This window comes from Mercenaria mercenaria, chromosome 19, assembly GCF_021730395.1.
Source record: "Mercenaria mercenaria strain notata chromosome 19, MADL_Memer_1, whole genome shotgun sequence".
Taxonomy (NCBI): Eukaryota; Metazoa; Mollusca; class Bivalvia; order Venerida; family Veneridae; genus Mercenaria; species Mercenaria mercenaria.
In genome coordinates this window covers 17,739,590-17,795,530 of record NC_069379.1, presented here as the reverse complement: position 1 = coordinate 17,795,530, position 55,941 = coordinate 17,739,590, and the positions used below count along the sequence as shown (strand labels likewise).

At 34.5% G+C, this 55,941-nt stretch overlaps 3 protein-coding genes across 5 annotated transcripts; all 3 read left to right on the top strand.

Moving 5' to 3' along the window:
• The first annotated feature begins 4,437 nt into the window (after nt 1-4,437).
• LOC123543113 (ras-related protein ORAB-1-like) lies at nt 4,438-35,343 on the top strand. 3 transcript variants are annotated; one of them, XM_053531994.1, is made up of 8 exons: nt 4,438-4,670; nt 8,864-8,975; nt 9,442-9,525; nt 14,502-14,595; nt 15,051-15,150; nt 16,187-16,267; nt 33,395-33,432; nt 33,657-35,343. In XM_053531994.1, exons 1-8 carry the CDS (start codon nt 4,643-4,645, stop codon nt 33,924-33,926), a joined length of 807 nt encoding a protein of 268 aa, XP_053387969.1. In that variant the 5' UTR covers nt 4,438-4,642; the 3' UTR covers nt 33,927-35,343. The 3 variants fall into 3 exon arrangements, with proteins under 3 accessions (XP_053387969.1, XP_045185114.2, XP_045185113.2); XM_045329178.2 differs by lacking the exons at nt 33,395-33,432; nt 33,657-35,343 and adding exons at nt 16,708-16,745; nt 16,970-18,165 and having other exon boundaries at nt 4,637-4,670; XM_045329179.2 differs by lacking the exons at nt 9,442-9,525; nt 33,395-33,432; nt 33,657-35,343 and adding exons at nt 16,708-16,745; nt 16,970-18,168 and having other exon boundaries at nt 4,454-4,670.
• LOC128551245 (uncharacterized) lies at nt 22,509-28,904 on the top strand. Its single transcript, XM_053531995.1, has 4 exons — nt 22,509-22,677; nt 23,583-23,694; nt 24,438-24,521; nt 27,148-28,904. The coding sequence occupies exons 1-4, from the start codon at nt 22,641-22,643 to the stop codon at nt 27,347-27,349; spliced, it is 435 nt and encodes a 144-aa protein (XP_053387970.1). The 5' UTR covers nt 22,509-22,640; the 3' UTR covers nt 27,350-28,904.
• Nucleotides 35,344-38,171: 2,828 nt separating the features above from the next.
• LOC123543116 (uncharacterized) lies at nt 38,172-44,648 on the top strand. The gene is made up of 8 exons (XM_045329181.2): nt 38,172-38,403; nt 39,139-39,250; nt 39,851-39,934; nt 40,840-40,933; nt 41,435-41,534; nt 42,419-42,499; nt 43,250-43,287; nt 44,306-44,648. Exons 1-8 carry the CDS (start codon nt 38,367-38,369, stop codon nt 44,594-44,596), a joined length of 837 nt encoding a protein of 278 aa, XP_045185116.2. The 5' UTR covers nt 38,172-38,366; the 3' UTR covers nt 44,597-44,648.
• Nucleotides 44,649-55,941: the final 11,293 nt, after the last annotated feature.

Below are 55,941 nucleotides of genomic sequence, written 5' to 3'. Positions count from 1 at the left end.
ACAAACCTAACATTCATAAAGGGGGAGTGGATGGGGGTCCCAGTTAGGTGTCTGCGCAAAATGTTTTTTGATTTTATTTATACTTTGTGATAATATACCTACATGTATTAAGTTTCATTAACAAGTGTTACTGTTACCAGTTTTGACTTACTTTTATAGATATTCACATTTAAAGTGGGTGGGGTAATCTGACATGTGACCAGCCAGGAACACAATTTCTGTTATTTTTTTTTAAAATAGTTCTAACTTTTTACCTGAAACTTTCATGATAAAATAACTAAGCAATGGACATTCACACAACATGTTGCATTTTAAATTGTACTGAATACTTTTTTCATCACAGAGCCACAAAGTGGTCTAATCAAATTTACTGATTTTCAATGGAAGAACTTTACCAAAAAGCTAAAACATTTGTTATTAGTTGAGATATTAAGGTGTTATTTTCAGCAGATATTGTAAACTAAATAAACAATAAAATGACAGTATATCAGTACACTCTAATTAATATTGGAAGAGTGGTACACTCTCAAACTGGGAAAAAGTGGGTGGGGTAAATAAATATTGGAAGCAACACTAGAAATATGGTGCAGTTGTTAAGCAATGGCCTCAGATTGTCTATTACTATCTTAATTTTATTAAATACCAGATTGATTAATAAATTTTAACAAAACATTTCCCACTTTATACATGTGTGTCATGGAAAAAGCATGGACCTTGAACGTGACATGTAGACAAACCAAAACCCTGAAAGCTCAAAGTATTAAACAAAAGGTTTTGCCTGAGGCAGTATATTTTGAGGAAAGCTATTGTTCAAATTAACATTAAATTTTTTGCATTGATTTTTCCATAGCACACATGTATAAAGTCTTATTAAAGATATTTTTTTTTGTTAAAATTTATCAACCAAGTCTGTATTTAATAAAACTAGAATGTGTCTGTAGGACACAGGGTGTGCATTTTTTTACTATTTCAGGGGCCATAACTCTGGAAATAGGGGGCAGACCCAGATAAAAAATAGTAGATGCGCAAGTTCATATCATGATAAACACTCATCAACTTATATCAAATATTTTTGAGCTAGGCGTGTCACAAGGTGAAAATGTGCAATTTTTACTATTTCAGGGGCCATAACTCTAGAAATAGGGCGTGGACCCAGATTAAAAATAGGAGATGCGCAAATTCATATCATGATTAAGACTAAGGTAAGGTTTCACGAATCTATATCAAGTACTTTTTGAGCTAGGCGTGTCACAAGGTGAAAATGTGCATTTTTTACTATTTCAGGGGCCATAACTCTAGAAATAGGGCCGGAGCCAGACGAAAAATAAGAGGTGTGCAAGTTCATATTATTATAAAGACTCGTGCAAGATTTCATCAATTTATATCAAATACTTTTTGAGCTAGACGTGTCTCAAGGTGAAAATGTCCATGTTTTACTATTTCAGGGGCAGTAACTCTAAAATTAGGGGGCGGAGCCAGACGAAAAATGGAAGGTGCGCAAGTTCATATCATGATAAAGACTCTTGCAAGGTTTCATCAATTTATATCAAATACTTTTTGAGCTTGGCGCGTCACGAACTTCGGACGGACGCACGGACGGATAGACGGACGGACGCACAAACAAGAGCAAATCTATATGCCCCCACCACTCATGGGGGCACAAATAAGATAGTAATAGACAATCTGAGGCCATTTCGTAACAACTGCACATTTTTTGTAGTGTTGCTTCGAATATTTATTTACCCCACCCACTTTTACCCAGTTTGAGAGTGTACCACTCTTCCAATATTAATCACAGTATACTGATATACTGTCATTTTTATGTTTATTTAGTTTACAATATCTGCTGAAAATAATACTTTAATATCTCAACTAATAACAAATGTTTTAGCTTTTGGGTGAAGTTCGTCCATTGGAAATCAGTAAATTTGATTAGACCACTTTGTGGCTCTGTGATGAAAAAAGTATTCAGTACAATTCAAAATGCAACAGGTTGTGTGAATGTCCATTGCATAGTTATTTTATCATGAAAGTTTCAGGTAAAAAGTTAGAACTATTTAAAAAAAAAAATAACAGAAATTGTGTTCCTGGCTGGTCACATGTCAGATTACCCCACCCACTTTAAATGTGAATATCTATATAGTAAGTCAAAACTGGAAACAGTAACACTTGTTAATGAAACTTAATACATGTAGGTATATTACCACAAAGTATAAATAAAATCAAAAAAACATTTTGCGCAGACACCTAACTGGGACCCCCCCCCCCCCCCTTTAATATTTTAATGAGCTCTAACTCGGAAATGGTTTTTCAAAATTTAGCAACGTATGCTTTTTATGGATTTATGATACTAGTTCTATGTGATATTGATATCATCATCAGTCCAGTAGATATAGAAAATAACAAACTAGCATTTATCAAATAAAATGTGAACTCTTATACAAGTATATATCGTGACTACAGAGTGAATAATACAAATTTATGTTAATATTCTTCATAGTATAAATATTCTTCATACTATAATAAAGTACATGCATTTGTATGAATATTTATATGTAAGTACCATATTTACATGTTACAAGATTTGTAATATTGCTTCTATGTTTAATAACTGAATCGAAATATAGCAAGAGATTACATACATACATGTATAGGTTCTGCATAGTTATACTCCTATAACATGTCATTGTATTTAAGGTACCAAAGAAGCTTTAGTGACATTATACTATTGTATATATGTATTGTATATTTATGTTAATATTCTTCATAGAATATATGTTGTACACAATAAGTTCTTTGATTTATTTCATTTTGGTTTCAAGTCATTGTCATTGTGATGTATCATGTGCAAATAACTGTTGATATGGGCTGGTGGCCAACATCAATAAAATCATTGTCATTGTCAGTTTGGTTGCGTTCTAGTCTTCCAAAATTCTTCAATTTTTTATTCGGCGTATGAAATTTTTTGAACAAAAAATGTAGATGATTTCATTTCTACTCTAAACATTACACAAAACTATTTGCAACGACTACATTCTGAATAATAGTTGAAGCGTACTTTTACGCAAAATATACATATAAATCCTCCCAACTAGTCTTAAAATTACCAAGTAATGCTTTTGATGAAATATGCAGGTCCTGAAATAGATTGAGTACGTGTGACAAAACTCCTCATGCAACCTGCTTATTATGTGAAACTGTATTTTCTCAACTCGCCTTATTACATTTATGGCCTAGAACCAGAATAATTTTGAAAGAGTTATCTAATGAGTATTGAAGTTCTAAGACTTATAGTGACGGGACAAAGCACTAAACTGAATACATATAAAGCAGTACAGTTTGATATAGAGTAAAAGAAAACAAATCTTATTGAGTTGTTTCAATATTTCTCTTGGCACATGATTTCCATTTATAAAGTTGGCGTCTCACTAATATATCCTCTGCTCATACAGAGAATGCACCGTCTTGGGCAGAAGAAATGATGGAAGCACTACAAAAGTTGAATATTCAATTCGAATCAAGGGACAAACCTAAAAATACCATTGCCTCAAAGTCATATCGACGTGATTAATTAGATATTGAAATGCCCAAATTTAATTTAAAAAAAAAAGGTTGACTTCAAATCTGCTGAAGCGAAAAGTAAGAAAAAATCACACTTATGTCTTAAATTGTTCATTTGTTGAAACAAATGTAGTCGCAATAGGTACCCGATAGCAGTATTCAAATGAAATGAAGGTTGTTCTTTTCTTATTGCTTTTATTATCAACTTTTCATTAAGAGACCACCTCGGAAGCCTTGTGATAGAGTGCCCACTTCGAAGGCGTCAAGGCGTGGATTCGTTCACGGACCGGATCATACAAAAACAAAAAGAACAAATATAGTGATCATTTCAGTTGAACAGAAATACCGGGATTTAGATATTGCTAAAGACGATCTTCCAGCACCTGTGATTGTCGAGCTTAACTCGAATTCCAATACATCATCTGACTCGGAGACTAACACAGATGAAGGGTCGTCAACATACACAGCAAGTGAAGTTGAAATTATGTGACATGGATTAAATTGAAATAAAACTAGCAACAAATATTAAAAAATAGAAGAATGAAAAAAAGTCAAACATTATTATTAAAATACATACATAAATAAATTGTTTATTTTTTTCTAAAAGAGTCTTCAAAAATCCTTTACTTAAATAAAATAAAAATAATGTATACGATAATAAATATGGCCTTAATCTGGGCTTGAACTCACACCCCGGGATTTGCAATTCTAACGGTCTACCAATTGCGCCAGCGATATAATCAAATTCATTGTAAACAAAACATACATATCAACTTACTCTATAGAGTTTTCAGTCAGGTATTGACCGAATACAGATACAATTCAATTGAAAAAGTGTATCATTCAGTCACGGCTCAAAACACGCAGTCGAACTATACTTATATATAGGTTATTATAAACAGTGTATTGATTATTGGTCAATATTTTGCGAAAAAAAAAAAACATTACAAAGTTTCAGTGGGTGTTTATCTGTCATGGTTATCAGGCGTGTCAAGGTTTAAAACGGGTATCGAGATATGATATAAAGGAGTTATTTTAAACAAATTGTTTAGAAGTAGGAAAAAGAATTATATGCACAGTCATGGCGGATACCGATTACATGTTTAAAGGTACTGTTTTACACTTTAACTCTTTATAAAGAGATAAATATTCATGTGTTTTTGAATATCATTGTGTACAGTCGGCGAACGATAATAAAAATGGCAAGAAAATGTCAAGCGAGTCTAAGATAGATAATTTAGGTTGGTCAGTTATCAAGGTAAATAAGATAGGCATTTTTACGATACTTGTCAAATAAAAATCAGCTTTTATTTGAACGGCGTAATAGCTCTGGTGGCTATTAAACTGTCGGTTTTCAAATGCAGTGCGAAAAATAGCGCGAGTTCGAACGTCGAAACATATTTATTTTCTAAGGAAATGTTTTATGTAGCCCTGCTTCACTTTTGTTTTATTTCAGTCTGATTCTCAGTTTGTCTTCTCTTTTTTTTATTTTTTTTTTTTTTTTACTTATTAGATCTACGTGTTTTACTTTTTTTCTATTTCATTCTTTTGTTATATGAAATTGTAATCAATACAATTTACAATTCATTTTATTTCCGGCTCGTCCGCTGTATCTGTTGCAACATCTGTGTCCGTTACAGAATTTTCACCGTCAGAAGCTTATTTCGAGCTATGGAATGGTATGTTAGTGTATAATGTGGGGATGCTGTACTTACATTCCATCGGTATATATGAATAATCACGAAAAACCCGTGTATGCTGTATGACCGTATTATTTTCAAAGCCAGTGGAAAAAAACCGGTATTGTTTCTCTGCTGAAAAAAAAAGTATAAAAAAGGTTTACTTCATCTCAGTATCGAACTCCAGACCTCGGGTGTGATACCTAGCGGCCTAACACATTGCGCTATTACAGTACTTCTTTCATCGAGTCTCAGTTTGAGATACTAATCCATATCGCCTATGCGTGATTTACCTAAACTGGTAAATAATACAGTCGACTGCATTTGTTTACAAATATCAAATTATCGTTCGATTATTATATTGTCCGTAAGCATTGACCTGGCACTCATGAATATTCCGTATAGTTCCGTAAATTAATTTTCGGTGACCGAACATAAATAGCGATATAACTAAATATTACATAATTATATAATTCCTAACTGATATATTATCACATGTGCAGGTAGCTGTGCGGACAAAGCGTTTACCTGTCAATATCAGGATTGTGGGTTCGAGTCCTACGTTTTACCATATCTTTTTTCCCCAAATTTTATATGCAGACTTATTACTCATTTGATCAAACGTTTCGTGATATTTATGGTTCATTTGTTAAGAGAAATCATATTTACCCGTTGTAAAAAGTGGAATAAAATTGTTTTAAAAGTATGTTAGATAAAAAGACAAACTATCTGTCTCCAGCGTTCCAGAAAAAAATACAACAAGAGAAAAGAATTAAAATTCATAAAATATGATACATAAAATAATATAAACGATAACAATACAATACATTAAATTGAAGAAAAAAGCTCAATTCAGTAAGTGATTTCGAACCCGTGGTAACGTGCGTAGAAGTCAGACAACTTACCTCTACACCACCGTGTCATCGGTTAACTTTACATGTTACTTTAGTAATGTAGATACTTTCATGATACTTATATTGCGTAAATTAACGAAAACGCCCGAAAATATTGGCGAAAATTAATGAGTGCCAGGTAAATACTTACGGACACTACTGTATGTCTTATGCATATAGACTAAATATCTAAGATGTGTATATATAAATTCGTTTAGAAGGAATTGCCATAATTCTGTGATTATATTTACTTATAATGATATTAAAAATTTTCTGCAGATATGTTGGTAAAATAAGTTTGAAGTTTATGCAGTATAACACTGGGTAATTTCGCTGGGACTACTGCGTTACCTTTGGTAAATAAAATTCAAATTAACGCTCTAATAGAGCGCATAAATAGAATGACAGTAATAAACGGAAGTGCATTTACTATAGTAATTGAACAACTAGCTTTTATGCTCTGCTTTTTGGAAAGGCTTTGGATATAACCGTATAAGGCTCTTTAGGTATTCAAACAGACTCGCACTTTTACATGAGCATTTGTGTGTTTTACTTAAAATGCATTGTGCATTTTTCTACCGAATTTATACATGTAAGGGATTCATCTGATGGTGATAGCTTTTATTAATACTGTCCTGAGACTGTGGAACATATTTGGGATATAGAGTGAGGGTAAGAGCGCAGTAAAACAAGTTTACGCTCCCTGTTGTAGTTGTGTTTTGCCAATGACCGTCCCAAGGCGATGCCGCAAACTGTTCCTCACTCAGTGTATCTATTTTGTCATTCTTCACAAAGAGTCTCCCCGTGTGTGGAATCGGTGTCGTTATATTTTCTGGTCCTTTGGGTTCATAGAGATTTTTATTATCATATAAGCCGCACCATGAGAAAACAAACATACTGGGTTTGCGACCAGCATGGATCCAGACCAGTCTCCACATCCGCGCAGTCTGGTCAGGATCCATGGTGTTCGCTAACAGTTTCTCTAACTACTATAGGCTTTAAAAGCGAACAGCATGGATTCTGACCAGACTTCGCGGATGCGCAGGCTGGTCTTGATCCATGCTGGTCGGAAAGCCACTTTGTTGGTTTTCTCATGGCGCTGCTCAGTTATAATAACAGAATCCTTCTTAAACCCTTTCCAGAATCGTGAAGGGTGTTGCACATTCCATAACCTTTCATGCACAGTCTCAATAAAACCGACTCTGCTATTATGTTGCTTGTTTCCATAGGATGTTTTCAAAGGAACTCTTCACAAATTTTATTTACTAAACCTATGTTTTATGTGTTCGTGTATGTATCTGGCGTTTGTACATGCCTGTGCATGCATACATACATGTGGTATCATGTGTCGGGAATTAGTTCTGCGGACGTGACTATTCACTTATAATATATGTCACTTGTTTTTGTTATCTTAATAATCATGTTTCCTTTTCAGACTACACTCACTGGCACCAGATCAGAAAATAAATGCCTCCGTACGTGTTATACCCTACCGCTAGGTATTTTGTAAGAACCATGGTCATGAACGGGAAAATATACTAACCCGTTTCAATCGCGCATTTCATACCTAAAACACGCAGTGCGGTAAATGTGTACTATGGATATCAAACAAGTGGTAATTTATCTTCCATTGTGTACCGGTCACATTTTCTCAGTACATTTTATCTTAGAGGAACAACACGTAGTTTATAGTAATTTCAACGTTACACAAAAAGCTTGAACTTCCCTGGTGGAGTTCCGTTCTAGATAACAAAACCATTCTGATTGGCTGTTGTGAAAAATGTATGTCAGTCGTCATTTTACTACACGTGTTCGCAAAATGTGAAAATGCAGCATAAATGTGCAAAATGAATAATTAAACCGAACAGATGCAGACCAATGTACGATTTTAAGTTAAAGATCATATACAAGATGAATTTCATTCATCATTTCGAGTTTTAGCGTAAAATTGTGATTTCCTAAAATTCTGTTTTTGTTTGTTTACGTTCCGCCAAACATGTGCACTCTGTCGTGACCTCTATACCGGATGTTCATTAGAGAAGGTCAAGCAAGTTTTTTCTGTAACGTTGAGGAAAGCATAAAATATGTTGATAATCTCAGCAATATGGAATATTGAGACAATGTGACTGGTGCACGATGGAAGATAAATTATCACTTGTTCAATATACTAGGTACGCATTCACCGAACTGCGCGTTTAAGTTGAGAAATGTACGATTGAAACGGGTTAGTGCACTTTCCCGTTCATGACCATGGTTCTTATAGAATACCTAGGGGTAGGGTATAACACGTACGGAGGCATTTTCTTTCTGATCTGGTGCCAGTGACCACACTATAGTGCATTTATACTGTGTAAACGTGTCTTATACTGCAGACAGGATGATATTCGCAATGATTTTATTTTCACTAATATTTGCGAATACAATGTTATTAATACCACTCGCAAATTCCAAAGATTTTTTAACATTGATCTACATTTCCATACAAACACTCGCGTTTATATTAACCGACACAGCGAAAACAGTTGTTAAACATGAAATCGTTCAAACAGTTCTCTGTCTTAACAGACCCTTTTTTTAACTTACAACTGAATTAGGCTATCTGCATATAGACTACATGTTAGTCTTAAAAAATATTCTATTTTGTATATGTAACCAGAACTTACATCACTTCTGTGCTTCTAATAACATCAAAATATCATATTACATAATTTTGTTTCTTTATGTTAACAGTTTTGGTCATTGGTGACGAAGGCACAGGGAAGACAGCGCTGTTAAATAGATACGCTGTAAACACCTTTACCGAGGCATATATCTCTACAGTAGGAGTTGATTTTCGAATTAAGTAAGGAATGTTTTGTTTTTCTAGTCTTACCGGAAAGTCTTGAAATGTTAATAAATTTCACCGGGTTGATTTAATAGTTGGTAGATCTTTCCTTTTATGTGTCTGCCGTAAATGTTCGTTATTAGTCGCACTAGCTTATAAGACACCCCCCTCCCCCCCCCCCACCCCCACCCACCCCGCTACACACACACATTTTCTTTTTCTTTTAATTTCCTTGTAGTTCACGCTTATGAACTGGAAATTTATAATGCGTCGTATAAGCGGAAATATAAGGTTAGGTGTTACGCGAACATCATGTTAAACAGATATAGCATAAATACCGGTATTTGGCTATTCTTAAAATCGGAGCGAAATAAAAATAAGATGGATCTGTCCTATAATGAATTAAAGACATTTAAAAAAATGGATACGGTTATGTCAAATGAAATGAATGTGTTTGATGTTAGTATATTTCATTCTATTTTAGGAGTGCCAAATGTAACGGAAAGACTATTAAAGCCCAGATATGGGACACGGCCGGCCAAGAGAAGTTTAGAACTTTTACTCTAAGGTAGTCACTTTCATTTTGACACAAAATATACGTATGCCTGTATCAATAATGGACTTCAGCTAGCAAGAACTACTGCTTACCTTAAAAACATAATGAGCCGTGACATGAGAAAACCAACATAATACATGTATTATGGCTCATGGCGCTGCTCATATATTACATATTTACCGAGTTTCATAGCTGCTCTGCTCCGGTATAGATATCTATTTGATGTGTTAAATCCGGCTTTTAAACACTTGAATAGTCTCAAAAGAACGTGAATAACTAAGTCTAAGTGTTGTTTTGTGTGTGATAAGACGTACAGTTGTTTGCTCTGGCAAATATATAATATTTTGTTGGATATATATGGTAGAATTTCACAAACTTTATATGGATATGAAGATAAGTGAATAATCTTTCATTTGCTGACAGTTAAAGTTTGAAATAAATATTAATTAAGACAATATATGATAAAATATACATTTTTCTTTGTTCTCAACAAAGAACGCTCACCAAATTAACACATTAACGCTTATATTATATTGTTATAAAATACAATAATCACTGAGGGGAAATGGCGACTAGTAACTTCATAACGGAATTAGAGCCTGTATTGTTGGGTGACAATACCGAGGTTAAAGTACCTGTGATGGTCGATTGCAACGGGCCGGAACATTACACGGAGAACTCCAGTATACCAGTGTCAATACAAAATAACCAAATATTGCAAACAAACTCCCAAAACGTTGAAATTAATGAATCGACTTTCGACTTAACTCAACAAGAAGCAACTGTCAATGCTGACCTAGTCGAGTTACAGCGACTGAAAGCATGGGTTCGTGGTCTACCATCAAACATGTTTGTCAATCAACTTCTTCTAGAATATCACAACTCGGAGCCAAACCTAGAAAGAAGCAGACATATGCTATTTAATATCCTCCGCGAGTCTGAGGATTTTCCCTTTGACTTAAATAGTGAACTCAAAAGACGAGTAAAAACTCATCTAGGGGAGGCAACTTCTGTCAAACTTGCATATGATATCCACGCACTCATTTCAGTTCTTGAAGGTGAAAACTTCTCGTCAATAAAGGACCTTATAAGTGCCGGGAAGAAAACCAGCAGGAAATTATCCGTGTCAGGGACGCAAAATGCAGCTACATCGCATAACATCTGTCAATGCAAGGCAGAGATAATTCAGATAAAGGTAACGATCTCATCAATGCAAGCAGATGTTTTACTAATCAAGCAAAGACATGCATCAACGCAAAACATGAATAATGAAGATTTAAAATCTGTAACAAACACTATGGCAGAACTCAAATCAGAAGTATCCGGGAGTCTTCATAATATGAAAACGAACATGGATGAACTAACAGCGTGCTTCACATCTTGCCGGACAAGTATATTGGTTAGTGTAAACTCATGCAAGACGAATATACTTCTAAACGCATGTAATTTCAAACAAATGCAAGGCAATATTCTAAATGTATCTTTTGCCTTGGTACACTTAAAGGCGTGTGTTGAGGAAATGTATACTAACAGAAGGTTTCACCCGCCAGGTGCAGAATCTTATACCCCCCAACCCAATCCATACCTAACAGTAACTGTACCCAACCAGAACCTGATATCCCAGACTCAAATCACGCATCCCACGAAAATAACTATGCCGAACAAAATTCCAATAACCAAAGCCCAAATCAGACCTCTCCTGCTCAACGCAATGACTTGACATCTGCACCTTAGGATGACACCTTTACTGAAGTACAAGATTCCACAGGAGATGTCCCAAATAGCTGTGAATATATAGCTTACCCAGTCACTCAAACAGTCACCGATACAGAGGCTATGGAAACAGATTCATCTTTTGGGGGTCTTCCTATCCCACCCATTATAACCAGTCGAAAGGCAGTTATGTCTGACCACCGTAATAGAAAACCGGTTTCATTTGGTGATACAATCCATGGTTTAAACCCACATGAATCTCGGGCTTCAAACTCAAGACAACCAAACCCAAATAACTTCGCAAACTTGCCAATACATCAAGAACCCACCGGTGGTACTGATAGGCGCCGTGAAACACAGCATACAGGTAGTAGTGATGACTTCTCACAGTATGTTCGTCGGCGAACGAAACGCTCCTACGTTGGCGGTTTCCGACATACGATTACAGAAGCAAAATTGGCAAAGCATGTAGGAGATAGGGGTCCTAATGTCGCAAAAGTCTCAATCTTCCGAAATAAGAAATCTAGAACAACTGTTGTCCGAATCAATGTAGAAGACAACGATATGGCCAATTTACATGTTAATGACCCATACTTTTGGCCCCAAGGTATTCAGTGTAGACCTTGGTTTTCATAAAACAGTTATAAAAAACGTAATAATGATGTACCTCTTGACTAGAGAGAACGAAAGGCCAATAATGAAAGGTCCCGTTACCCCGTCTGATGCGTGGCATTATAACCGTTATTGAGGTGATCGGCATAATCCGGCTGATTACAACCCCTATAGCAATCCTGATGATGACGTGGAATAGAATCTTAGCTTTAACCAATGAATATTTATCAAAATAAATGTAATCTAAAAATAGCAACATGGAACGCAACTGGCATTATATCAAGTGCAAGCTATTTAGCTTTAACTATACATGTCTATGAGAAGTTCTGTTCTTTATAGACCAATGTCCGTTGAAGATTATTGTATAGCTGTTCACACCGCAATCTGACTTTTACTCAAATTATATTACATGTTTGCTATTTGATTGTGTTGATGGTTATTTTTATAATTTAATATGTCACTAATATAAACCATTTTCCTTTATCTTACTTCTTGCATTAAGCATGAGACATTAGCGATCTTACATTTTCGTATCATACGTAAGACTGCGATGTTATCATCAACTACTTTGGAATTAGATTTCGTTGCACATCCTAGTCGTCTTAATGTTTCGTTTCGATTAAGGCTATCTTATTCTGTGTGCTACTTTGATTTTGGAAAAATCAGCACAAATGCCTTTTTGTACCCCCCGACAACAAAGTTGTAAGGGGGGGGGGGGGGCGTATACTGGTTTCAGGTTGTCTGTCTGTCTGTCCGTCTGGCCGTCTGGCCGTCTGTCCGTAGACACAATATTGTGCGCACCATCTCTCCTTATCCCCTTGACACAATTTAATGAAACTTCACACAAGTGATCAGTACCAACAGTAGTTGTGCATGGGGCATGTTAGGTTCTTTTAGAAAAAAAAATTTGCAGAGTTATGGGACTTTGTTTTTATGTTACTATACTATATACATAGACACAATCTTGTGCGCACCATCTCTCTTCATCCCCTTGACACAATTTAATGAAACTTCACACAAGTGATCAGTACCAACAGTAGTTGTGCATGGGACACGTTAGGTTCTTTTAGAAAAAAAAATTGCAGAGTTATGGGACTTTGTTTTTTTGTTACTATACTTTATACTTAAACACAATCTTGTGCGCACCATCTCTCCTCATCCCCTTGACACAATTTAATGAAACTTCACACAAGTGATCAGTAACAACAGTAGCTGTGCATGGGGCATGTTAGGTTCTTTCAGAAAAAAAATTTGCAGAGTTATGGGACTTTGTTTTTTTTTGTAACTATACTATATACATAGACACAATCTTGTGCGCACCATCTCTCCTCATCCTCTAGACACAATTTAATGAAACTTCACACAAGTGATCAGTAACAACAGTAGTTGTGCATGGGGCATGTTAGGTTCTTTCAGCAACAAAAATTGCAGAGTTATGGGACTTTGTTTCTTGTTAACATACTATGTACATACAGTCTGCGCGTGCCTAATCTGCCAAACCCTTGCACACAATTTAATGAAACTTCACACAAGTGATCAGTACCAACCCTAGTTGTGCATGGTCATGTTACATTCTTTTAGATAAATATTCTGTATAGTTATGGGACTTTGTTTTTTGTTACTATACTGTATACATACAGTCTATATACATACAGTCCACATAATTATGCAATATTGTGTGCGTCAAATTGCAATGTACTGTGTCAGTGCATGCGGGGGTGGGGGGGGGGGGGTACATTAATCACCTTTATTGATAGCTCTAGTTTCATCTGTTTGGTTTTAATCGGTTATATACATACATTATATTGATATCCATATTGTTGTTCTTCATGACAAAAGTACTTGTATATATATTGTAACTATAATACTACGTTACTAATAATAATAATAATAATAATAACCCTTGTTTTCCGTTAGCAGGTTGCGTTTTACTAAATTAAATTCTGTTCATTCTTTATTATTTCATATATCACACGTTTGACGTCGCGGGAGTGAAATAAAGCCATTACATAAATGTGATGTAATAAAGCTTTGACGTCGACGTCGTTTAAAGTATCGGTGACGCTGGTCAAATTAACTTGTTTATAATAGTTAAAGAAAGTAGACTTGTGTTTGTTTCGGCTTGAAAAGCTTAATATATGTGATTAAACATATTAAATTTGTGACTTTCCACATTGAATTTATTAAACTCGTTGAATGAAATTGATAAAATGTTCGGAAAAGCCTCGCATTTCATTATTTTATTCAATTCGTTTAATAAATTCAATATGAAATGACACTCAGGTAACATCATGCATTTAAATAATGAAACAAACATATTCCCGTACTTACTTTAGAGCATTTGATACGAAATATATTATTGCCGGTTAGCATATATATGAGAAATATAATCTGATCTGCAAAACAACATCCCTTAAATAAGTATGCGTATATAGACATTTTCTCATTGAATAAAACTAAGAACTGAAATTTACAATGAAAAATTATCTCGGTATTTCCTCAATAGAATTAGCAATAAAACTATCATGGCCACATCCTTGTATACATGAGTCAGTCAGAGAGTCACAGAACAACATATAAAACTTAATTTTGGTCTACTGCATACTATTCCAGTTTAGTTAAAGCGGTCCATAGGATAGTTTCAATTAGAACTTTTTTTTCAGCTATTACCGAGGTTGTCATGGTGCCATAATTGTCTTTGATGTTACATACAGGCCATCATTTAAACAAGTAGAAAACTGGATCACTGAATTAAAGGTACTTAATGTATGAAGTTGAGTGGACGATTTTTTAATTTATAATTCAAATATTGAAAAATCATTATCCGTCGAATTGCAGAAGGTATTGATGGAAAGACTTGAGGTTGAAGCTCTGATACATTCATACTTCATTGCTTACATTCATACTAGAATGCTCCAAATAGTAAAATAAAAGTGCTTGCAAAATTAATAAAGGACAGTTATATCATTAGGTCTATTTACTATATTCATTCTTTGGTACTTTTGTTTGCCAAAAATATATTAAAATTGTTAAAAATGTTTGCAATAAATTTATGCTCGTTACATTTTTGCAATAACAAAACGTATTCTTTGCATTAATCTAATATATGTGTTAAATAAAAGATAATGTATACAAAAGTATGAAAATGATATTGATGTGACGTATTTAATATATGTGTGACTGATATATATCTATGCGGCTCTATTATACAGACGTACGGTCCTGAATCCGTTCCAAAACTACTTGTTGGAAACAAATGTGATCTTACAAATGAAAGATGTGTGACAACTGAGGAAGCAAAATCAATGGCAGGTAAGGCAAAACTAATTCAGGAAATCATTCGCATGATTATATCTACGCACTGATTGAAATATAAACAAAATGTCTTAATTTCTCTGATATATTAAACAAGCACGAAAATCAATCAAATATCATCTCAATATCATGCATTAATTTGATTGGAAAAATGGACAATAACCACACTGTATCTATACGAAAACGAAATGATCATGTAGGTGTATACTCATAAATAGTTTTGGGTGCAATATTAAAAAGTCTATTTTTGTACACTCAGTCAGAGCTGTTATATTTTGTTCTAAGTAGATCGTTCAGCACGCACATGTATTCTGTGGTAGTAGTACTATTTAGTTTTCCATTTAGAACATTTCGGTCTTTATGGCTCTCCTACTCCCACCGTCATTACTTTTGGGTATCGTTTAATTGCTCTTAGGCTTTTTGGTGTTGTGTCTTCTTTTTAATTTTGCCTTTTGGTAGTTTATGCGAATTGCAGGCTCAAAAACACCAGATCACACTCTTTAAATTCTAGTTTATTTAGTCCGACACATTGTTTTCTCGCCAATGGTTAGCCAATTTTTTTTTTAGGTAAGGACCTTATCCCGCATGTCACTGCGCTCTGGTGTATCACTTAGAGTTATTAGTTCGTCACTGCATGAACACACCTGCAGATGCCTCAGATTATTTGCTTAGTTCTTGTACCATATGCAGATGTTAAAATCTTCTTAACCCGGGGTGAGACAGAGTGAGCTGAACCATGTTTTCAAAAACTGGCCATGATGAACAGGCTCATCAAAGTGAGACTGCATCATTGTCATTTTCGTCCTGTCAGGTGACATGTGAGTCTTCAACGCTGAATGCTTAAAATGATAAAAAATATAATGACTTAGTCTAAAAAAACTATGGCATACTATGACATATTTCTTAAGCAGAGAAATTAACTGCAAGATACTTGTGAATACAGCTATTCATGTACTGTTTGGTTTTTATATTAGGTCAGGTGAAGATTTTCTACATTTAATGATATTATAAGATTTTTGGTTCTATATTTCAGTGATAAAAAACATGTCTTATATAGAAACCTCGGCAAAAACAAACACTAATGTGGAAGATACATTTGAAACACTTTATAATGGTAAGTCTTGAATTAAAACAACAGGACTTATTTTGTAGTTTTACATTAAATTCTGCAATTCATTTAGTCTTATTAAAGGACGCGTGCTAAGTTCACCTAATTAGAAATTTATACATGCATCTCAAACACATATTTGTTTACCTGTTTTAAATGAGAGTGAATGCATTTCAGTGTGATATCGTAATGGGTATGGCTCACGGGACGCAAGTGGTCTTTCCGTCAGTGAAACGGTTTTTGTTATTGAACGGGTTAGTGAGATGCCGACAAATTAAAAAAAATGGTTTCCGATTGTGTACTATTTTCTTGTCTGTCATTTACAAAAGTTTCTCCTAAGTTAAACCTGACCAGACATTTCAGAATGGGTGACTCTTATAAATTACGAATGTTTTTATATGCTTTCATCTAAAACTTACCCTGACCTGGTTTAGTTTGATTTTCAGATATGCTCCAGAATGTATCTAATCAGGTAGTGCCACCGGTAAGTTGTTTCAACATTTATTCGAGGGTCGAGGTTTGAAACATTTTCTGAAACTCTACAATTTATCTTTATGCTGCACAGCACATATCCTGTTTAAGCTTGTAATATGAGGATCACAATTTACAATTTCTTATTTCGTATACTGATCAGTTCCTCTATGTGCTGCCATACACTTAGTATTCAACTGAAGATACATTTATTTGTTTCTAAATACCTTTTGACAGGAAAATATATCCAGACTGGACGAAGAAGGCGTGCCTGGCGAGACAGAGGTTATGTCCAGTGAGAAAGGGGGCGTGGCTGTCGAGGCAGAATCTGTTGCTTCTGTGAATTCAGAGAATACCCCGCCATGGGTAAATGAAATACTCGAAGGGCTAAATAAGTTCGGTACTCGACTCGAAGTAGTAGACAAACTCGAAAGTACTGTCGCAACAATGTCAAAGCGACTCAATGAATTAGAAATAAAAGTTCAAAATATGACTGAAAAAAAGTGACTTCAAATTTGCACAAGCAAAGACTACAAAACCACATTAATGGTTTCATTAACGTATATGTGTGTAGAACATCGTTCGAAACAATACAGTTCTGTTTTTTTAATTTGAATACTTGTATTACAGATTATAAAAGACTATGTTTTTAAATTTGATCAGAGGCAGTAATGATTACAGTGAAAACATCTATCTAAATTTATCTAGTACAAAGATTTCGAAGGTTTCAATGAATGCATCAAGGTAGACTGGATTAGGTACAGTGATGGTTTTAATGAAAGCATAAACCTAGATTGGATCAGATACTGTAGTGATGGTTTCAATTAAAGCATCGACCTTGAATTGGTCAGTTACAGTGCTGATTTTAATGAAAGCATCTACATGAATTTGATCAGGTACAGTGACCGTTTCAATGAAAGCATCAATTTAGATTAGATGAGGTGCAGTGATGGTTCCAATGAAAGGATGCCTCTATATAGAGCAGTTGAAGGGACAGTTGCAATGAAAGTATCAATTTACTTTGATAATATGCACTTATGATTTTAATTAAAGCAGTAACGTTATTTGATAAGAAACAAAGATGATTGTTGTAGAAGCATGCACCTGATACAAGCTTTGTAAGGTCTATTTAGTTTTTAATTCAAATGAATAATTTATCAAATTGAATGAAGAATGTAAATGCTTTTCATACAATTCTCTTGAAAGTACTTATTTCTTCTGCTAAGTTTTAGTAATGTACACATGATCTTTCGAGATCATGTAATCGGTCATACAGTTGATACATTGACTTATAATATCAAGTGTATACTTCAATAGAAATAAATTCGGGACATCCATGGCAGAGGGTTTCAGTGTTGCTGACATTGAAGTTCTTGCATGTCACCGATGTGGGTTCGACACGTCGCTTGGCTGCAGAATTCTTTCATAAAAAAGAAGCCATCTAGTAGCTTATGGAATGTCACCGGGTCTCATTCGTGCTTGAAATACTGCCCTGAGGTGTACCTTTGGGCTTTTTCAACCATCAAAAGCTGAGAAGTCGCCATATGATCAATAAAGATGCTGGCGTCACATTTAAACACAACCAAACAGCAAATAAATTAATGTAAACCATTGACGGATAAGATAAAGTAATGTCTAAGAGTACATGTACAGGGTAAAGTCTTCAGAATAAAATTAGACAAATGCAAAAAAGTAACACAGATTAAGAACATTATTTTCTTCTGTTATGTTAAGCATGCTCATTCTTAACTGAAATTATAATACTTACTTGACAAATAGTTGTCCACAATTTTGTCAGAAAAAGACAGACAAGTAAAGTTTATTTCTTTCTCAAAATATATTGTTCGGAGCATACATACGCTGTCATAATTGTGTTAAGCAAATTTTGACCTACAAGGGTCAGATGGGTGAAATAAGATATTAACTTTTGGATGTTACGTCGTACGAAAACATAACGCACTTTGTACATTTGTTTCTGTATAGTGAAAAAATTACTGTAACATATATTTTGATTACAGGTTGACACATTAGAACAATAACACACAAAATTACTATTTTAGATCAGAATTCCACCTGATTTAACAGCGTTAGAAATTTAAATTAAAGAACCTCAAATAATTTAAAACATTATGCAGCTATATTGGATGATAAGGAAAATACTAGCATTATCCTTCCTTTATGTTTCGGCCCAATGACAGCTTGTCTCTCATTTGAAAAGAAAGATATGTGCGGAATGCTACTGGCACCAGACACACGCGTGCACACACAAAACACAATTACTCACCAACATAACACATGTAGAATCTACTCTTCTGTTCTTCTGCTTTGTGGCGTTCTTAACTTCCAAAATTCTTCATCTTTTTATCTTTTTATTCGGTGTATGAAATTTTGTAAACAGAACAAATCAGATGACCAGTTCGACTGATGCCAATACACAAAACTATAATTACAACGCCTTTCTGAATCTGGGAAATAACTGAAGCATACTTTTACGCAAAATGCTTCAAACTAATCTCAGTGTTACTAAATAACGCATTAAATGAATATATTAGATTGAGTACGTGACAAACTGCTCATGCAACCTCTATTTTCTCAACTTGGTTGAATTTCCTTATCTGTAACGTAAGGAGAGATATAACAATTGAAAACACTAAAGTAGCACTATAAAATTGGACACTGTGTTTATAGCTACATGAGGACACCATCGCTTATGTTACAGGAAAATTGTTAAAAATTACACAAAACGCCACCTCATCCTCCTCCACACGCACACACGCGCGCGCGCGCGCGCACACACACACACACACACACACACACACACAGGTACGAACCGTAAAATTAAGGGAGGTCGGTGGTCTAGTGGTAACACGTTGACTGTCATTCCGGAGGTCCGGAGAACAAATCTAGGTTCATCCAATGGAAATTTCTGAGATGCCCTTGAGTGTTTTCCACCTAACTAAGAGGCCTGTACTGGTTTTTCCCAGGAAATACGGCTTTGCATGCATCAGTGCTATACATCGGGCACGTTAAAGAACCAGACTGTCTATTTTCAAAGAGCTAGGCTAAGTTAGCCGGACACGTCTGTATTTAAAATGATTTCTCTCTATCTGTTCTGGGGGCTTTATCTCACTCTGTCCCTCTGGTCAGATCGCTCTGTTTCTGTACATGTAGAGGATGATTTTCGCGTCCTCTGTGGTTGAGTTTGCTATATGTAATAAACGTGTTTATCATGAAAAGGGCGCTATATAAATATGGTGATAATAATAAAAATAATAAAATACATGAATTCATCTTCCAGAGTTACATATCAAAGGTAGCATATCAAATGTTTTTATCTTACATATATATATATTTTAACAAATTGAGTATTTTAAGGGAATATTGAAATAATATTTGTCTGAAGAAGGGGCGTATTCATAAAGCATCTGCGTATAAAATATTTTTGCATAAACGGATACTAGACACCACATGTAGATTTCCAGGAATACGAAGCCGGTGTGATTGATGTAATTCCTACTCAATTCATGCTAGTTTGACAGTTTTATTTACGTTGAATTTCGTATTTTCTTTTAGCGATTATCATGAGTTAAGTTGATAATGGTCAGGTATCTTGAAAGAATAGAATTTTACATATATAAATTTTAATGCAGTCATATATTGTAGGCCTAATGCTTTCAATGAAAGCAAATATATAAACTGATCAAGTGTAGTGGTTGTTTCATGGAAACCATCAACCTAGACTGTATTATGTGCCGTAATGGTTTCAATGAAAAAAATGTATTTGTAAGGTCAATAACTTAAAGTGTTATGGTTTTGTGCGAGGGTACGTATTACACGGCTTTCTTTTCAACAACTGGCAGTGAAATGACAGGATCTCGTTTATAAATGTATCGATAAGATAAAAACCATAAGAAATGATTAAGAACACTTGACTCTTTGTTTAATATAAGTGTCATAGAGTATAATGGCGTTTTAAAAATGTTAACAAGCAAAAGAATAAAGTAAGTTTTAGTCTAAACGTAGCGTTTCCAATATACACACTAATTCCTCGTTAGCCGAGCGGTTACGCGCTCCATTTCGAACTGTTCCGTTGTGATTTAATTTCCCGGACCCGGATATTTTTAATTTGAAAAATGTGTTTAAAAGTTTATTGTTCAATAGAATTCAACATAGACCTCTAAAGTAAGTAAATTTGTTAAAATGAAATATCTCATGATAATCTACACGTACTTACGTGTAATTATATTTAAATACATTCGCTGAAGACAGTATGGTAATTATGATATGTTTTTAACCTCACCTGTAATAATTTAAAGCACAACGTGATGGTTTTATAAATTTTATGACAATCTCATATCTCACATAAAAATATTGTCCGGACTTATTTTTGGTATTGATTAATTAAAAGATACGAAGATGAGAACAGAGCAATGAATAAGAAACCGCTGAAGAACAAACCTAGTATGTAAAGTATATAATGCAAAAGTAACAAATCTTTGGTCTGGTGTAAGATACCAATAATCAAAATTATCACTACTGTATAGCAGTTGCAATTTGACCGCGATGGTTGACCTTAGGCTAATTATTCATATCGATTATTTCATTGTAGACATTTGGGGTACTTGAATTCATGCACTTACTATCTATATATGAAATTATTATCGTATCGGATATAGCAATGTTAGTGGGTGTTAAACTACTTAAGTGTTTTATAACCTTCGCGGTAACACGTGAAATTCGTGATATCTCAGGATTTATAACAGATGTTTCGCGGATTTTCTTCAACTCGAGACTAATATTTGGCGTAAACGCATTATTGTTTTGTTGTTACAACCTGCCACCCATCCATCTGATAAATATATTTTTACAGAATGTCGTATTCGAATGTGTGCGTCAAGAAATTGAATGTTTGTTTTATAGATAATTGTCATTTCTACAGAGTCAATGGAGATGTGGCGAATTCAAGCAGTACTGTGAAATCAATATTTTTCACGTAGGACAAATTTTCGCGTATTTCGCTCTAGGACCGATGCGCGTATTAAAGACCGCGCTATTATTATTTTTAACTTTATTTTTCATTTTAACAATTGAAAATGCGCGAATTAAAGCCCGCGCGAATCAGTCCTTTTTCATATTTGCGCGAATTCATGCTAGCGAATTTAAATGATTATCAGTATATCACAGAACAATGCAGTTCATTGTGTACGCGGATTTTATCAGTTAATATAATCGTTCAGTGCCAAAGGACACTTGACGATGCCAATATCACAATACAATGAATACATGAAGGAATTAATTATTGAACGGAATGGCTGAAATTGCACTGTATAATACGTACTGTCAAATAATAAGTCTTATTCCTATTTCTGTCTTTTGTTGTTTTTGTTATAGCAGATAAGGTAATAATCAATTTACTCTCGATAAGAGAGAGAGAGAGAGTGAGAGAGAGAGTAACACGATATATCTACGTCGTTTTAAACTTATTAAAACGTACACTCTTTTTCAATGATAGGTTATGCCTTATTAAGTTTTATAATACAAAGGTCAACCATCGGGGTCAAGTTGCGTCCACTGTACTAACAAGCCAGATATTGATTATCGTTCTTATAATCATAATTTGTGTTTTAAACTAGACTGTTAGCCTTCTGTTTGTTTATTTACTGCTAAACATAGAAACGCGGTCCTTTATATTGGTTATTATACTGGTTATAATAGTTTATCGGTTATTGGTTAATATTTTTAAAAAAAAATGAATCCATTACAGCGTTCCATGTACATTGTGTATTTACATGTCATGGTTATCAGGCGTGTCGGAGTTTAAAACGGGTATTTGGTTATGATACAGAGGAGGAGGTATTTACAACAAACTGTTTTAGGAATAGGGAAAGGAATTACATAGTACACAGTCATGGCGGATACCAAAAAGTACGATTATGTGTTTAAAGGTATATTGTTTAAAGATGATCAAATTACATTTTAACTCTGATCTAAACAGATTTATAAATGTTCATATAGCTCACATGTATATGTATAAATTTGCTTATAACGGGGCATTACAATTTTGTTTGTATATTTACGTACTATGATAGTAAGCATTCACTGTAAACATTTTAGATATTTTGGTAAATATAAGGTAAGTTTTCTTCTATTTTATACCGATTAACTAGGAAATTACACTTGAGACTTCAACGCTGCCTATGGTAATTAAAATTGAAATGGACGTACCTAAAATATAAAGCACAAAAATCGAATTGCATCAGTAAGTATTCGTCGTTGAATTAGTCGCTAGCTTTAGAATATTTCTGTTATAATAAATGCATTGCTTTAGTAAATGCCTGATATATTGTATACGGCTTTTAGTATTCACGCAGCGATTAAGAGTGTCAACTATGCACTATGCACCTGAAAGTGCCGTATATACAGAAGAATGTAATTTCGCGATGATCTGAGAGCGCATGCGAAAACCAATAAGTGCGTGCGACAGCATTGGTTAGGCAAACCTAGCCATATGCACAGTTTGTCAGGATCCATGCTGTTCGCTTTCTAAGCCTATTGGAATTGGAGAAACTCTTTGCGAACAGCATGGATCCTGACTAGACTGTGCGAATATGTAACATTGAAAAATTGGCTATTATCCATGAAATTGCAAAAAAAGTATTTCTCAATCTGAAGCTTTTTTAACTTGAGAATTAGTCTACATGCAAATAGACTACACTTGGCACTCCAAAAGTTTTCTTTATAAACAGCTTTGACATTTTATATTCTACGATGTATACAAGTTTGTAACTTGAATAGTTTCTTACTTTATCAAAATGACACTTTATTTGATTTTGTTTCTTTATTTTTACAGTATTAATCATTGGTGAAGTAGCCTCAGGAAAGACAGCGTTGTTAGATAGATACGCAGAAAACTCCTTTACCGACGCATACATCCCCACAATAGGGGTTGATTTTGTGGTTAAGTAAGAAATGTTTCGTTTTTTGAATAGTACAGCCGGAAAAGCTTGAAATGTCTTGACCAAAGCCTACAAAATCAATCTTTGATTTTTTTTCTAATTATAACAAGCTGTAAACTATATTCCATTTAAAATTTTAAAGTTACCACCTAAATGCGATTTTTCAATTATCAGGTTTTATTTTAAATCTAAAGATGTTATTTGGGAAAAACAAATGGGTGCAGTTGTCAGTTTGAGCACCGAATATTTTGTTTGGATGGGAGTTTTAAGAGTTTGCCTTACATTCATTTCAACAGGATTTAAAGCATTTTTGAAGATCCTTACTTAACACGTACGTCAAAAATAAAGAAATTATTTGACGTGATGATGATATATTTAAACGTTATTTACACAGAATGTAGGATAACGTCTTTGTCCAGTATTCGAGTCTGTAGTTTACAAGCGGTCTCTTCTCGTTTTTACGGGTTCAAAGCCTGGCAATGTCTAAACTTACTTTTGGAGCCGCCGTAGCGCAGTGGTAGCCCGTCCGCCTTGAGATCGAAGGTCCCGGGTTCGATTCCGACCACTGCCTTGGCGGTAGTGTCCTGAGACAAGACACTTTAATTCCACATTGCCTCTCTCTCTGCTCGTAGAGGTTGGTTCCATCGGGAATGAGTCTTGAGAGCCATTAATATAAGTTGTAAGAACTTGTTTGGCGATGGAGAATAAATAAATTAGTATAAACTAAACTTACTTTTATTCTATTTCAGGAAAAAAAAGTACAACGGAAAGATTATAAAAGCACAGGTATGGGATACGGCCGGTCAAGAAAGGTCCAGAGCTTTAACAGCCAGGTAGTCACTCTTGTCTTTACACATTGAGTTACATTGTGAAAAAGATGTTTGAAAGAAGAACTATCGCTTATCTTAAGACCATTGTATATATAAATACATTATTTACTCGCTACATATATACTACTACATTTTAGCTGTGAAATGTTACAATAAATTCAAAATATTGCAACTCTCTAAACAATTCACAGTCAAACCTGTCTATAAAGACTACCCTTGGGAGAGCCAAAATGTGGTCTTTGTTGGGAGATTGTCATTATTCACAGGTTAAAATACACTGTAAATGTTAAAATGGAAAACAAAACAATCATGTAGTCTTTAGAGTCAGGTGGTCTTTGATTGGTGGTCTTTAACACAGGCTTAACTGTAATTGAATTATTCGCCCTTTGAGATGTAATGATACGTACACGTTGGGAAAATAAATCTAAACTTGATATATACGGTTATTATTGACTCATGTTTATTTTGGCTTTCTTAATGCTTATTGAATTGCCGGTGCAGGCACTTGAAATTTCCGAGATGCTCTAGGCAGTCTTTCACCTAACTAAGAGACCTGTACTTGTTCTTCCTAGGAAAGACGTCTTCGCGTGTATCGATGATTTACACCTGTCACGTTAAAGAACCAGAATTTATTGCATGCCGGACAGGATTTATAACAAAATATCACATGAAAGAAAAACCTTGGATTTTCTCTATAATAGCAAATTTCTCTACAGATTGAAGAATAAGGCATGCAAGAAAAAGAATAAATCACTGGCAGAGGGTAAAGTTGGAAATATCTTGCACTCGGGTAACTGTTTTGGCGGTTACTCGTCAGGATCCTCGTTACCGCCTAAACAGTTAAACCCATGCCGGATATTCCCATCTTATCCTACAACCAGTGAAAGAGCTATGTTACGTTAGCCGGATAGGCACGTATCTAAAATGGATTTCTCTCTCTCCGTCTCGGGGGCTTTATCTCATTTGTCCCTCTAGTCAGATTGCTGTGTACTAATAGAGGATGTATTTCGCGCTCTGTGTGGATGCGTTTATACTACGTAAATATCCTTTGAACGTGTTTATCATGAATACGTAGTTATATAAATCTGATCTTATAAAAATGTTTTTGATAATAATAATAACTGGAGTGGTACATGCAGGAAATAACAACATTTCTATTGATATCAGATCGTATATCCGACGACAAGTTAAAGAAATCGGCCAAAATCAAAGACGTTCCTAGAGACGTATATTTCTAAACAAATACGTGTTATTGTAACTGCATATTTTTCTGGTTCCTATAATATATAACTTTCAAAAATCTTAAATATGATCGGAGAAAAAAACTATATAACTGTCACAGTGAGTGAAAAGAATTGGTATTGTAATACCTAAATCACTGATGCGAGAGAGTATGTAAAAACAAGTTTTGATTGGCTGCACACTAAAATCTCACAAAATCACGTTTTTGGCGGTAATTGAAATTATACACTGCACTTGACAGCTTTTCTTGAAAGGGGAAACATGTAGTTTTCTCAACTACTTCATTTCTTCTCCTTCTAAAAGACTTACAGCTATTTTACAGCTCAGGTAAATCTCAGGTTGTCCATTGTCCTGTCCCTTGTCCATGAATTGTTTGGTTAAAATTCCCTTTTGTCCAGTTTTCATGAATAATGACATTTCAGTTGTTTTCAAAACTTTCAGTTGTTTTTACAAGAAAACATTATTTTCATATAAGTAAATTCTCCATAGAATGATGCAATTTAGCTTTATTTGCTTAAAGCTAACTGCTTTGATTTTGCTTTTATTTGCTTTTATTTTATTTTATGTTATAGCTTATGCTTGTGTTTGTTTGTTTGCAGGACACCCTGCAATTCTACCAATTATCTGCATAATCTTCCAATAATGGAATAAATATCGTCAAACCCTTATGAATCTTATTTTGTGACAACCCCCAGAAATAACTGAGTTCTACCAAATACACCTCTGTCACATAACGTTTATGATTGCGCCATTTACTTAGCGTTTTCCGTAAACACTGTTTTTTTAACTGGAATTTTTTTTTTAACTGGAACTATTTCTTTGATAGCACCATGTGCTGAGTGTTTTCCTGCAACTCTGTTTCTTTAATTTCGTCATGCATTAGCATGGTTACATTTTATTAAATCAATTTTTTTTCCTTATTTGATATAAACAATTAAACTATGAGATCATATTTTCAGTACTTGAGAGGGCGTTATAATCATAAGAGATCATAGAATTACATGTTGTCTGACCAAAATTGAAATAAAGTATAGAGATGTTACGTTTTTATCATATATTATAAGACAATTAATCTGTTTTAAAAAAAACAACAACAAAAAATCCACTTTCTGAAAAATACGTTGAGCGATAAACGTATGACGATTACTTTTTTTCTCATTGTATGATACTAAAATCTGAAATTATCATTGTAAGTGGTCTAGATAAATTCGAAATATTAACAGAAACAAAACGAAGTCAAACACTTATCTGTCTGTCATGTCCTTATATGAGTAATTATACCATATTGCATCAAGAATATTGATCTACAATTTAGACTTGTTCACATGTACCACTCATGAATAATTTCCTTATTGGTGTATTCAAACCTTTGGAACTACTTTTTCAGCTTTTATCGAGGTTGCCATGGTGTAATAATAGTGTTTGATGTCACAAACCGGTCAACATTTGAGCGAGTGGAAAACCGGATCACTGAATTTGAGGTAGTTGAAAAATCAACCTTTACCCTACTAAATTGCTATTATAATAATGGGCAGGCCCATCCTTCAATTTGGACAGTACCATTCATTATTTGTAGCAGTGTTAACTAAACCTTTCTAACTAAATAGCGAACAGTGCAGACGATGATCTTGGCCTGCATTTCTCGCAAAGGCAGAATCACTTACCGACAGAAGGCTAAAGGTTAGATAAGTTGATATTTCCAAATGCGTGAGTTTTAATGATATAATTCAAACATTGCAAGGTATTATCCGTTGGATTTCAAAATGTCAAATAAAAAGTCTGATGGTAGTAGTTACAGATTGCTTCAAAAGAAACTAAGGCTATCAAGGACACATGTATCTTTAGGTCTGTTTACGATATTCATTTCTTGGTACTTTTTTTGCAAAGAATATAATTAAGAATTGTAATGTTTGCAATAAATTTACGCTCGTTACATTATTGCAACTATAAAACATATCTTATGCAATAATTTGATACATGTGTTAAAGCTAATGTATACAAAATTATGAAAATGATATTGATGCGACGTAATTAATATGTGTTATGCAGACCTACCGCCTCAGTCACAATGAAATGCATTTTTTTGTTTCACTTGGGGCAAAAATAAAAGTTTGTAAAACTCTTTATTTTGAAATGTTAATTTACCATATACGGTTACCTTGGTTCTACAAAAACAATGGTAGTTGTCGCTGTCTGATAGTTCGACAATATTTTTTTTCGATATAAAGATGAATCTTCAGGGAAAAAATAAAACAGACATGACCATTTTTAAAGGACTGTTTTATTCAAATAACTCTTTAAGACCCAACAAAATTGTTACCACATGATATGGTACAAAAAAGTAATGTAGAAAACCCCGAAAACTAATAAATTACACAAAGATTTGTAGTTACTATCTTCTTTTGAAGTTCAAAATTCTAGAAATTTTTGTTTACTACTTGCTTTCAGTTTTTGCATACCTTTTGAAATGTATTTATTCAACTCAAATATGTTATTTTCTAAAAATTCAGTCATTTCTCTTTAAATAATGGTCTCATTTTTGTGATTACGACTATGTTTGGCAGAGATATCGCAATTTTAAAATGAAAGCCGATATTTACCCAAAAAGTCTACGGACAAGACATCATCGCCAAGTGCTTTCTACATAGGTTTTAGAAGACAGTCTTTTAGTTCTGTTGAACTTTTTATGTTTAAAATGATCAAGAACAAGTAAATAACAAACAAATTTATGAAAAGAAGTATAATTGACGGTCTTCGGAATGTGTCTTCGAATAATTGAAGGATTTGAACAACTGTGACTGAATCAAAATGTCATTATGTGACAAGTTCTGTGCTATTGCTTACATAAATTAGGACTAATTGTTTTCATATTTCACTATATACTAAAAATAATGATACTTGGAAGGATCCTCACTGAAATAGGCTGTTAAAATTCTCCTTCAGCTTGGTGTCTACGGACAAGACATTTGACCATAATTTCTGTTTAAAAGACAGATAGATTAATAATGTTTCTGATCAATGCTCATGCATTTAATGGGCTTAAGAACTGACCTTGCAGCCTGTTATGTACACCATTTAGACTATGTTTATTTATCTGTAATAACTTTTAACCTCAACTAAACAAAATAAACCACAATCTTCCTGAAATTGGATGTAGGAAGAAACCACCTGACTAGACTTTGTTGAGGCAAATATATTTACATGCTGTTATCAACCATATCAATCAAGAAATGGTAAAAAAGTATAAACACAAAGTTTAACATGATGAACATCTAAACATGTTCATTAAAGTAGAAACATTAAAAAAGTAGGAAGAACTTGTTAAACTTATAGCTCAGAACAACATCTTAAAAAGATTACAACTGTGTCTTAAATGGAAAACTAATGAAACAAACTCCCTTGCTGACTGCTTAAATAGCTGTATGTTGTAAAATACTCATATGACTTTTATTCTGTGAGATCCATAACTCATGCTAATATTTTAAGTAGTCCTGCAAAATAAAATTCCTGTGAATTTTAATCTGTTTACAGAATAATTAAATGTTCACTGTGATAAGTTTCTATCACTTAGTTTTGAGTCAGCTAATGACTTTAAATACATATTATGCTTTTTTCTTAAAATTCCCAAGATACATTCCCTTTTTCTAGCCAGTAATATTTTTGATTAATATTGACCTTTTTCCATTATATAAGATAGTACGACCGGAGACAAAGATTTTTAACTATCTTTTTATCACATTTACTTCTTATTTTTCATGTTATCACCTATATTAATATTATTTTCTTGGAAAAATACTGGAACAAATGTTAGTAACTCAAATCGTAAATCAAACTATGATTTCAAAATTCTAGACCTCTGCCTCTGATGCATGTGGGGAAGTTGGCAGTTACTTGCAGAGAACATGTTTGTACAGTACAGAATCAATTAACTATTGCTAAGTTACATAACTGAAATTCTGTTGAAAAAGGGCATTAAACCCCCCAAAAACAAACAAATCTATATAGCTCTCATTTTTGAAAGGGAGAAAGCTGCAAGGGGACTACGGTAATCACGTAGTAAATTGCTTGTAATTTCTTTTTTAAAATGATTTAAACTGCTTCAATTTTATGTGATTTCAGTCAGTTACAGAATAAAAGTTGATAGGCAGATGAATAAGATGAAATCTTGAAAACCAATCACCATTATATCTTGGCCCTGAAGAGCACAGAAATATGCCATCTTGAGTGGATTATAACAAAATGTTTAAGTTGAAAGTGGACAGCCCACACAATGTCTAACAATAGATCCATACTCCACTAGAATATGACCAAATGTCAAATGATTTTGCTTCTATCTTCTCATTCTTTCTGTTTTACTACTAACTTGTAAAAGATTGGGGTTTTTTGCATTTCAGAGTCTCTTGATTTATTTCAAAGAACTTTTGATATATTTCTAAGGTCCAGTGCTGGTTTTTATTGAAAACAGAAAATGTATTGAATAGTATTTGTGCAATGTCTTGTCCGTAGACACTTTCGCTGCATGTCTTGTTTTTGCCATAACAAAGGGAGGGTTAGAAAGAAATGTATTATTCCTTTTTTGATAGCTTTTAACATTTATATAAGTCATGTATAAGATTAAAACATATTCTATATCCATTGTACTTCTCAGATTCAGATTGTACACACAAGAATAAATGGGTAACATTTTGCATTTGGAAGAAGTAAGTTTCATTAGAAATATATTTATTCTATATTTTGTAAAAACATTAAGTGTGGTGTATCATTGAAACTTGATAAATAGCTCCAGTATGATTTTATAAATGATATTTGTCAAAAAAACTTCGTTTCTTAAGTGTCTACGGACAAGACATGTGTCTACGGACAAGACATTTTGCAATTCAACAACTATTTATATCTATATAACCCAGCTTAATTCCGTCTAATGTTTATCAACTTAGACACTATCCTAGCAGCTGTCATACCAACAGTGATTAAACTCTAATATTGCATCCTTCACAAAGAAAATAGGTGTCTACGGACAGGACAAAAAAATTGGCGCATTTATCATTGTCTGTTCAGAGTCAAATTTGAGGAGATAAGAAACTTCCACCTGAAAGAATGCTATTATTTTCAGAAGAAGGTAGACTGAAGTTCACACAGAGACAAATAAGACAGTAAAAAAGAATTATTTTATAATGAAATCACATTATCTGATATGATGAAGAGCAAAAAGGCAAAATATATAACAAAACGGTCATGTCAGTCTTCAGTACATAACTTCTGTTGTGGGTAACATAGACAGTTGAAATAACTTGCAGCTGAAAGAAGACGAATTTTCCTGTAAACCAAACAGCACAAAAAGGTCTTGCTGGTTCAGGTTTTAATTAAAATGAAAAGACAAAAAGCACATTTTTTAAGGTGATAAAATATAACGCTGAATTTTGGCCTTTTTTCTGTTATTGGACAGCATGGCGTTCGTTTTATATGTACATCAGCTACCTGATAGTAGTTTTACCTGCAACTGGGTAGTGATATGTAACTCCTGAAGTGCTGAAGACAGAATATATAAACATGCACTTTTAAATTTGGGTGTATAACATAGAGCACCTAAAAAGTATGCATTTGATTGTGACAGGCGTATTCCTGAATCCGTTCCAAAATTACTTGTTGGAAACAAATGTGATCTTGCCAATGAAAGATGAGTGACAACTGAGGAAGCAAAATCAATGGCAGGTAAGGCAAAAACTATTTCAGGAAATAATTCGCAAGAGTATATCTACGCGCTGGTGAAAATACAAACAAAATGTCCAAAATTCTCTGATATATTCAACATTACGAAAATATCATCTTAATATCATGCATTGATTTGATTAGAAAATGGACAATAACCACACAGTATCTATACAAACACGAAATTATCATGTAGGGTATATACTCATAAATAGTTTTGGGTGCAATACTAAATAGTCTTTTCGTACACTCAGTCAGAGCTGTTATATTTTGTTCTTAGCAGATCGTTCAGCACGCATATGTATTCTGTGGTCATGGTGGTAGTAGTACTATTTAGTTTTCCAATTTGAATATTTCGGTCTCTATGGTTCTTATACTCCCACTGTCATTACTTTTGGGTATCGTTTAATTGATCTTAGGCTTTTTGGTATTTTGTCTTTTGGCAGTTTATGCAATATGCTGGCTCAAAAACATCAGGGGATGTATTCATAAAGCATCTTAAGTATAAGTGTACGAAATTGATTATTTACTTAAGTATTACTTAAGTAAGAAATTTATTTTACTTAAGCATATTTGTTATTCATAAAACAACTTAATAAGTAATTCTTGGCATTTATTGTGGACGAATAGCTCAGTGGTTTGCACACTGGCCTTCCAATCCTTGGCTGTTTCATGAATAGGACTTAAGTTTTTTTACTTAGACTTAAGCTGAAATCGCCACAAACTTAAGTAAAATTTTCAACATAAGTCAAAACTTATACTTAAGATGCTTTATGAATACGGCCCTGATCCATATCTTTAAATTCTAGTTTATTTAGTTCGAGCCGATTTTTTTATGTAAGGACCTTATCCCGCATGTCATTGCGCTCTAGTGTATCACTGAGGATTATTTGTTCGTCACTGCATGAACACATCTGAAGATGCCTCAGATTATATGCTTAGTTCTTGTAACATATGCAGATGTTAAATTCTTCTTAACCCGGGGTGGGATAGAGTAAGCTGAACCATGTTTTCAAAAACTGGCCATGATCAGGCTCATCAAAGTGAGACTGCATCATTGTCATTTTCGTCCTGTCAGGTGACATATGAATGTTCAACTTTGAATGCTTAAAATGATAGAAAATTAATGACTATAAAACTATGGAATACTATGACATATTTCTTAAGCAGAGAAATTAACTGCAAGATACTTGTGAATACAGCTATTCATATACTGTTTGGTTTTATATTAGGTCAGGCAAAGATTTTCTACATTTAATGATATAATAAGAAGATTTTGGTTCTATATTTCAGTGATAAAAACATGTCTTATATAGAAACCTCGGCAAAAACAAACACTAATGTGGAAGATGCATTTGAAACACTTTATAATGGTAAGTCTCGAATTAAAACAACAGGACGTATTTTGTAGTTTTGCCTATTACATTAAATTCTGCAAATCATTTAGTCTTATGGAAGGACGCGTGCTAAGTTCAACTAATTAGAAATTTATACATGCATCTCAAACACATATTTGTTTACCTGTTTTAAAAGAAAGTGAATGCATATCAGTGTGATATCGTAATGGGTAAGACTCACGGGACGCAAGTGGTCGTTTCCCGTCAGAGAAACGATTTTTGTTATTGAACGGGTTAGTGAGACGCCGGCAAATTAAAAAATGGATTCCGATTGTGTACTATTTTCTTGCCTGTCATTTACTTGCCTGTCATTTTCTTGCCTGTCATTTACTTGCCTGTCATTTTCTTGCCTGTCATTTACTTGCCTGTCATTTTCTTGTTTGTCATTTACTTGCCTGTCATTTATAAAAGTTTCTTCTAAGTTAAACATGACCAGATATTTTGGAATGGGTGACTCTAAAAAATTACGAATGTATTTATATGCTTTCATCTCAAACTTATCCTGACCTGGTTTAGTTTGATTTTCAGATATGCTCAAGAATGTATCTAATCAGGCAGCGCCACCGGTAAGTTGTTTCAACATTTATTCGAGGGTCGAGGTTTGAAACATTTTCTGAAACTCTACAATTTATCTTTATGCTGCACAGCACATATCCTGTTTAAGCTTGTAATATGAGGATCACAATTTACAATTTCTTATTTCGTATACTGATCAGTTCCGCTATGTGCTGCCATACACTTAGTATTCAACTGAAGATACATTTATTTGTTTCTAAATACCTTTTGACAGGAAAATATATCCAGACTGGACGAAGAAGGCGTGCCTGGCGAGACAGAGGGTATGTCCAGTGAGAAAGGGGACGTGGCTGTCGAGGCAGAATCTGTTGCTTCTGTGAATTCAGAGAATACCCCGCCATGGGTAAATGAAATACTCGAAGGGCTAAATAAGTTCGGTACTCGACTCGAAGTAGTAGACAAACTCGAAAGTACTGTCGCAACAATGTCAAAGCGACTCGATGAATTAGAAATAAAAGTTCAAAATATGACGAAAGAAAAGTAGACTTTAAAAACTATGTAGAACATAGTTCGAAACGACGCAGTTATGTTTCTTAATTAGAATACTTGTTTTACAGATTCTAAAAGACTATGTTTTGTCTTAAGAAATTTTGCTAAGTTTTAATAACAGCTGTTTCAGAAACTGCTGATACACCTTTTGTATGATCATATATTGTAATGATCAGGTGCAGTGATTATTTCAATGAAAGTATAAACCTTGAGTGAATAAGCTGAAGTGATTGTTTAAACGAAAGTATAAACCTAGATGAAATAAGTTGCAGCGATTGTTTCAGTGAAAGTATAAACCTAGATTAAATAAAGTGCAGTGATTGTTTTAATGAAAGTATAAACCTAGATTAAATAAAGTGCAGTGATTGTTTCAATGAAAGTATCAACCTATATTGAATAATGTGAAGTGATTGTTTCAGTGAAAGTATAAACCTAGCTTAACAGAGGTTGTTTCAGTGAAAGTATAAACCTAGACTGGATCAGGAAATCTTATGATCTCAATGAAAGCATCAACCTAGATTGGATCAGCTAAAATGATATTTTCAATGAAAGCATCAACCTAGATTGGTACAATTATGATTTCAAAAATAGCATTTAGATGAAGATAGATTGAATCAGGTGCGGGGATAGTTTCAATGAGCGGATGTCCCTATATTGCTCAGTTTAAGGGACAGTTACAACGAAAGCATTAATCTTCTTACGGTTTTGATGACAGCATGCACATTACATTGTTTGGTAGAAAATAAAAAATGATAACTGTCATACAGTTTATATTTTGTCTTATAAAATCAAGCGCCTAGTCCAAAACAAATAACTGAATTCGCGACATCTGCGGCTGAGTGGTTTAGGGTTGTTGACATTGACGCGCTTGCCTGTTATAAAAATGAGTTCGATACTTCGCTTGGAAGTATAATTTTTTTCAGATGAGGAATCCATCCAGCTGGCTAAGGAAACATAAGTGGTCCCTAACAATGTCTCGGATCGATATTTGATTGATTTTCGTGACATGAATCTTGGGATTTCTCCATTATCAAAAAGCTGAAAAGTCGCCATATAATCTACAGTTGTGTTGGTATAATATTAAACCCTCTATTTGATAAACGATATTGTGTCTGAAATCATTAGTCTTCTACCTCTAATTCATGTGGGGGAAGTTGGCAGTTACTTGCGGAGAACAGGTTTGTACTGGTACAGAATCCAGAAACACTGGTTAGGCTAACTGCCCGCCGTTATATGACTGAAATACTGTTGGAAAACGGCGTTAAACCCAAAACAAACAAACAAATATTTAAGCCAACCAAAAAAAACCAGGTAATAAATGAATGTAAACAATAGACAGACATCAGAAACCAAGTACCTGCGAGTACGTGTACCTGCTCCTCCTAATGAGAAAGAATAGCCAAATGAATAAAAAACAAACACTGCTAATAAATATCTTTACTTTTATCATGTCAAGGAATTTATATCCATTATAAATTGAAATACATGTAAATGAATAAGTTGAAATTATTCTGACTGTACTTGATGCATATTTGTCAAAAATTTTGCAGGAACAGAAATATCAGTAAATTCCATTTCTTTCTCAAATCATAATTATTGTGAGGAGCGTACGCTATCATTTTTCTATTATTTTGACTTTTAAAGGTTAGTAGGTAAAACAAGACATTATCTACAAGGCGGTAATGATGCAGCACAGACTTGCGTCGCACAACATCATAACTCACTTGAACGTTTGTTTCTTTCCGGTGATAAAATTATTTTTATACCTCACATGAAGGCCCTATGCAAATGTCCCCATTAGTTTAACTTGAATAATATATCATATTTCTCAGTAATGAATGCCTCTTGCGTAAAATTGTTATTTTGGTTTTCTGCTCATGTGATATAACCAGTTAATTAATATCACATGCGCAACTTTACAACGTTACTTTGGTTTTCTGCGCATGTGATATTATTTTCATATTCTCTTGTAAGGTTCTATGATAGATTAAGTTAAAGATTGCAACGATGAAAGTTAGCGAGGTGCTAGTGTTCATACATGCGTAAACCATGTTTTGTTTTATCAATATATGCTCTCTGTGTGAACGATTTCGGAAATTTTATCAGACTTTGAATATAAACCATGATCATCGGACAGGAAAATTACCTTACTATGAAAATTGGTACCCAAACTTACACGGCTTGTTTAGAAATTAGCAAATTGGGACTGTTTTTCATGTAGCTGCTGCCAGTTTAGGCATTGATGCAACGGCAACGTTCAAATACGTCATAAATACAAAAGAAAGGCTAACAAGGGGTTTATCGGTATGTGAACCTATCAAATTGCTTGAAAGAGTCTTAAAGCAAAATCCGCAACCAATTTGGAGTGTACCCTAGACAGAGCTTCTATTTTCTTTATTTTGTTAGCTGTTATCTACTTTTTAATGATTATTTCAATAAATCATTTCTCTCATTCATAATAGTGATTTTCGAATAAATATTTTTACCTTTAACATTACATTTTGGTATAATAAAATAATTATTGCATTCCTGAGAGGGTATATGAAAACATCACTGCTTGAAATATGAATATAGACTTAGTTTGATGTATCGATCGATATTCATATATCTTGGAGGTGAACAATTTTTCATATTACCCTCTCAGAAATGCAACATTTGAAAAAAGGTGACCGTCTATTTTGGATTCTTTTCTACACGTCAAAGGAAATCCATAAATAATGAAGGTCTGATTCATATTGTTTTGAAAAGTGTTTAGAATTGAAAGTACATAACCTAAGATAAAAATAAAATCAGTTTGCAGCAGTGTCGAATGAATAGAAGGGCTCTAGCATTACTCTTTTATTGTGTTTCGATACTTGTCACCCTGTCAATGAACGCAGTGATGTTTTAATGAAAGTATAAACCTAGATTGGATCAGGAAATCTTATGATTTCAATAAAAGCATCAATCTAGATAGAATCAGTCAATGAACACATTAAATTTGGATGTTTTGCGAACCCGGACGTGTGCCTAATATCACCTGTTTGCCTGATGTCCTTATACGGACACTAATATTGGCCTCATGCTGTTCATATACGTTTAATTTAATATATTAATGGAAATATGTTACTGTATTTAGTACATAGCAATAACACTCTAAGCGTTTAGGAATTGAATTACGAAAACTGAATTTATTGATAACAATGACAGGAATAGAAACATATTTTTTGTTGATTGATGAAGGTGTTTCCCATGTGCAAAATTAAATAAATATAGGGTGTAGTTTACTTTTATCTTGTTGACTTGTGTTCTGGAGTTCCAAAACTTTTGACTTATTTAACTTACCATATTTTAAAATCAATTCTCTTTTCTTTTTGGAAGATTATGCAAATCAGACGACTCTAGTCCGACTTTCATATAATACAATAAAGGACTGATAGCGAATGAAAGGAAAGATCTTTTTGACGCGTTTCAATCTGTCTCTTTGAAGATAATGTCGATTTTTTACCAACTTTTACCTCGCTTAGTTTTCACAATTATGTTATTGGACCAGTACGTCCTCAATCTTAAAGCTGATATATGACATCTTTAATTATATTTTATGCCCTCAAATTTGTTGATAATGTAGAGTTGTTTCTCGATCATTCATACACGGTTTGCCATTTTGCCGTGATGTAGTTTTATCATCAATGCCGGATCCGGGCACTGACCTAGGGTATCTTGATGTTGTCTTCGGTTATCCGGGTATTGTTCTCGGATATCAAGTATTGTCCTCGGTTATCAGCAGAGTGATAATGGTACTGATTTAGACAGTTTAACAACATTCACTGCGGAGAGCACGCATCAGAGTTATAGTTCCACCCATACAAAATGGCATTTAGGATTCTCTCCGGTATTCGATCAAACTGAGTGAAATATATTTCCAGATATTTAGATCTAACGCGGATACAAACATATTATACGTTTAAAAATGCATGGTGATTATCGACTGATTTTACTCTGTATTTGTACGCGGTATAGTGTATACTCTAGATAGTTCTGTGACAGTTTGCACAAATAAACATTTACCCACCAGTATAGTAAAATTGTTTGCAACAGTCCTTTAATAGTACGTGTATGTAATGTTTTTGCCTTTACTTTAGGAAGGCAGAAGTTGTATATACAGGTACAGGTAAACAAGTGTCCTACAAAATCATTATTCTATTTATAGATTTATACTATGTTTACAGGGTTTAATAGATCTGCATGAATCGGGTATATTGATTATTGGTCAAACTATTTGCAAACATCGATGTCAATGTTCAAATGTATATAAATCTGCCATGACTATTACATGTAATATGTCGAGGCTTTCAACCGGTTTATGAATAAAGAATAAAAGTTTGACAAAGAACGAATTTAAGTGGCATTTAAAATATTGATTTAAACGTTGTAAAAGGAATTGTATTAAGCAGACATGGCGGACATTGAAGGGTATGATTATCTGTTTAAAGGTAGGAGTCATTCATTATCACTAAAAATCTACAAATGAAAGTATGTTAAACAACTGTTTGCGTTTTGTATACGTTGTACATTAATTAACACATGCTTGAATTTAGATTATCTTAATATCTTTATAGATAGTTAAGTCTCATTCTTGTTGAGTAAGTATAGCATCAGAAAATGAAGATAATTAAGCCGCGCCATGAGAAAACCAACATAGTGCCTGCGCAGTCTGGTCAGGATCCATGCTGTTCGCTTTCAAAGCCTATTGTACTAAGAGAAACCGTTAGCGAACAGCTACAGTTGAAACTCAAACTCTCGAATTCAAAGGGATGGAGCGTTTTAATTTGAGATCACCGAAATTCGACATTATGCACGATTTTTCGAGACGATACTCGAAAATATCTAGGATATAATAATAGATTTAAGATAGGCGAGTTCGAGATATGAAGTTTCAGCGTACTTGCATCAAACTCCATTCCCGGTCTTGTTCGAAATATCATAATTATGTTGTATACTTGTGCATGACATGTTTAACAAAGAGTTAAATCGTAATGAGATTAATTCGAAAAACACAGTCTGTCTAAAAATAATTTGATATTATGACTCGATTCCGCTTGACATGTCACCGTGATAATCTTTTAAAGACTAGACAAATTGAGATCGTAGTAAACGGGGCGGGGGATGCAATTATAGCCAAATAGCGAGCAAAATCAAAGTATTCTGACATTAACTTATTATTACAGTTTTAATTATTGGCGAAGAAGATTCAGGGAAAACAGCATTGTTAACTAGATATGTCGAAGGCGCCTTTACTGCCGCATACGTGTCGACCATAGGGGTTGACTTTAAAATTAAGTAAGTATTTTTTTCTAATGTATATGTTAAATGTACGGGCAGAAGAACATGAAAAGATCGGGCTGTTTTACAATATGGATGTTTTATGTAAAGCATATTTATATGACGAAAAAAAGATATTCCTAAATCATTATGGCGAATTTATTAAAGAAACAGTGATTTGTCCTTGACTAAAATGATTTGTGTTAAATACAAATGATTGTATAACACGGACACAGCCCGAACGAGCAGATCTAGAAATACCTGAACGACGAACAGTGATTTTATTCACGGAAAGTAATTGCTAACACGAAATCAAGGATTACGTATACAATGTTCATCACTGACGTTTGCCTGTCTTGATTCATATTCGAATCCTGGGCTCTGGCATATTTGAAACTAAATTAGAAATACTATCAAGTAAATGATATCTAATTAACCCTTAGCCTGCTAAATTTCTAAAATGGATTGGTCCATCATTCAGTTTGGGCAATACCATTTATTTTTCAAGGGTGTGCAGGCTGATCTTGGTCTGCACTGGTCGCAAAGGCAGAATCACTTGCCGCCAACAGGCTAGAGGTTAATATATTATTACATCGTATACACATTTGTTTATTTCAGGAGTGTAAAACAAGACGGAAAGAATATAAAAGCACAGATATGGGACACGGCAGGCCAAGAAAGATTCAGAAATATAACTTCAAGGTAGTCCCTATTGTCTTGATACATAGAGAACAAACACTTCCAAATGAAAATATGGTGATATATGAATAATCTCCATACTATGTTTTCATAACTTAACCTTAAGCCTGCTAAATTTCTAAAATGGATAGGTCCATCATTCAATTTAGGCAATACCATTTATTATTTCAAGGGGTTTTCACTGAAAATTTACTAACTGAATAGCGAACAGTGCAGACCATGATCAGCCTGCACAGAAGGCTAAAAGTTAATCAAGTTACATTTTATACTTAGGCCAGCATATGTCGTGTAATTCTATGTGTGAATAAAATCCGTCAAAAAAGATACTCTTGATGTTAAAAAAGCAACAGACGCGTGCGATACTTGACAAATTATTTACAATTTTCTACTTTTCTTTATTTTCTGGCATGACAGTTCGAAACAGATACATTTATGTTATGAAATTGAAAATACCATTCTTTTTAAAAAAAAACGGCCTTGAAATGTTTTAGATGGTGAGATTTCGAGACTAATAAGAAACCCTTTAGCCAGTGAAAGGCATTTCTTGAAACTTAACCACACGTTTCTTAACCCTTAGCCTGCTGGCTGCAAGTGGTTTTGTCTTTGCGACCAGTGCAGACCAAATCAGACTGCACGAATGTGCAGGCTGATCATGGTCTGCACTGTTCGTTTTTCAGTCTGTAAATTTTCAGTAAACACCCCTTCATATAACAAATGGTGCTGCCCAAATTGAACGATGGCCCAGTCCATTTAAATTAGAAAACTAGCAGGGTAAGGGTAAAAGATTCAGATATTCTCAAAGATTAAAAAAGTGCGTTAAATATAGTTAGGTGTTTATAATTATATTCTTTCTTTTTTGTTTTGCCATTGCATCAGTATGTTAATTACATTAAGTGGATCTTTTGCAGCTATTACCGAGGTTGCCATGGCGCAATAATTGTTTTTGATGTCACCAACCGCGCATCATTTAAAGGTGTTGATAACTGGATAACAGACTTAGAGGTATTTGAAATATTGATTGAGATGATCTTTTCGCGAACTTTATACTTTCATTTTACTTTAATAGAATTCCTCTTTAGTCAGTACTTGGGAGTGCGTAAAAAATCAATTGTTTGTAGTTTATATGCTAAGGAATTATATCACAAAGGCACATAATTAAAAAAATTCTTACATTTTATATTTTTGTGGCCCAATAAAAAAAGTTCAGAAATACTGTATTTGACGTTAGTCAAGGGAATTTTTCTGAAACACATGGTTGCATTACTGCATCGTTATTGTATTCGACTGCAATATGACATACGATATGAACCTAAAAGTATCTGTAAGCAATCATATTAATTCTAAATTGTTTCCAGTAGTTCGACACAATAGACTAAGTAGGTGGTATGAAAGAAAAGATAATCTGAATGTTTCTGTTATGTTATAGATCTAGTTGAAAATAAACATGTTGTGTCTTTAATATCAATAACGTGTAATTAGTTTGAATTGGTTTTTATTTTGTAGCACTATGGTTCTGGATCCGTGCCCAAAGTGCTAATTGGCAATAAATGTGACCTGAGTGAACAGAGGTGTGTGACATACGAAGAGGCAAAGTCGCTTGCAGGTAAGACAATGGTGCAAGTTTCGATTAAGATATTATGAGTGATGCCGGTGGTCTAGTAGTCACACGCTTGACTGTCAACCCAGAGGTCCGTGGTTCGAATCCCGGTCCAGGCACTGGAAATTTCTGAAATGCTCTAGAGTGTCTCCCACCTAACTAAGAAGCCTGTACTGGTTCTTTCCAGGAAAGACAGGTTTGCGTGTATCGGTGCTATACACGCGGGTATGCTGGAGAACCAGACTGTCCATTCACAAAGAGCTATGCTAAGTTAGCTGGACAGGTCTGTATCTAAAAAGGATTTCTCTCTGTCTGTTCTGGAGGCTTTATCTCACTCTGTCCCTCTGATCAGATCGCTCTGTGTCTGCACTCAGTCTAGTAGAGGACGAATTTCGCGCATGTGTGGCCGCGTTTGCTATACGTGTTTATCATGAAAAGGGCGCTAATAATAATAAGAAAATACCTTGAGGTTCTATGATATATATACAGTTTACTTTAGAAAATCATTACCTGGAGGGGAAAGACAAAAAACATCCTGGTAGCACATCACCTTATCCTTTGCCTTGGCAAAGACAAGCTACATCAATGTTTGAAATTGACGTTATAAACTACAAACACGGTTTTATATTTCACAAAATCTTTAAACAAATTCGCAATTGTAGGCAAGAAAATGACCTAACATGTCGGCATGTGTCAGACCCCTCGGGCCAGAATATGAAACCTTACTGGCGTGCGGAAATTCCAGTCCAACTCAATCAGGCCTGCAAGATACTTAAAATTACAAATCTTACATAGTCTAAATATTCATTATGCGACAACGAATTTCTAAGTTTGTTTTAGTTCTATGTACTTATCATAGAATGTTCAATTTATCGTTTGTTTTATTTTAGTTATAAATAACATGGAATACATAGAAACCTCTGCCAACACAAACATCAACGTCGAAAATGCATTTGGTAAACTTTATGCTGGTAAGTGCCAATACAATATCATGGGAATGGCTTTGGGGGAGTGTCTTTTAACTTTCGATTCACTCATAATTTTACGTAAAATACATGTACATACATTTAGTTTCGCCCCTCGTAAGATAATAAAATAAGGAAAATATAATTCTACTTTCTTTTTTTCTGCTAAACGTAGAATGCATACTTGTGTGAGTCTTTACAAATTTAGAAAATTTTATTTCATTTTGTTGGGTTTAACGTCGCACCGACACAGTTATAGATCATATGGCGACTTTCCAGCTTTGATGTTGGAGGAAGAACCCCGTTGACCCTCCGTGTATAATTTCATCACGAACGCGAACCTGGGTAGAAACCCTAACGCAAGCCAGGGATGGCTTCTCCGCATGAAGAATCCAATGCCCCTAGTGAGGCTCGAACCCACATCGATGAGGGGCAAGTCATTTGAAGTCAGCGACACTAACCACTCGGCCGATTTAGAGGAGCAATAAAGTAACTGCTGTATTAAATAGTGGCTTTGCGACCAGCATGGATACAGACCAGCCTGCGCATCCGCGCAGTCTGGTCAGGATCCATGCTGCTCGCTAATGGTTTCGCTTATTACAATAGTCTTTGAAAGCGAACAGTATGGATCCTGACCAGACTGCGCGGATGCGCAGGGTGGCCTGGATCCATGCTGGTCGCAAAGCCACTATGTTGGTTTTCCCATGGCACGGCTCATATTGATTAAGTTACGCTAAGAATCCTTTTATTTTTCAGAAATAAGCAAGAAAATAACAAAGCAAGCACCACCAATGGTAAATTCCTGTTTATTATTTTTGTTCCAACATACAAATATTATTCAACAAGTTTAGATGCATCCTTTTGACATTCATTGCAAGAAGAAAAATGTCGTTGGCATTTGTATTCAATTTTTGTAGGTATAATAATCTAAAAGCAAGTTTCATGCTGTTATAAATCTGTTGATATTCATGTGTGATCGAACATGTTTTAAAGGCTTGTTGTCTAATCTAATATTTGAAGGTTATATTATAAGCATAGATTTAAAAATATATGCATGAGTTCTGCGGCAGAAATCGTTGCGCGATATGAGGATCGACACATTATTCCGCGCAAGAACGAGTGCATACTTTTCGGTGCAAAACTTATCATTGATTTTATTACATTTGCATCTACAGTTATAAATAGTGTATGAATGATAATTTCAAAATTTGTTTTTATCTTGAGTAATACTGATAAAGCCGTCATAATAAAATGATTTATTACAAAATAGTCATGATAATGACGTCACAAATGACGTCAATTACCCAATGTCAAATTTGAGCGTTAACATGGAAAACATAACGATGTTTTTGGTTCCATTTTAATTTCCATTTTAAGCGTGCTGAAAATGAGCATGTAATAATGATTTTATTAATGATATTGACGTTATGTTAATTTGCTTTTGTTTGTAAGTTTTTGTTGCTACCTTGTTACATTTACAGTGCTTAGTGTTTGAAATTATTTTTGTCCAATGGCATTGCAGTATTTTTCAAATTATCGGGAAATATATTTTTGAAAATCAAAAGTTTAAAATCTACTTCCAATCGGTCATTAACCCGATAAGTCACATACTGTAGGCGGAGCTTAAATTTGTAAACAAAAAATAATTTCAAAACATTAAACAGGTTTACTTGGTATTTATTAATAAGAATTTGTCAAATTAAATTGGTCGCGTGGCTGCGCCGCGTCAGACCGATTTAATTTGATAAATGCTTACTAATAAACACTTACCTATACATAATAAAAATGCTATTTATTTTAAAACCAATCCAGGAAAACGTTATTAGACTGGACACAGAAAGTGTGGCTAATGAGGCAGTGGGCGTGGCTGTCGAGGCAGAATCAGATTCTTCTTATGGTACAGAAAATATCCCGCCATGGGCAAACAAAATTATGGAAGAGCTACAGAAGTTTAGTACTCGACTCGAAGCAGTAGACAAACTTGTAAATACTGTTACATCAATCTTGAAACGACTGGATGAAATAGAAATAAAAATGTCCAAATTTGAATCTAGAAAAGTAGACTTTAAATCTGCACAAGCAAAAAGTACAAAACCACGTTAATGCTGTTAATTATTTGTTTGTATAATAAATAAATCTTGTCACAATGTTGGGATATGCAAATTGTTCTTATGAAATAGTATTCAAAGGAAGCTGAAGTGGTTCCTTTCCTGTTGCTTCCAGAATACTCCTTTCATTGGGTCATTTCGTTGCACATTTGCGCAGGGCATCGGCCGGGCTTTCGTTTTTCTTCCAGACACTACCGGTGTCTATCCAATATGTGCCGGTTTTACGACATAAGCTAAGCGTCAAATAATATTTATTCGAGATATAAATCCTGATACACATTTAGAAATCTCTGGTTTATATCAATACAGGAAAAAAGTAAGCACAAGAACAGTTTCGCTAACTTAGGCTATTTGGGACAGCCCACGGTATATAAGATTTTTCTTACTTGCAGCTCTCATTGCTGGCGTATGTTAGAACGTGCCTTTAATAAATACCCAGCGAAAATTATTAACTTGCCGCTCATGTGAACGGCGAATCATAGACTGGGTTAAAGGGATTCTTATTCAAACTAATCCTAGAATAAGAACTAGATCTACTTTTTTTCACTGGATCCATCCAAGAATTTACGGACTTGCGCCCGTTCGCTGCTGGGAAACAGCTGGGTTTTCGTTTAACTTCCCGGTATTACCCGTGCCTGTCCGATTTGTGCCGGTCTTGCGACATAACCACAGCTGCAATCAAATAAGATATTTTTGCGATATTAATAAGGATTATTATTTAGAAATTTGTAGTTGATATTAGTTAAGGAAGAAACATACCATCACAATTCCGTTCACCTATTTGGTACAGACCACAATAGAAAATTATAATAAGTTAAACATTTGTTATGTTTTACATGCATCTCACGTAGTAAGTGTACGTACGTCGGAATGTTTGTTTATTAAAAACAGCTTGCCGCTTACGTGAAAGATTTAAATTCTTATAGTCAAGTAAAATGGTGCAAAAATACTTCAGAAAATGGGAAAAGCACAAAACTTGGTACATAACTACTTTAGAGCAAAACACTAAAAATGAGCATGAGACCAACGCCGAAAAATCCAATATGGCCGAAAAATCCAAGATGGCCGCCATGCATGTATATTTTCAGAAATACCTAATATTATCTATAAAACTTCTATAGACACTTACAGTCATCAGTATAATTAGCTAAAATCACATGTTTGAATAAATTCAAACATATTATGTTAACAAAAATAGCGATCTTCCAACAAAAATGAAAAAAGTTGTCTCCCTTTGATAAAATTTGCTATTAAGCAGAAGAAAAGTCAGAATGCATTTATGTGAGTCATAATTAAGTATATAATGGTAACTGGCATATCAAGAATGTTTAAAATGGCAACAGTCCTGTGCAGAACTTTAAAACAATTGTAAATTATTATAAATACATTCAAACTTCGTTAACTGGAACCCGTCAGGACCGACAAAATGTATTCGAATAATCGGTAGTTTGAGTGATCGAGGAATATATTATAAGGAATTTGGTTGGGACCTGAGGATAGGTTCAAGTGAAGAATGGTGTTCGAATTATCAGAGTTTTAGCGAACGAAGTTTGTCTGTAGTGTGTATTAGTGAATAAATGACATGTGTTTCACTTTGTCATTACTTTCCGCGACTCAGAATTTGTTAGTGTTGCTGTATTCATTTCAATTTATTTACACTAAGAGAACTAATGACACTTTGTAAAAGTATATAATTCATTAACTCTGTTAGTGCGACAGACCATGTGAACATCCCTGGCCCGTCAGACCATCATGATTTCTTTGCGAAAAAGTCATTGCAGGTTGATCAGCGTAATCAAATTTACATTTGCATGTTCCTGTTATATTCTGTTTTTTTGTCAAATTGTAGCACATTGTGCCATAATAACAGTTTTATAGTTTAATGGCATAAGCATATAATGTACAGTCACTTCTGCCCTGATCACTCTCAGACAAAGACCATGGAGACCACACTGCGTCCTGAAAATTTTGACTCGGTGGGGACGGGGGTCAAACTCGAAAAATGTGCAGTTCTATAGTTCATACTGCGCCCTTACAACATCCTTGCCAGGTACTAATTTTCTTACCACGCGCATCTTAACGTCCAATGCGTTCTTACTACATTCTTAGTACGACCAGTCAGATTGCACCTCTCGCTTACCATGCTTTAACCATGCGCTTACCACCTTCTCACTGCGTTCGTCGGCTAATTATAAATACTACGCCACGCGCCTCTTTTTCATTCCTTCTGCAAGTTATATTGTGTCCACATCCACACTCAACAACATTCAAATACAATATACGACAGGCCCTCAACTCCCCCACCACCCCCACGAAGAAATCAGAGCAGTCTTATAGAGAAGCCGTGGTGGAAAATGCAAAGGCAGCTGGAACGGTAAACGAAGGTCCAGAAGTCTACTACAAGCTGCCGGTGCTGCTGAGTCCTTGATTATGTGGCAATTCCTGATGATGTGCGATCTTACCCATTGCTGGTTGAAAACGAAGTGATGGGGAATCGGATACAGTATTCATACTCAATTCTCAGAATCTGAAACAAACACGGTGAGAACCTGTTGCAAACGTGACATAGACATGTTATGCACCGAAAGAACGTATTGATAACCTAATGCGGTATTCTGCAACGTGGCATGGACGTAACATGGTCACAAGCGTAGATAATTTGTTGTGAGAACTCCAATAACATAGCAAGAACGCAATGACAACCCAGTGACAACACAATGAGCACGCCATGCAGTCTATCCCGTCCGCACCACGCTTGTACTATGTCCTACTAGGTTTTAGTTACATTATTATTACGTCCTTATTAAGTTCTTCCTGCTTCCAGATTAGACCACGTCCTCAATACTTTTGTTTTGAACATGTCCAAAGTAACGATCGCGTCCTCTACACTAGTGGAGACCATAAGTATTATGTTCTTATCGGTGTCTACTGTATTCCTTTTACATTATACAACTTACTCCGTCCTTTCATTTTTTGGACGTAGTTGGAACGTGGCTGAGTGTTATGGGTGTATAAATTAGGAGCAGAATCTATCATTTCTAAAAAAATGTGCTCTATCTATTTCTGGACATTTTTACTGAAATTAAAATATACTGGATAAGGACATATTAAATGTGAGTACTTGAGGATTTATCTAAAGAGCACATGTATTCGAAACACAATTTTAATAACTAGTTTTAAGACAACACATATTATGTATTTACCATTTGTAAGGCTATACCACTACACTACCAGTTAGGCAGTCCATTGTAAGAATAACACTGTCTTGTCAAACAAAACTAACCAGTACAGCTCGCGCTTACCGGCGAATCAAGCTTTTAAATGCATTTTCTACACCTTCCTACACACAAACTGTTCATATCATATTTCTGTGGTATAGATGAAGGCTTTCGATACTCTTCTTTACAACAAAACATGTCAAGTAGCTACGGAAGCCTATTAGGGACATTTTGTCTTAGTTTTTATGCATAACCTTTTATGTATGACATATTATGTGTTACGTGTTATCAGTTACCTCTTACATGCTACGTATTACCTCTTAGGTGTTATATCTTGTGTGTTACTTATCAAAAGTTAGATTTGCCTTGTTCTCAATAGGGAAACATAATTGACGGACGTTAACGATTACTGCTTGTGGCACTTTACCTCTTTTGGTGACAACTAGAGCTAAAACTGAAAAAAAAGCTTTAAACGACCTATACCATGAACAGCATGATGGATCTTGATCAAACTCGGTCTGTACCACCAATATAAGGTCATTTCCAAAGTTGTTTCAAAACGCGCAATGGTCCCCTTGAAGGGTTCTCTAGAGCTAAACACAGAAATACCTTTAAACATTTTTTCATGAAGTCTTTTGCTGAATTTCCATTAAACTGTGTCTGTAGTTTAAACACGGGGCATTTGATCCCTTTCTGAAGTCATTAGAGACAGAAATTCAAGCGCCTTTAAACAACTTTTTCTGATGACCACTTGTCATCATAGTATACATATGTAGGCAAGACTATATAACTAGGACAAGGTCATTAGCTCAGTTATTGTGTTTTCTTTTGGCATAGAAATAAGTTACGTTTCGCATACAATTCCATTTTTTGTCTAAAATTCTTGATATATAACTTCGAAACTTTGAACACTTGCTTGCCATCATGGCCACACATTGCCATATAGTGCAAGATATATCTAGATCCACAAATACAGGTAGATTGTTTGTCTTATCTATTTTTTATCTTTTGTCAGATATTTTGAAACTATACTTCCATCAATTCTTCGAATAGTCGAGTGCACTGTCAACCGACAGCTTTAGCTTTTTTTCTTGTTGTTTTATGGGAGACATAAAATTGTTCTTGTCAGTGCGTCTGTCCGAATATATGTCATGTATGTCTCAAAAAGTATTTAACCTAGAGTCACCAGACCTAGGATTGTTATTAAACATGTTACTTTGTACTTCTGGTGTTGTGGTTTGAGTTTACAAAGCCAGATCATGGCTATGACTTAAACAAAATACACTCATTCTAAAAGGAAGTCGGGGTTTTGCTGTTCCTAAAAATAGAGAATGGCTTAAACTGTCCCAAATGGGCATATGCAGTATTATGTATTTCATTAATGCCCAAAATTAGACTCGATAAAACCCATTTCTTATTTCCTAGTGATTCACTTCAGTTTGTTGTCTTGCATGATAATATATTTCATTACTGCCCATCAACAGGCTTAATAAACCCATTTCTTATTTTCTGGGGTTTTTTTTTTTGTTTTTTTTTTGGTTTTTTTTTCTCTCTGTTATCTTGCTGCATTATATATTTTATTACAGATCTTGTGCGTCGTCCGCCCGATTAGCTCAGTAGTTGGTCTATGGATCGCGGGGTCGTGAGTTCGATCCTCGGGCGGGGCGTATGTCCTCCTTGACTATTTGATAAACGATCATTAGTCCTCCACCTCTGATTTATGTGGGGAAGTTGGCAGTTACTTGCGGAGAACAGGTTTGTACTGGTACAGAATCCATGTAAAACTGGTTAGGTTAACTGCCCGCCGTTACATAACTGAAATACTGTTGAAAAATGGCGTTAAACACAGAACAAACAAACAAACAAAAGTTGTGCGTCGTCTTTTGTTAACTGCGCAGTTAGTAATCTCTGAACTAACTTATGTCTGTAATTGAGCACTATATTTATACAAATTGTATACTTTATCTATTATAAAGTACGATAGCCACAATGGAGAGTATATAAGTCCTTAGACATATTAATTAAGATGAAATACCTAATTCCTAATGCCTTTGACATAAGATGACATACCTAATGCTTAATACCTTAGACATAAGATGTAAGATGAAATACCTAATGCAGAATTATGTACATTTTATATATGCAAGAGCTGATAAATAAGACTTAAATAGTAGGAATCCGCAGTTCGCGCTGCACAAATGACTGAAGTTTTCTTCCAGCGTATTTATAACTTCACCAGTATTAAAAGCTATTTAACACCTTACACCAACGTTTAAAAACAAAACATTTATCACCTCGGCAGTTTAGTGTCCCTTTTTTAGCTAAGAATTTCGATGAAAATATTCTTAAAGCGTACGTGCGATTTTTGCTACAAATCAATGTTCTGCGTAAACCCAAGTTAAATTTACATAAAACTTCCCTGAGGCAAACGTCATAGAAGTGTTCCCTAACAAAATCTGTATCATATCCAATAGTTACAGTATCTTTATTTTCACAGATGCAAAGAAAACTGATATGATGAAATGAAAGATATTTTCATTATGTAAATAAGTGATTAAATCAAGATTTTCTTCAACAAGTGTTAATAGCTCTCTATATAGCATCTTGTACATGTATGGAAATTTGAACACTATAGGTTTGAGCAGTCTTATTAGACATTCCGAGTCTTGGCTATATATCTTCCTATGGGAACCACACATTTCACAGCATATATTGACATCTTCTTAGCGTAATTTCTTGCCAAAATCATACCGATCAAATACTTTGGTAACAAAATACATTAGACCATGCGGAATGTAGATTCAAGTTAACAGAGCTATTCGGTCGAACTTTGTGAAAGAAAACTTTATACATTCCACATATCAGTAAAGGATTCTCTTCACGTTTCCCGCTTCACCTCTACCTTACGTGTATAATCTAAGAGATAATAAATAATACGTAACACATAATACATCAAACATAAGAGGTAATGCATAAAAACTATGACAAAATGTCCCTAATAGGCTTCCGTAAGTAGCTGATCAACCATCTGTTCACACAAGGATTAGGGCTGTAGTGTGCATTCCTGCATCGTCCGCTACACCTTTTGAACATACTAAAAAAAGGCTGCCCATTAGGTCGGGCACATATGGGGCTCAGGTGTTCTATAACTTTCCTAAAATTCCAAGTCAAGATAAATAAGGCTGACCAGAGATATCTTTGATATATTGGAACCTTTCTAATAGATTTTGCCTCAAGTGCCTGAGTCTCGTACAAGTAGCTCCTCAAGTGCATTTGCAACCTCGATAAAGGCTGTCGAGGAAGATGTAATTTGTCAAAAATGCTGAATTAAATGCTCTGCACTGCCTTATGCAAGTTAACTAAAGTTGTTGACAATGTCGTGCTTGTGTGTACTGACAAGAGTATCTGACATGTACCTTATTTCAGATTCCAGCTCACTGTTCAGAGTAATATATTTCACAGAATATTATTATTATTATTATATTATTATACCAGATTTATATAGCGCCCTTTTCATGATAAACACGTTCAAAGGCGCTTTACAGCAACTGCAGCCACACAGGGCGCGAAATCATCCTCTACTAGTACAGACACAGAGCGATCTGACCAGAGGGACAGAGTGAGACAAAGCCCCTACAGAGAGATCAGAAATCGGATACAGGCTTGTCCGGCTAACTTAGCCTAGCTCGTTGCGAATAGACAGCCTGGTTCTTTAACGTGCCCAGTGTATAGCACTGATACACGCAAGGATTGCCTGGGTTCCTGACCAGTACACCTCTAGCTGGGTGGGAAACACTGAAAAGCGTTTCTGAAAATTCCCGAGTAACTGCCGGGGATCGAACCCCGACCTCAGGATTGGAAGGCCAGTGTGCAAACCACTGAGCTATCCGTCCACAGAATAGTGTTGTCCGTGAAAGCAACTTTTATATTTTCAGCCTTACTCTTCTTTGTTATACCCCAGTCACACATACGGCGCGGATAGCTACGTCTAGCTACGGATAGAAACGTAGTAATTCGTATCGGTCCGTATCGATCCGTACCTGAGCCGTACCTTAAAGTAGTAACCCGTATCAATCCGTACCAGTCCGTACGGCTCAAGTACGGATCGATACGGATTACTACGTTTTTATCCGTAGTTAAACGTAGCTATCCGCGCCGTATGTGTGACTGTGGTATTACACAGTTAGCATTGCATATCAATGATTATGTGATCAATTTATTATGCAGATATTGTGACTGCGGGTGCATGATAAGGAACGTTGTTTCATTTGATCCTACTAGCCTGTCGCTATAATCTGTTATTGCATTTCAAAGTCCCAAACCGAAAGGGGTAGTTGTCATACTTGGTGTCATAGGAACTACAATTTTATATAGAAACTAAGTTAATTGACCTTCACATTCTCCATATTACTTATCATCTATAAACAAGGTTTCATAAAGAAGTATTTAGAATTTGCACTTTTGAAGTTATTGAAGAATCCGCCATTTGCGAATGATGGACAGACATACAGACGGACAAATTGATATACAAAAGGAGAAAATAAGATAACAAGCATGTTTTCAATTTTTCCCTCTGCCTATGTAAAATTTCTCAAGAAACAATCTCTGCTTGTTTTGAAGAAATGCAGGATGACACTTCTTGTCATATTCGTGCACTATTTGTTGCCATAGCAACAACATTTGTTGCCATAGGAACAAATTTAAATGACATTGGCATTCTCCACATTACCATCTATCCATGTACCACGTATCGTGAAAAAATCTGCTTAGTTTTAAGGATATTGCAGTATCCAACTTTGCATGCAACCCATAAGCTCTCCTCTGGCTAAACACTGGTAAGGGAATACCAACAATGTTTCAATATGCTGCTGTGGAGGGAATGCAAGTAAAATAATATATATTACATATACTAAAACAAAATATCCTTTAAAATATGAAACCCACACAATGATAATATTAAACTAAAGATCAAAGGCTAGATTTTAGCCGTTACCATGGAAACAGAAAGAAATAACATCATTTGAATTGTTATTTTTGCATTTGATGCAAATTTAGGATTTATTTTATCATATACATTTATATTTGGTGCATTTTAGGGATGAATGTAAATATAATAACCTTTCTGTAGAATCTTGTAAGGTAAATATTGAATTTTGGCGGCCATTTTGGAAAATGGCCGCCTTATCGGCCATCATGACAGATTTCAAATGGGTCCCATGAAAAAAATGTTGTTTTTTTTCTTTAATAAAAAGCTGTGCCAATTTTGGTGCTTTTCCCATTTTCTGAAGTATTTTGGCATTTATTGTTACGAATCGATCGGACTATTACGGATTGTGTTAAACGAATTGCCAATTTTTAGGTAAAGTCGCAATATTGAGTGGGCCATATGCTGATGTTAAAGCAACTATTGCCAGAACACATTTTTAATCTTTTTTATGCCTTCACAAATTAGTTAATAAGATATAACTGGATAAAGAAAAGCCTCTATTACGAACTTGAGAAACAGTAAATAAATGTCAATATAAAAATAACTTTACATAATAGAGAGGATATTACATGATTGACTTTTAATATCAAATTTATTAAACGAGTTGAATAAAATGATTTATTCTTTTTACTAAAAAAAAACAAGTCAGTTTGACAAACGTCGCCTCTTACTATAAGCGATGTCGACGTCACAGCTTTGTTACACTAGTGTATTATCATTTTTATGTAATGCCTTTATTACACTCCCGCGATGTCAAACATGTGATATCAATGGATACACCAAAATTTTGATAAATGAACCAACAGACACACTCATTCTAACGTAATCTATTTTAAGTGCCCTTAGTTTTTCCTCATGTATTATAGTACTGGATATAAGACATCTCTGAGATTTCTTAAAATGTTAGAGGGAAAGAAGAAAGACATCATAAGAATGTGCATTCAACACGTGCACTGACGTTTTTCTTTAAAGAAATAAATATTCAAAGCTTCCACGTAAGCTAGATAGATACAAACGCCTAGGTTACTCTAACGAACATCTCACTTTATCATGCATATCTAGTAAATAACTGACCTAGTGGGCCTATCATAATCGGAGCAAACAGATGCGCTTCAAATAATAATATTTGCTAGTGCCTTCTCTTTAATATTTTATAGTATTGATTGCAGGAAAACTGAATGGCAGTGTAACTTTTATCCTTTAAGGGGACGCATATTGCTACATTCACAGTTCATACAGAAATGAGGAAGGGGTGCATATTCAAGAAATTGATGGTGGGAAGATAAAAAACATATTCCTAAACTGATATAATACTGATGGACACCTGTAATATTCAGTACTTTGTGGATAAGGGTGTGGTACTATGAATGTAGTAGGAAAACAGAGGTCTTTGTGAAAGTATATTCAACAAAAAATATTTAGCTTTTGTATAAGGAAAAAAACAGGTTTTTTACAATACCAGTGTCACAATTAATGTTGAAGGGATGAGATTTTCTTTCTAACGCACCAGGTTTGCTTAAAATGTAAAAAATTAACGCCACGTCATTTCAACTCGCGATGGACGCCATCTTTCTCATTGATAAAAAATGTAAACAAAAAAAATCAAAGTGGGAATAGCATTGCAAGGGCATAACATGATATTCTACACAATGAATACCTTAGAACAGATATCTAAGATGCTACACAGGTCTGGTTGGTTAAATGCATAATGTCGGTCACTTGAAATTGATCTTGAAAAGGTGGTTAATTTTAGTTTATTATATGGTTCTTAATTTTCCCACGACTTCTCGGCGATTCACTGCAAAATGTATTACTGCGCCGGACGAAAAGTAACTCTAATAAACAACGGGAGACAACTTAGGTGTCAGCACGTGTATGATTTTTTAAAAAAAAACGTCGATGATTATAATTTCTTATCAAATAACGAATCCTATTCAAATATTCGTCTTTAATATCAAAAAATTATTAATTTCTATGGACATTTATCAAAAAATATTACTTACAGTGGACTACTTTGCGCATCAAACTCGTTTCCGCTTCAGTTGTGAGGCACTTTCGTTATACTTTTTGACAACAATAACAAAACACAAAATGAATCAATAAAGTCACTTATAACCCGACTGCTATCTAGATCAGTGTAAGTGTAGTTGTTGTTACAACATTATACTTGTTCATTACGTTATGGGATAAAGGTTTTCTTGAACGGCATAAACAATTTATTTCGTTTAGATGATATTGCATTTACAACTTGTCTGACCGCGTTTTTACGTGAATGACAGCAGTCTCGTGCAACTCGTGCAAACAGAGTTATGAAAAGTATGGTGGAGAATTCAATGACAAATTATAAATGACATTAAAGTGAGGATAACTCTATTTTCGTCCAGTTTTGATCATTGACATTCCTGCTGTGTATTAGTAATAAGTTTAGAATGTTACTTTTGCACATTGATTTGACATCTCAACCAAATTTCATACCTCATTTTAGGGATTTTTAAGACAATACATTTTCAAAAGTCTGTTGAATGTGTTTTTATATTTAAGTGCATTGTAGTTCATGAATACCAAGTTGAAAATTAATAATTGAACCATTTCTAGACCCTTATTGTAAGCCACTCGACTTATGTAACGATAAATGTTTAATGTTTTAAGGGGAATATACTCTTAGTTTTGGAATGTGGCATTCCTTGACAATCATATCTTTTCATATGCACTACTTTTTAAACAAACTAAATAATGTGTTTTAGCTTACATATGCAAAATGAAAATAAAGACAGTGAATTAGAATCTGTAGGATATTGATAAATGTTTTGACAAGGTAAAGCACTATTATTTTCGCACAAATATATTAATTGTTGACTTTGAATGTACACAATAAGTCGTATGTAATTCAACAATAACTTTCTTGTTTGAGTTTTTCTCATTTTTATTTTCGTGAGCAATTCTTTGTGTACTTATAACAGTTGAAACAGTATCCATTCCATGTACTAAAACTGTACTTTTTTGCAGGAAAATTTTGTCATACCCCACCCACTTTTTTCTAATTTCAGAATCTGTGTCCCCTTAACACGAAAACCATCGCTTGCCATTTTTTATATTAGAAAATACATCGTATGTATACAGAGTAAACAACGGAAT

What these genes read in the sequence shown, in the direction of transcription:
- LOC123543113 (XM_053531994.1), top strand. Translation starts at nt 4,643, where the DNA reads ATGGCGGATACCGATTACATGTTTAAAG. An exon ending in GGAGTTGATTTTCGAATTAA is followed by an intron (nt 8,976 to 9,441) that starts GTAAGGAATGTT and finishes ATTCTATTTTAG; the next exon opens with GAGTGCCAAATGTAACGGAA. An exon ending in GGAAGCAAAATCAATGGCAG is followed by an intron (nt 15,151 to 16,186) that starts GTAAGGCAAAAC and finishes TCTATATTTCAG; the next exon opens with TGATAAAAAACATGTCTTAT.
- LOC128551245 (XM_053531995.1), top strand. Translation starts at nt 22,641, where the DNA reads ATGGCGGATACCAAAAAGTACGATTATGTGTTTAAAG. An exon ending in GTACGATTATGTGTTTAAAG is followed by an intron (nt 22,678 to 23,582) that starts GTATATTGTTTA and finishes TTATTTTTACAG; the next exon opens with TATTAATCATTGGTGAAGTA. An exon ending in TCCAGAGCTTTAACAGCCAG is followed by an intron (nt 24,522 to 27,147) that starts GTAGTCACTCTT and finishes CTACTTTTTCAG; the next exon opens with CTTTTATCGAGGTTGCCATG.
- LOC123543116 (XM_045329181.2), top strand. Translation starts at nt 38,367, where the DNA reads ATGGCGGACATTGAAGGGTATGATTATCTGTTTAAAG. An exon ending in TTCAGAAATATAACTTCAAG is followed by an intron (nt 39,935 to 40,839) that starts GTAGTCCCTATT and finishes GATCTTTTGCAG; the next exon opens with CTATTACCGAGGTTGCCATG. An exon ending in ATTTGGTAAACTTTATGCTG is followed by an intron (nt 42,500 to 43,249) that starts GTAAGTGCCAAT and finishes TTTATTTTTCAG; the next exon opens with AAATAAGCAAGAAAATAACA.